Raw genomic sequence first — 72,089 nt, forward strand, 5'->3', positions numbered from 1 at the left:
AAACTTAGTTTTCACCTCGGGATTAGCTTGGGTTCATACTTTGGCTTCCTTCGAAGTACCTACAAGAAACACAATTTCTTTCTCAACCTTTGTGGAGTTAGTTTGTTCATGCAACTCTAATTAACAAAACAACTCATCTAATTTCAACTTTGAAAGGTTCCTCAAAACCTTATAGACATCTATGATTGATGCCCATAGTGCGGTTTGAGGAAATGAGTTCAAAGTGTTCCTAATAATGTGGCGATTCTTGAGTTGATGTTCGATCATGTGCAGGCCATTGAGAATATCCTTGATCCTTGTTATGTACCGCAAGTGCACGATTATGTCGTTAGTAATACAAAAGATATTGAACTCATAGGGATTGGTTATAAGCACTAGCTATCACTCACGTAGAATTAGCTAAACTATCAATGGTCTGAAGTTATCTATTTAGAAGGAAAGATGAAACCTAGAAGGAAGATGAAAGAACTAGAGGTAAAGTTGTTTATCTTGGTTTGGGGAGTATTGTAGGAGTTCGGTTTCATTGTGGTGTGTACTAATGTATCATGATCTACCATTTTCCTATCTTCAATTAACGTGCCCTTATAGGAAGCTAGAGTCATTATCTCTAAGTATTGAATAGAGATGATTCCTGTGAAAGCCTGTAACGGTTAGCCCTTGTCACGAGAGCACCTCGGTCATAAATCACAGGAATACATGACTATTTAATAACAATAAAGATATAAGTTCAGCATGGTTTCCTACTTCTTTATAAGGGAGTTGCTTCTCCTTTCAAGGGAATATCCTAGACGTCCATGAACGGGTTACCCCATTGTTACTAGGGCCCCTCGGGTATACGATCTAAAGTACTCTCTCTATGATATTTGCAATCCCTACACAAACATTCAATCTACATGACAATCAAAATGCAAGTAATTCTCATGCATGTAAATAGAATATATACAAGAGCAAGTCAATATCACATAATAGGTAAAGGCATAAACATGAGTTATTACATCGTACCCTTAACCACAACTACTCCCTAATCCTAGAATAATGAATCAACTCCATAGACGAAAGAGGAGAACCCAAGACATCATGATATATAGCATTCAATTCCAAATTAAGAGAAAGAAGGAAGAGAAACACTTATCCAATAGCATCAAGTGATCCTTGGATCCAACCCTTTGCTTCCGGAGTTGATGTGATTATGAAGACAGCCTCGGATCATCGAATGGAGGTCCGGGATGACGTGGAATGGCACCTAGGTGATCTTTCTTTGAATGGCCACCTCCTCCCCCTCGAGAAGAAGTTTAGAACCCCTTTTATAGGGTAGGGCACAAGCGTGACACGACCCATGCCACAGTCGTGCGGGATTGCACGACCAACTCCTTCTTGGCTGTGGGTTAAGTGGCATGACCATGTGAGATCCACACGGCCCTGTTCTTCTCTGGCTCGGGATGCTTCACACGGCCATGTAAGGTTATACGACCGTGTTCTCCTTCTCCTCTAGATGTGTTGCACAACCGTGTAGGGTTACATGGCCATGTTCTCCTTCTCCTCTGGATGTGTTGCACGACCGTGTAGGGTCACAATACTAATATCGGTTAGCCTTCTGCTTTGCTCCCTGATACGTCGATGATCACCGCTTTTGCTCCAAAAGTCCTCCCTGTCAACACAAATGCACACAAAGAGAAGATCTCTAAAATAGAAGAGTAATTATACTGTAAACATGATAAAGAGTGTAAGAATGCATAAATCCATCATGAATAAAATATGTGAATGTGCATCAAAACATGCATAAAAGATTATAAGATCTACGAACATCGCACGCCCAGACTTAGAAACTTTGCTTGTCCTCAATTAAAATGTTGCAATCTAAATTTATGAGTCCTTATAGTGTTTCATAATTCCTAGTGCACTCGCCTAACTCTATCAACTAGTTTCATTGATAAGCATGATTATGGAGTAACCTAAGTATGGCCTAAGCATAAGTTATTTGTGCTCAGTGTAATAAGTGACTTAAACTTTTCAAGTTTCAATTTTCTGTCTTAGTTAAGTCGTCATACAATTGAGTTCCTAATGTTCCCGGTGATAGGCATTTACCTGCCACACGCTTGGTTCGTTTTCCTTAAATTACACAAGGTCTCAAAGGACTACTCAGAATCAAGAGAAACATAACATTTATTTCCCCAGTAACCTAACTCGGTCTCAAAGGGGTAAATTATTAGTTTTCACTCATGACAACTATTTTTTAATCCCTTATTCAAATGATTTTTTTTAGATACAAGTGTGGAACTAATCACAAATGCTAGTAAGATAAATGCAAATGTTTGGGATTTAGATTTTTTTCAAATGAGCTTCCATGATCCGAGATAGTTCAGTAACCAAAATGTAATTAAGAAATCACCATGGGAACAAAAGTACTAAATAATTTGGATGAATCATAACTATTCCAAAATGCATCCACTATTCAAGCTTAAGTGAAGTGAAGGTAAGGTCCTTAAGGTTAGGCCAAAACTCATATTTATCTCTATACAATACTTGCTCATTTCATGCTACTAGAGATAGAGAAAAGAGGTACACTAAGAATACTAGTACTACTATCTCTGCAACATCATGAATTAAGAAATACATGTGCTAGTCATTTTACTATCGAACAAGTCAGCAGATAAAGTGGTCAGTTTTATGCTCTTAATAATACCTCAAAAACAAATAAATTGAAAAATTAGAAATCTGAATAGAAATGCAATTGGAAAGAAAACAAACTAAAAGTGTAAGTAAAATAAACTAAAACTGTAGAAACTGAAAAGAAAATTAAAATAAAAAGACACGACTCAGGTTGTGCAAACACAACACACCCCAGACTTGAAATTTTCATTGTCTCGATGAAACTAATATGGTGAATGAGAAGGGATATTGGAGAATTCTGGAAGTTTAGGAAAAGATTTCTGGTGCCATTTTACCTCATTTCACACAAACCTATGATATGAAAACAACTCATCGACATCACTTTGAAGGAGTCTCATATATCCTTGAAAATCCTCATTTAATCTCATTCATTTTCTATGAGTCGCCATAAATTCAATAATTTTTCTACACAGTTGTCTCTTGCTCTTAAAACATTCTTGCAAAAGTTTAAATTGGTCGTTCATCATGCATATTTCTCGTGAAAGCAGGTTGTTGTGAAGGTCTAGATCCTGATGAAGTTCATCAATAATAGGATGAAACTCTTAGAAGTTGAATCCAAGAATATACCGACTAACTAAAGGTCTATCTTTTGGGATAGGCGAAATACGTGGGTGTTAACGTTCCGCAAGTGTACGAATACGTCGTCAGTAATAAAGAAAGATATCTCCACAGGGACTGGTATAATCACTAAAGATATGTCAACACGAATTAGCTAAACAACTGATCAATGGATTTATAAAAACTAAGTGTAACTATGAAAAGTAAAGCATAAAAGCAGGAATAAAGGCTACGATAAAAGGGTGTTCTAGGAGTTTTGATTTCTTTATAATGTCATTCAATGTAAGTGATCTACTAGGTCTTATTCCTCAATTGCCCATCATTTGTAGAAGGTTGCCAGTTCTCTCTTACAATAGACAACCGGGCCTAGGACTGAAATCTATATCTAAACGTGATCAATTAGGAATAATACCTATGTTGTCCTTACACGGGCTTGCCTGTCACATGCGTCCCTCGGATAATCAACATAGAAATTCATTACTTCTCAACCTCATCAAGATATAAAGATTAATGCATACAATCTATCCTACCCCCTTGAATGACCTTATTTCACCTTCAAGATTTTCCCTCAAACGTCCTTACACGAGCTTGTCTGTCATGTACGTCCGTCGGATAATTGAATGAGGAATCACCTCTACAAGATCCACAAGGTACCCAAACATTCAATCAAGTGTGGTAATTAAGCACGATTACAACAATCCACAGAAGATCAAATAGATACAAACAGGACAAAATCATAGAAATAGGAAATTGGCAAATCCACAAGAGTTTACATCAAATCACATTACAAATACTCCCTCCATCCTAGAACAAGGAGATCTAATCCATAGAACAAAGAAAGAAACCCAAAGACAAGAAAATCCCAAGCATCTTGATCCCAAAACCCAAGAAGAGAAGGGAAGAAAAGCTTATCTACGTTGAAGAACAGTCTTCGGATCCAATCCTCGATCTCGGAGTCGATTCGTTGAAGATCTGCCCTTAGATCACCGGAAAATCCCTCCAAGAAGGTGGAGGAACGCCCAAATCTTGATTTCTCCCAAAAGGGAGAACTCCCCCTTTCAAATGAGGAAGAAACCCTTATATAGAGCTGGAGTTTGGGCGCCACAAGGCCCCGAGACACAGCCGTGTGAAGCTCACATGACCTGGTCCATTCCCTTCACTGCCCAGGTGACACGGCCGTTTGATGCTCACACAACCGTGGTATGCTCTGCCACTGCCCCCTTGCACGGCCGTGTAGATCTACACGGCCTGCTCTGCCTCTGGCTCTGGAACTCCTGCACGACCGTGTCTAGGACACGACCAGGACTTTCTTGGCTTCTGGAAATGTTGTACGACTATGTGACACACACGACCATGCACTGCTTTGGCTCTGGAAGGCTTGCACGACCGTGTGATACTCACACCGCCTAGACACTCCTTCATTCTGCTAGTGTTGTAGGGGTGAGGATCACCACACGGCCTGGGCAACTCCCCATAACAGGGCCGTGTGTCACTCAGGGATGGTACTGTTGGTTGCTACTCGGGAAACCTAGAGGTTCCACTGTACAAAAATTTGTACAAAGGTCTGAACCTTTTCCTAGCTACCATGTGTTCTTTTAAATTAAATTTTGGATCGCCTGCGGAACTTAACACGTTTGATCCAAAACTTAATCTATTTGTTCTTTTAGGTTTTGACTTGGATCTCCTGCGGAACTTAACACGTTCGACCCAAGTCACCTTAAGTTATTAATTCCATTAAATATTAATTTCCATAATTGGTTCCCAGTACTGACGTGGCGAGGCACATGACCTTCTTGGATATGGGAGCAACCACCACCGACTAGACAAAACTTTTTATGGAAAGCTAATATTTAATTTCCTAAAATAACTTTAGGTTAACCGAAAAGAACAATCAAATCACAAGGAAAAGAAAAACAAAAGAACACTATATCGAAAACAAATTCGAAACTCTAGAATCGTATGCCTCTTGTATTTAGTATTATTTCCAAAAATAACTAGTATGATGCGGAAAGAAAAAATACTAGTTATACCTTTTAGAAAAACCTCTTGATCTTCTACCGTATTCCTCTTCTAACCTCGGACGTTGTGTGGGCAACGATCTTCCGAGATGAGAAACCACCAAAGCACCTTCTCCTTTCTTCAAATTTCGGCCAAGCACAAAGCTTCCAAAAGATGAAGATCTTTTCCACCAACCAAGCTCCAAGAGATGTAGGCTTTCTCTCCTTCTTCCTCAAGCTAGATCCGGCCACCAATTAAAACTCCATAAGCATGAAGAGGTTCGGCCACAAAGAGAAGAAGAAGAGAAGAAGGAAGGGCCGGCCACACCACCAAGGAAAAGAGGGAGAAAAATAGAATAGATTCGTTAGCCTTGAAGCCTCCTCTACCCCCTCTTTTATAATCCTTGATCTTGGCAAATAAGGAAATTTTAATAAAAACTTCCTTAATTCTTTTGCCATTGAAAAGGAAAATTTATTTAATTAAAAATAATTTTCTTTCTCAATTTTATTTGGCCGGCCATATAAAAGCTACAAACAAGGATAGTTTTAATTAATTAAAACTTCCTAATTTGTCTCCAGAAATTTATAAAAATTTCTCCAATAATTTTATTCCCTTTATGATTGGTTTATAAAAAGGAAATTCAATAAATTAAAATCTTTCTTTTAAACATGTGGATAAAAAGAAAGTTATCTCTAAAAATTAAAATCTCTTTTAATCTACAAATAAGGAAAGATATCAAATCTTTTCTTAATCTTTTGTAGAAACTTATAAAAGAGAATATTTAATTTTAAACTCTCTTTTAAATCATGAACATGGTTAAAATGGAAAGTTTTCTTAAAATTTAAAATCCCCTTTAATCAACAAATAAGGAAAGATTTCAAATTTTAAACTCTCTTTTAAACATGTTAGATGATTTACAAATAAGGAAAGTTTTTACCAAAAATTAAAACCATCCTTTTAAACTACAAATAAGGAAAGAGAATAATCTCTTCTCTTAATCTTTTGTAGAAAGCTATAAAAGGAAATTTTTAATTTTAAACTCTCTTTTAAAATCATGATATCCACATAAGAAATAATTTTAATAAAAATCCTTTTTAATATTCTAGTGGCCGGCCACCTAAGCTTGGGACCCAAGCTTTGGCCGGCCACCTACATGACTCATCCACTTGATCTTGGCCGGTCCTAGCTTGGGTTCCAAGCTAGCTTGGCCGGCCCTATTGGATGGGTAAGAAGGTGGGTATGCGGTGGGTATAAATCTCTATATACTAGAGGCTACGATAGGGACCGAGAGGAGGAATTGGTTTTGGTCTCCCGATGAAATTAAGCATCCCGTGTTCGCCTCGAACACACAACTTAATTTCATCAATAATAATTCATTCCACTAAAGAACTATTATTGAACTACCGCACCAATCCCAAATTACATTTTGGGCTCCTTCTTATTATGAGTGTGTTAATCTCCCTGTGTTTAAAATAACAAATGTCCACTAATTAAGTAAGTTACTGACAACTCACTTAATTAATATCTAGCTCCAAGAGTAGTACCACTCAACTTCATCATCATGTCGGACTAAGTCCACCTGCAGGGTTTAACATGACAATCCTTATGAGCTCCTCTTGGGGACATTCTCAACCTAGATTACTAGGACACAATTTCCTTCTATAATCAACAACACACACTATAAGTGATATCATTTCCCAACTTATCGGGCTTATTGATTCATCGAACTAAATCTCACCCATTGATAAATTAAAGAAATAAATATCAAATATATGTGCTTGTTATTATATTAGGATTAAGAGCACACACTTCCATAATAACTGAGGTCTTTCTTCCTTCATAAAGTCAGTATAAAAGGAACGACCTCAAATGGTGTCACGCCCCCAGGTAGTCCCTGTCCGAAGAAATTTCGGCAGCATCTCCCCTGTACGGCGGACAATATAAAGCTCAGTATACATATATCTCTATACCTCGGCCACACACGGCCGGAATAATACAATACAATTTAGAAACAACCCACGCAGTTTATATCAACATTCCACACAGATATAATATATGATCAATCCACGCAGTTTAATAAGGAAAGACGATATAGAACCTCGAAAATATATTTAAACAGCCTACTCCACTACAACGAAGAAAACAAATCCACGAAGTAATGAAAATACAACCGCAGCGGAAAACAAAAGTAGCAAACCCGAATGTTCAATGTAAAGTCCACAATACAAACCCACAATACAAGTATATAAGATGCAAAAGCAAAATATAATCCGACCAAGAAAATCCTCGCGATAATGGGGCTAGCGACTGGAATCTCTCCTGACGGCCTCAACCTGAAAAATAGTAACAACGGGGTGAGTTCAAAGAACTCAGCAGGTAATCCAATAGACATGTACAGTAATATATATCCACCGGTAATAACCTATGGTACAGTACACTAAACCATAGAGCCTACAGTACAGTCTCCTAACAGTACAGCCTACGGTACGGTCTCCTAACAGTATAACAGATATGCATAGCTGAAATAAACTGTAATAACCAGCAATAGGCATAAAGTACAGTCTATAGCAAGAATAATAAGAAATGCATAACTGAAATAAACTGTACTCACCTGCGAGGCTTGGGCAACTGACTGTCAACATACAGAGATAAAAATAGTCAGAGCAAAAGCATGTATCCTGTATGCATGTCAATCATATGCAATCACCAAAATGCATCAATCATAACGAATGCAATCCGTGCATATGATGCAATATGACATGGTCACCCCTGTCAACCAGTCAGCCATCTCACACACAATGGTGAGACCGAGTGGGTAGGGCTGTGACACCGTGCACTCTGCCATCACTGCCCCTGAAGAGTGACCGAGTGGACGGGATGCTGTCGGAGTACACCTATCCTCCTACCTCAAACATAGTGAGGGAGCGCAATGCTCTCAACTCCCGGTACGCGATGACGGGGAGGGATCCCTGTCTGCTACCACGCTGCAGTCACACTACCCATGAGCGGACCAGCGGAGCACTACAGAGCTACTGCCATACACACCCTACTGTGCTGTGCCACTACCCATGCAGTGAACACGTTGTGTGCAGGCCTATGTAGCCGGCCGACGAGCTCAACAATAATGGAGTCGTCAATCGCCCAGCATGCAATCATGCGATATGGTGCATGCGGCTACAATATGTCATACCTGAACATAGCCTCCTCCATATATGTGTGTGTCCAAAAGGTAAACGCATATATATATAACCATGATATAAACAGCATGAATCCAAAGACATCACATATAACAATGATATAAGCATCATGAATCCAAGAGCATGTATCACACATGAACAGCAACTAATCCAGTAGAGTAGAGCACTATAGATATGCATCTCTATGAACATATATACACATGGCAAGAGATATAATATCCAATCCTGAAGTAAAGCAACTAGCAGATGAAGCATGTGATAGGTATCAACTAGCTAAAACCAGGGAAGAAATAATCTACTATCTACCACTAGTAAATATATATAAGCTACACATATCATAAGACATTATCAAAAGATAAGTCAAAGGGTACCCGCCTCAAATAGAAGGTACGATCAAGCAATCCAAGGCCGAGACGCCTGTCTCGAATCAGAGTCCTGTGTCAAACAAACAATATATATTTTATTTAGCTAAATCCAAAGGAATAGCTAAATAAAATCCCTAAAACTAAATTAGGGAAAAACCCTAATTCATACAATCTCAACCTACCTAATTAACTCTAACGGTCAATTAGGATTAGTTACCTAATCCCTAATCACCAATAGGTTAGAAATCTAAACTTAGATTAAATCTAATAGTTGACTAGGGTTAAATGTCTTAACCCTAATTATTCCATTAGATTAATCTAGGCAAGTAAATCTAGTCACAATCAATAAAATCCTTAATTCAAATGTACACATCATGCATCAACTAATCAGGGATTAATCCAATGCCTTTCTAATCCAATACATGACTCTACTTCATCAACATGAAACCTAATTCCTCTAGAACATGTATCAATTAATACACAATACCTCAAGCTCCGCCAACAAGAGTGCTGCCGAAAGGAGGTCCTGCTGAATGAGCTACTGGATCAGTGAGCAACCCACAGCACCATTTCAAGCCTCGGAACAGATCCTCACTGGAAACTATCTTGACAATCCGATCAAGTTGAGGAGATCACTGATAGAGTGCAAACCTCCTAGACTCTGCCCGACAACTCAAGAACAACCTCACGGAACCCCTCCAATCTGTGACCTAATTCAGCCACAAAAAGAATGAGGATCAAGATCTGATAGGATAAAAATCTAGCACCAAAGATCCAAAGGGCAAAGCTCCGGCGATGGATTTAAGGCATGGATTGAAACAAGAACGCAACAGAAGGTTCGATTGCTTACCTTTGAAGCCCTAATCGCCCCTTCCACGCCGGCGATCGGGTGGCACGGCTCGATCCAGATCCGGCCAAGGAAGAGATGGATCGCACTGTGAGCAGTGCGAGGAGAGGGAAAGCGAGGTCAATTAATTGAGAGACGACGTGAATCTGGCTTCTCACCGTGCCCTAGCCACCAAGGAATCCCCGTTCGGCCGTAGGCACCACCGGAGCAGACTCCTCAGCCGAAGATTTGAGAAGAGTAGGTCAGGATGATTCGAACCTCCTGGTTCGATCGCCGGCAAGCTTCGGCGATAAGCTCCTCTGACCTCAGCGTCGAGTCGTCTGCGAGAGAGAGGGAGAACAGAGGAAGAAGAGAAGAGTCGGGGAAGAGATCAGTTCGGGGCGCTATGGGTTTAGGGGAAGAATAAGAAAAAAGAAAAGTATTTATATTTAAAACTTTTCCTCACTTAAACGGGTATCCCAAACAGGCTTATTCCGCGCATACCGAACGATCCCCTCAAAACCCTCCGTACGAGTTCCGAAAAATTCCCAGAAAATTTCTAAAAATTCCGAAAAAATTCTATAAGGCTATTTTCCAAATAACCCTATTAATTAAATTTTCCGAGATCTCACAAATGGTCCTACTCAATACACTCTAAGTGTACTAGTGTAATTATATAGTTAAGATAAACTAATAATTAATTACACTACGACCTTCCAATGGTTTGTTCCTTTCCATCTTGGTCGTGAGCTACTGTTTATAATTTATAAGGAACCAATAACATGATCTTCTGTGTGTAACACCACACACCATGTTATCTACAATATAAATTAATTGAGCAACTACATTTATCATAAATGTAGACATTTGACCAATGTGATTCTTATTTCTAGATAAATATTTATACCAAAAGCTAGGCTTTTAGTATACACTCTAACAATCTCCCACTTATACTAAAAGACTAAGCTGCCATATCTGCTGCCATACATCTGATTCCCATGCCTTTCAAAAAGCTCTTGCCTTAAGGACCTTAGGTTATCATCTGATGCAATCTAGGCGGCAACAACTTCTCCTCGTTATACAATTTCTCGTATTGGATAGTACTTGCGTTCTATTGTGTTTACTTGCCTTATAGACTCATGGTTTCTTCGAGTTTGTTACTGCACCATTATTATTACAATAAATTGTAATAATCTTTGGAAAACTAGAAATCATATCTAAGTCTATCTTGAGGTAATTAAGTCATTCAGCTTTTATGGCTACCTCAGAGGCTTGCCATATACTCAGCTTCTATGGTGGAGTCCAGAAAAACACCTATGCTGATCACTCTTCCATAGTTATGACTTTTCCTCCTAAAGTAAACACAAAACCCCGAGGTCGACTTATTATTGTCCCTATCCGATTGGAAGTTAAAATCGTGTAACCATGGGACCAAATTAACTGCCTTGTAAGCTAGCATATAATCTCTAGCGCCTAATGTACTTTAATATATGCTTTATCGCAGTCCAATGTCCTTGTCTAGGGTTACTTTGATATCTGCTAACTATGCTCTTGGCAAAACAGATTATCTCGTGCATAGCATACATTAGGTTGTCTAATTGCCAAAGAACCGCCTACATGTCCTCAATCTCCTTTGATGTCATCGGAGACATCTCTTTAGATAAAGACACTCCATGCTTAAAAGGTAAGAAACCTTTCGAGGAGTTTTGCATGCTTAAAACGAGCAAGGATTTTCCGATGTATCAAGCTTGGGATAAGTAAAATATATTTTTTCTTTCGATCCCTTATTACTTTGATCTCAAAAATATATACATTCTCCCAAGTCCTTTATATCGAATTATTTGGACAACCATACCCTTACTTCTGACAACATTTTGATATTGTTTCCAACTACCAAAAATGTTATCTACGTATAGTACAAGAAATACCACCACGTTTCCATCACACCTTTTGTATACACAAGACTTATCCGTTTACTCAATAAATCCATAGGTCTGGATTACTTTGATATACCGGATGTTCCAAGACCTTGAAGCTTTGCCTCAGTCCATAGACTGATTGACCTTGCACACAAGATGCTCTTAGCCCTTTGCAATGAACCCTTCTGGTTGCTTTATATGGATGCTTTCATCAAGACTTCCATTAAGGAATGCTGTCTTGACATCCACTTTCCAAATAGATAAAAGAATCCGAATAGACTTAAGCATGGCTACCAGTGAAAAAGTTTCCTTTTTCATCAAGCCTTGCTTTGAAAGTTACTACCTTCCTTTCTATCCCTCTTTTCCTATTATAGACCTTTTTACACCCAAAGGTTTTTACACCATTTGGTGGTTCTACAAGCTTCTAGATTTTATTAGAATACATATATTCTAATTCTGTTATTCATTACTCTTTGCCAAGATGTTGCATATTTATCTTGGAGTGTTTCGTCATATGTCCGGAGATCAGATTCATGTCCTCCAGGGATCGAGTCCAAAAACTCTCCCAAAACATGAATCTTTTTAGGTTGCCTAACAACCCTCCCACTACGACAAGACACTTTCTGCAATTGTGTATCATTTGTGATACGTGTTGCAGTTTCCTTGTGGTATCTCATCTTGTACAGTTGGTACTAGATTAGACATGCCTTTTATTATTTCCTTAAGAACAAATTTTCTTATGGACACATGGTTTATTACATAGTCATTTTCTAAAAATCGGTCATTGATGCTAACAATGACCTTCTGATTTTTAAGACTATAAACCTACTTTCATTTTACTAGGATAACCCACAAACAAGTGAATTCCTGTCCAACTTATCATTGTCTCTCTTCTGCATATGTGCTGGACTACCCGAATCCGAATATGCTTCGAAATAGGCTTACGCCTATTTAGCAATTCTATATGATTAGAGAGTTCTGACTTTAGAAGGTACTATATTCACTCCCGTTTCCAGAGTATATCCTTAAAATGATTTTGATAATATTCTTAATAACTCATCAATCTACTTATTTCCATAAGAGTCCTATACCTTCCTTTTCCTACACCATTCTGTTGGGGTGTACCAGGTGCAGTTAGTTGGGATTGAATCCCTACTTCTGATAAATGACTCCTAAATTCTCCCAAGAGGTACTTGCCACTACGATCTTACCGTAGTGTCTTGATACTTTTACTTTGCTGTTTCTCCACATCAGCCTCGTACTCTTTGAACTAATCAAAGCACTTAGACTTGCGGCACATCAAGTAAATATATCCGTATCTCAAATAGTTGTCTATAAAATAGATGAAATATTTGAAACAACCTCTTGCCTGGATGCTCATAGGATCACACAAATCAGAATGAACCAATTCCAATATATCTTTGACTCCATACCCCTTAGACTTAAAAGCTTCTTGGTTATTTTTCCTTCCAAGTAAGACTCGTAGGTTGGAAAGATTTCCATTACTAATGAACCCAAAAGTTCATCAGCTACCAATGAATCCTACTCAAGTTAATATAACCTAGCCTTAGAAGCCAAAGATATAATTGGTTCATTTTCGAAGGTTACTTTCTCTTAAAGTTAGAAGATGTGTTACTAATTTCCATTTGTTGCATCGTGAGAGTTATTGGATTTATAAATTGCCAACCAACGTACCAGAATAGATAACTTCCCTCTTTTTCTTAATAACAACTTTGTTATTAAAAGAGGCAGAATATCAAGTTCTTTGAATAGTTTAGAAACTGAAAACTAGTTCTTTCTAAACTTGGTGCGTAAAGATAATTACTCAAAAATCCATATTTTATTCTTATCAAAAGATAAATATCTCCCACTGCAACAGCTACCATTTTTACAGTAGTGCCCATGTAGACAGTGTTTTAATTTTCATTTAGTTGCCGGGTTTCCTGGAACCCTGCAATGAATTGCGGACATGATTAATGGCATCTGTATCTACACTCCAGGTTCTGGTAGATAACACAACTAAACATGTTTCAACAAATGAATTAAATACACCTATATTGTTCTTAGTTCTAAGAAGACAGTTTACCTTAATGTCCAAGTCCTATTTCCAATCATTACAATTGGGATTACTAAGTCTTTCTTATAGTATGACTTCTAGGGGATTGACAAACATTTTAAATCCTAAGAATCACAAAAATACTTGGTCAAGATCAACTCCTTAAAAAATCCCCATGAATTTTGTATGCCACGATAGTGTGGACGTATACAAAATCGAAGAGGAGATTTTATTCATTAATTTTATTATCTCGTCAACTTTACTTTATGACAAATAAAATTAATAGTTGATCTGTCTTTGATCAAATATTTAGTCAAAAATTTTTAAATTTAAAAAATATTGATTCCTCAAATAATATTATTTAAATTCACCAACACCTCAAACACCGTGAATTTTGCATGCCACGTTAGTGTGGACGTATACAAATTCAACATTTGTAAAAGGAGGGTTTTAACCCATTAATTTTATTATCTTGTCAACCTAACTTTTTGACAAATAAAATTAATAGTTGGTATCATTTGGTCACACAAATAATAGCAGTGACTCCGATGGGGAGGATACTATTAGATGTGTCTAAGTGTATACCATTACTTGACACTAAGTCCATTAATAAGATTATGCCCCTTCCGTTGGGGAAGATCACACGCTCTTAATTAACTTCCTATAGTCATCCAAAAATGGAAGTCTGTTCTAGTGATCCACAAACAAGCTCATCCGTTATGGAGGAAGACACTCAGAGCCAACGCGCAAGCTTGTTTGCATCACTTACAAACCAGTAATGGAGATCATGAGATTTACTTAAAAATCCCTCTCCCACTTAGTTATTTATAAATGAGGAATTTTAACTATGCTAGCCTACTAAATATGTAAACTAACATGCACACACAGCACAATATAAAAGCAATAAATAGAAAATCTAATTTTCAACTATTATGGCTTCATTTCCTCCGTGTGTTGTCATCCCAAGCTGCTGCCATATTTGGCCATTGCCACCGGGTCTAGCTGTCGCATCCATCTTGCTCCTAGTCCCGCTGCGCCTCTGGTCCTTAGAAGGTTCCACGCTTTGCAAGATTCGATCCGCGACATAAATAGAATTTTACATTTTGATCCTATATTCCTCGAAGGAATGTACATGTAAACTAGATCGAACATAAAATAAAATTTACGTCCATCGATCCTATATTCCATAAAAGGAATGTACATGTAACTAGATCAAAAATAAAATCCTAATAAAACTAAATACAGCTCCTGCTGTATTTTATAATACAATCATGCACACACAATAAAATGCCCTTGACATGTCCAAGGGTCCAATCACACACATAATAACTATAAGCCATAATAGTTGGATCCTGCATCCTCAAAGTTAGCACATCCTACTATTAACCTGCCTAAATTATGTATGACATGTGCATAATTAAACTAATACCAAATACATAGAGGCAAAACCCTAGCTCTGATACCAATTGTTGGTTGCTACTCGGAAAACCTAGAGGTTCCACTGTACAAAAATTTGTACAAAGGTCTGAACCTTTTCCTAGCTACCATGTGTTCTTTTAAATTAAATTTTGGATCGCCTGCGGAACTTAACACGTTTGATCCAAAACTTAATCTATCTTTTCTTTTAGGTTTTGACTTGGATCTCCTGCGGAACTTAACACGTTCGACCCAAGTCACCTTAAGTTATTAATTCCATTAAATATTAAATTCCATAATTGGTTCCCAGTACTGACGTGGCGAGGCACATGGCCTTCTTGGATATGGGAGCAACCACCACCGACTAGACAAAACCTTTTATGGAAAGCTAATATTTAATTTCCTAAAATAACTTTAGGTTAACCGAAAAGAACAATCAAATCACAAGGAAAAGAAAAACAAAAGAACACTATATCGAAAACAAATTCGAAACTCTAGAATCGTATGCCTCTTGTATTTAGTATTATTTCCAAAAATAACTAGTATGATGCGGAAAGAAAAAATACTAGTTATACCTTTTAGAAAAACCTCTTGATCTTCTACCGTATTCCTCTTCTAACCTCGGACGTTGTGTGGGCAACGATCTTCCGAGATGAGAAACCACCAAAGCACCTTCTCCTTTCTTCAAATTTCGGCCAAGCACAAAGCTTCCAAAAGATGAAGATCTTTTCCACCAACCAAGCTCCAAGGGATGTAAGCTTTCTCTCCTTCTTCCTCAAGCTAGATCCGGCCACCAATTAAAATTCCATAAGCATGAAGAGGTTTGGCCACAAAGAGAAGAAGAAGAGAAGAAGGAAGGGCCGGCCACACCACCAAGGAAAAGAGGGAGAAAAATAGAATAGATTCGTTCACATTGAAGCCTCCTCTACCCCCTCTTTTATAATCCTTGATCTTGGCAAATAAGGAAATTTTAATAAAAACTTCCTTAATTCTTTTGCCATTGAAAAGGAAAATTTATTTAATTAAAAATAATTTTCTTTCTCAATTTTATTTGGCCGACCATATAAAAGCTACAAACAAGGATAGTTTTAATTAATTAAAACTTCCTAATTTGTCTCCAGAAATTTATAAAAATTTCTCCAATAATTTTATTCCCTTTATGATTGGTTTATAAAAAGGAAATTCAATAAATTAAAATCTTTCTTTTAAACATGTGGATAAAAAGAAAGTTATCTCTAAAAATTAAAATCTCTTTTAATCTACAAATAAGGAAAAATATCAAATCTTTTCTTAATCTTTTGTAGAAACTTATAAAAGAGAATATTTAATTTTAAACTCTCTTTTAAATCATGAACATGGTTAAAAGGAAAGTTTTCTTAAAATTTAAAATCCCCTTTAATCAACAAATAAGGAAAGATTTCAAATTTTAAACTCTCTTTTAAACATGTTAGATGATTTACAAATAGGAAAGTTTTACCAAAATTAAAACCATCCTTTTAAATTACAAATAAGGAAAGAGATTAATCTCTTCTCTTAATCTTTTGTAGAAAGCTATTAAAGGAAATTTTAATTTTTAAACTCTCTTTTAAAATCATGATATCCACATAAGAAATAATTTTAATAAAATCCTTTTAATATTCTAGTGGCCGACCACCTAAGCTTGGGACCCAAGCTTTGGCCGGCCACCTACATGACTCATCCACTTGATCTTGGCCGGCCCTAGCTTGGGTTCCAAGCTAGCTTGGCCGGCCCCATTGGATGGGTAAAAGGTGGGTATGCGGTGGGTATAAATCTCTATATACTAGAGGCTACGATAGGGACCGAGAGGAGGAATTGGTTTTGGTCTCCCGATGAAATTAAGCATCCCGTGTTCGCCCCAAACACACAACTTAATTTCATCAATAATAATTCATTCCACTAAAGAACTATTATTGAACTACCGCACCAATCCCAAATTACATTTTGGGCTCCTTCTTATTATGAGTGTGTTAGTCTCCCTGTGTTTAAGATGTCAAATGTCCACTAATTAAGTAAGTTACTGACAACTCACTTAATTAATATCTAGCTCCAAGAGTAGTACCACTCAACTTCATCATCATGTCGGACTAAGTCCACCTGCAGGGTTTAACATGACAATCCTTATGAGCTCCTCTTGGGGACATTCTCAACCTAGATTACTAGGACACAATTTCCTTCTATAATCAACAACACACACTATAAGTGATATCATTTCCCAACTTATCGGGCTTATTGATTTATCGAACTAAATCTCACCCATTGATAAATTAAAGAAATAAATATCAAATATATGTGCTTGTTATTATATTAGGATTAAGAGCACACACTTCCATAATAACTGAGGTCTTTCTTCCTTCATAAAGTCAGTATAAAAGGAACAACCTCAAATGGTCCTACTCAATACACTCTAAGTGTACTAGTGTAATTATATAGTTAAGATAAACTAATACCTAATTACACTACGACCTTCCAATGGTTTGTTCCTTTCCATCTTGGTCGTGAGCTACTGTTTATAATTTATAAGGAACCAATAACATGATCTTCTGTGTGTGACACCACACACCATGTTATCTACAATATAAATTAATTGAGCAAATACATTTATCATAAATGTAGACATTTGACCAATGTGATTCTTATTTCTAGATAAATATTTATACCAAAAGCTAGACTTTTAGTATACACTCTAACAGGTACCTTCCTCCTTCGTTTAATTGTAGATTTTGCCTTGAACATCAATTCTTCTCCAAAATCGACTCCTGCGTACAGAAAATGCACAAAAGCATATCTCCGAACAAAAAGAGTAAATATGCTAAAAAGTAAAGCTGGAAGTACGAAAATGCATAGATAAAGCACGCGCAAAATATGTGAATGTGCGTCAAAACATGCTAAACAAGTGTATACAATCTACGCATATCAGTGGGATCGATTGTTGATTTGCTAAAGTCAAACGCCAATTATCTCTTACGCGAATCGTAGTCAAAGTCAGGTTGGGTAATCTAAGGGGGAAACTATCTTTGATCACAAAACTATACCCGAATTCCTCATGGCGAATCATATGGGTTGCTAAAAAATTTAGATCCATTCGATGGACATCCTCAATCATCTCCAGATCGTCAAGGTCACATCCTAGCACTATAGTTATATGAGTAAGCAATCCTCCCAAAATAATAGATGCAAAAGAAGAGGCCTTCCCTAGTCTTACCAAGTGTCATAAAAAGAAATACCCAGAATTTATTTGTACATTATTTACCATCGCCCATAAAGAATACAAATCCAAGAGTCTCACTATTCCTTCTTTACCGCATCTTCCAAATATCATATTTTGCATAATCAAATGGATATACTAGAAAATTGGGTTGATGATACTATTACCTTTGGAAACATGTGAGTTAAAATGAGATTCCCCAGAGATTAGTTACCATATGTTTGAGTTTTCGAAGGCAGGGAGAATTGTATATGTTTCATCCCTAGGTAAATCATAACATGCATTAAATTCCCTAAGAGTCCATTCATATTCATCATTAAACAAACAAAATTTCAATGTCCTCCCTCCTTGAACATTAGCAACAGTGATCGAGCTTAAAATTTCTAAAATAATTCTAGGATAAGTTGGGTACTTAATATTCATTAAGTTAGTCCAATCAATTCTTTCAAAGAACCAATCTATGTCATCTCTTAAACCCAACACTTCTAAGGTCTCTTGGTCCATAAACCTAGTGCCTAAAATAGAGCGTTTAGATAGAGAATCATAACGATGCATTTGTTCATCACAAGAGAAAATGATGCCAAAATTGTTAGATGTACCTTTGAAGTGTGAACATCCCTCATGTGAGACACCTCACTTCTCCTTTGCTTTGCTTCGGTGAGTGTTTCCTTCGATGAGATTCGACATCATAGATGATGTGAAAGGCAGACTCGAATGAAGTGAGTGTGGGGGATGGAAGGTAGCACTTTAGGAACTTGTAGGAAGAAGAGGAGCTTAGGCGGGTAAGAAGAAGAAAAGAAATCGGCAGGCACGACCGTGTAAGGTTCCGCACGCCCGTGCCCTAAAGAAGATGGAATTGGGCTGGGTCATGCAAGGTTTCGCACGACCTCTTCCTATCAGCTTCACATGGATGTGTCATTTGACACGCTGACTTTTGTTCCTCCTCGGCCTTGGTCACACGGTCGTGTCAATAGCACAACCCGTGTCTTCTTCCTCTCGGGTGGCCTCGCACGGTCATGTTAGTTGACATGGCCAGCTCTATTCTCTACTATGCCAAAGCCACATGGTCATGTGAGTTCACACAGCCTATGGCATTTCCATTTATGCCAGCATCACACGGTCGTGCAGGGTCATACGGCCGACCACTTGACTTGCGTAGTGGCTGAATTTTCTCCTCTTTGACTCCTCCGACACCTTCACGCCCATGAAATAATCATGGCCAACTCATGGAGGCTATGCACAACCTGAAAATAAAGAGTTATAAATAAATGAATTTAACTAAGAAAACAAAATAACAAATTGCAAACCAATTAAACGGAAACCCTTGGGTTGCCTCCCAAGAAGCGCTTGTTTTAGGTCATTAGCTCAACCCCATCTCGGTTAATGTGGACTAAACCTATGGAAACATGACAGTTCCTCTCCTAGGATTAATACTTTAGTTTTCTCCTTCATTCTTGCTCATGCAGGGCATATGTACTTGTTATAATTAGTCAGGGACGATCTCTCCAATCTTGCTGAATCCTGCATTGCTTTAGGTGGCCTCCCATGGAAACAACATTCCTCAATTTTGTGAACATCTGACTTGTTGATATTTTCCTAAAAAGAAGTGACATGGTTAGAAGAATCAGATAAATTGAATTCTAGTCTTTCCTTACCAATCTCCATGGATAACTTATGGTTCTTCACATCAATGATGGCTCCAGCAGTCGCAAGGAATGATCTTCCAAGGATGATTGGGATCTGAGGATCCTCCTTCATGTCTAAAATAACAAAGTCTGTGGGTATGATACATCCACCCACCTCCACTGGCACATCTTCTACTATCCCCATAGGGTATCTGCATGAATGATCAGCTAACTGCAGTGCCATAGTAGTCAGTTTAATATTCCTGAGGCCTAGCTTATTACAAATAGAATATAGAATAAGGCTGACATTCGCCCCCAGATCACAAAATGCCTTATCTATAAATTCTAATCCTAATTTGCAAGGTATAGAAAAACTTCCTGATCCTGGAGTTTTTTTTTTTTTTTTTTTTGGGAATGACTGCCGTGAGCAGTGCGCTACATTTTCTTGTCAATGCTACAGTCTTGAAATCACCCTTCTATCTTTTATTAGATAGGATTCCCTTCAGAAATTTGGTAAACTTTGGCATTTAGTGAAGGGCGTCTATAAGAGGTACCTCAATGCAAATCTTCTTAACATTTTTTAGGAACCTATGGAACTCCTCGTCCTTTTGGGCCATTATTAGTCTTTGGGGGAAAGGAATTCTTTGACTTTGTGGTGAAAATGAAAGAGTCCCTTCACCCTTCTTGGTGATCTCTTCTTTAATTTTGGTCAGGACCAAATTTGGTGTGAAAGGAGAGGGCTCTTCCTTTGAGTTGAATCCTTTCTAAGCAGTCATTTGGGGATCTCCCAATGCCTATCCGCTCCTTAGATCAATGAGGTTGTAATGTTCCACTGGGTTTATATTAGGCTTTCTTGGCAATGCTCCTGGTGCTCTTGAAAAAGACTGAGCTATCTGAGCAATTTAGCTATCTTTCATCTTTTGGTACTTCTAAGAGTTCTCCATTATTTGATTCAATTATTTGAGATCATTTTTCATTTCCTTTTGTTCAGCGAAAACTTCTTCAAGCATCTTTTCTATCCTGGACAACTGGTAGCCTTGTGAAGGCTGCTATTGTTGATAGGTTTGTTGCCCAGGTTGGTAGCTTGGCTTTGCCCCTATAGAGGTTCCTTGGTCTTGATTGCCTCGGTAAGAAAAATTCGAATGATTCCTCCACCCAGGATTGTATGTGTTGGAGTACGGATTATTCTACCTATGGTTGTAACCGACTATTGCATCGCATTGCTTAAGTTGATTTATTTGTTCAGATATTGGCCTTATGGGGCAAGTTTCTTAAGCGTGGTCTGAACCTCCGCAAGTCTCACACACACATACAAGTGCATTGACCATGCAGTTCCCCATGGTCTTAAACTTTTTGGTAAGAGCATCCAACTTTGCATATATGAGCGTGACTGTATCTATATCAAATTTTCCTGATTGATTGGATTTCTAGAGAAGGGGCCTCTAGATCTTTCAAATGGCCACTGATGATGGTTCTGGGCTACATTTTCTATTATGTCTTGGGCTTCATCTAAGATTTTGTTCATTAACGCCCCTCCTAGTACAAAATCGAGGGACACCTTCGTGTGATAGTTGATGCCATTATAGAATGTATGTAGCACCACCACTTCTCAAGCCCATGATGGGGACACTGTTGGAGCATACTCTTGAATCTGTCCCATGCTTCAAATAACAACTTTGAGTCTATCTATCTAAAACTCGCTATTAAGTTTCTCATGTGAGCTGTTTTGCTTGGTGGGTAAAATTTATCTAGAAATCGCTGCTGACACTGTTCCTAGGATGCAATACTGTTCGTTGGCAAGGAATTAAGCCACTGCTTGGCTCTGTCCCTCAAAGAAAATCCAAAGAGAAGTAGTCTCACCGTCTTTGATGGAACTCTATTCACCTTCATTGTGCTACAGATCTCATAAAAGTGTTCCAAGTGTTGCTTCGGGTCATCATGTGGTCCTCCTCCAAATTGACTTTGCTGAACCATATGGATTACTGCAGGCTTAATCTCAAAGTTGTTAGTTTCAATTTGTGGTCTTGTGATGCTAGACCGAAGCCCGTGTACATAGGGTGTTGCGTAGTCTTTCAAAGGTTTGTCAGCCATCTCAGTTGCTTCTTGTTCTTCTTGGATTCTTTGCAAGTTTCTTTTCCTCAGGAAAGTTCTATCGATCTCTAGATCAAACGGCAGAAGTTCTCCTGAAAGATTAGCTCTTTGCATGCAAGAATAAGGTATTGAATATTCTATGTGCAATAAGAAAATGAAGGGTTTTTTTCAAAAATACATAATAAAATTGCAGAATAAAACAAAAAGTAAAATGCAGAGAAAAACAAAGAAAATAAGATTTAGTCTAACTCAATATGATTATCGCTAATATTATAAGAGCAGTCCCCGGCAACGGCGCCAAAAACTTATTATGTACCGCAAGTGCACTGTTACATCATCAGTAATACAAAATATATTGAACCCACAGGGATTGGTTATAAACACTAGCTATTGCTCACGTAGAATTAGTTAAACTATCAATGGTCTGAAGTTATCTATTTAGAAGGAAAGACGAAACCTAGAAGGAAGATAAAAGAACTAGAGGTAAAGTTGTTTATCTTGGTTTGGAGAGTATTCTAAGAGTTCGGTTTCATTGTGGTGTGTACTAATGTATCACAATCTACCATTTTCCTATCTTCAATTAACGTGCCCTTATAGGAAGCTAGAGTCATTATCTCTAAGTATTGAATAGAGATGATCCTTATGAAAGCCTGTAACGGTTAGCTCTTGTTACGAGGGCATCTCGGTCATAAATCACAGGAATACATGACTAGTTAATAACAATAAAGATAAGATATAAGTTTAGCACGATTTCCTACTTCCTTATGAGGGAGTTGCTTCTCCTTTCAAGGGAATATCCTAGACGTCCGTAAACAGGTTATCCCATTATCACTAGGGCCCCTCGGGTATACGATCAAAAGTACTCTCTCTACGAGATTTGCAATCCCTACATAAACATTCAATCTACATGGCAATCAAAACGCAAGCAATTCTCATGCATGTAAATAGAATAGATACAAGAGAAAGTCAATATCACATAATAGGTAAAGGCATAAACATGAGTTGTTACATCATAGCCTTAACCACAACTACTCTCTAATCCTAGAACAATGAATCTACTCCATAGACGAAAGAGGAGAACCCAAAGATATCATGATATATATCATTCAATTCTTAATTAAGAGAAATAAGGAAGAGAAACACTTATCCAATGACGTCAAGTAATCCTTGGATCCAACCTTTTGCTTTCAGAGTTGATGTGATTATGAAGACACCCTTGGATCGTATAACGGAGGTCTGGGATGGATTTGAACGATACCCAGGTGATCTTTCTTCGATCAACTACCTCTGTTAGTATTAGCCCTAGTACCAATTATGAGATGATTGTAAAGGACTCATTTTGAATCATATTTCATTACTAATAAAAGGCAAAGTTGGTTGTTATATTTATTTCAATTTAGTGCCGATTGAATAAGTATAATAATGTTCTTGGGTAGTATGTTCTTATCTACAATATATCAATTAGTTGAATTAATAGTGAGATATTGTAGATATACATAGAACACTACTGTTAACTATTCCTAATCGAGCATTAATATACAAGGACAATATTAATACGTTGAGACTAGCATGTAGGTCAACAGATGACTTAATCTCACAAGTCATGGATATGAGATATCAGGTTGACATATGAGTATATATTAGAGAATATATATTGAATGATCCACCATGAGAATGTTTCATGGATTGTTATATGAGTGTCATAAACATTCTCATGTGACTATTGGTGTGAATAATCCTTAGACCTGAAGTCACTACGGTTCCCTACATATGGAGTTGTATATTTTGGTATCGGCAAACGTCATCTGTAACAAGGTGGATAATAAAGTCGATCACTGGGTATGCAATGAATTATATGGAGAGATATGAGTGATGTAGATGAGATCTATCCCTTTTATATGATGGAAGCGATATCTATAGGCCCCTTGATTAGTAGAACACAAGAAAGCATGGTCATGCGTAAATGAGTCAATATGAGATATTGAACTTATTTGATTGAGTGTGTCTACTTAGAGATCAAGAAACACAAAGGTTGATAATAGGATGACACAGTTTATACCTCATTGATCAATCTAGATATCAAGGATAGAGGGACCAAGTCATACAAGATAATAGCCATAAATAGGTTAGGTTGGATCTCGACTTTCTCATCACTTGGGTAGCAATGATGTTTTGCTAGATGCCACTCATTGCCTATGTATCTAAATGTTGATTTGAGTACATTTCCAACGTTACGAGAACCTATTGGGTCACATATAAAGAACAAGTAGATATGGAGATGGGTTCATTGGATTAAGTCTAATCCGAATTAGACTTATTGAGTAAGACTCAATTAGATCTAATTGTTGGATTAAGTCCAATTCAAACTAGACTCATTGAATCAATTCGAATGATTAGAATGGTGATTCATTGAATTCAAAATTACATGAGAATCAATGAGTTAGATTCATTGGGTGAACTTGAGTTCACCAAGGAAGTTGAATGGTCAAAATTGAACCATTGGATTGAATGGTCAATTTTGAGCCATTGGATTTGAAGATGAAAGGGTAAAACCCTTTGGTATTCATGAGATGGGTATATATATCATTTTAGATGATATTTTCATGATGGGTAAACCTTTAGTCTTCTTCTTCTTCCTCCTTCCCTCTCTTGGCCGAAACCCCTTGTGTGGTTGCTAGCACAACCTTAGGTGGTTTCCATCTCTTTCTTTTGAGTTTGTGAGACAAATGAAGGCAAGACTTGTTCGTGTGGATACTGTAGAGGCGCGAACATGTGATCGTGTTGAGATCCAAGCTGTCTAGAGTTCGTGAGCACGCATCAAAGGTATAACTACTATCATGCAACTTAGTATAGATTGTTTTAAGAAATGTTTCTTCCCTTCGCATGGATCTGTTGGATAAGGGACCTAGAAGTTTTCCGCTGCGCTTTCGCGTGTTTAGCGCCCTAGTTCCTTACACTATTGTCACATTTTTACATATACATTCTCAACCATAGGGGTAGATATGACCCAATGTACATCCACCTCCCTTGCGCATATGACGAGATTAGTCAGCGTTAGCTTGCATTAGTACATATAGATGTCATCACTCACGGGGGACTAGCTTGGATAGCGGGACTATAACCAGACGCTACAGGCGAGGCCGAGGACAAGTTTCCATCTATTATTCCAGCCGAAGGAGAGGAGTTGCCACATTTATGGCCGAGAAGCTTTTTGGATCTTCTCTAACCTAGCCCTCGACCTTATTATCCATCAAGGATCATCTTACTCAACTTCAGGAGTCTTATGCTCAAATTCAGCAGTCAGTCTCGGATGGATTCAACACTATTCAAGGAGAGATAACTACCGGATGCCATCTCTCTGGGAGGAGATGACCACCGAATTTCAGCAGATTCTTCAAATCTTGCGAGTACCTAAGCAGCCCCCACCTCCTCTAGCTGATGATGACCAGACCTAACTATATTTTGTTACCTTATTATACAGTGCATATTTGGATGACTTGATCTATACAACTTGCAACTCTTTGCCACTGTTGTTTGATTAAACAAGGAATGTGTGTCATAGAATAGGACTCCTACTTTTAAATTTATTTTTAATGGTTTGTAAATTCTAGGAAAAAGTCTTTACTTTTATTTTCTAAAATTTCCATCTTCTTAGACTTTGAAATTTGACTTTAGCATTAGTCTAGATCAAATCCATAGAAAGCCTGATCCTATAGATCGAGGATTTGAGCATCTCACAAACACACTAGGTCTCCCTTGGTTATGTATTCAAAAATCTAGAATGGCATGAGATGTATAGGTAAATTGTCTGAACTTAAGACGCTTATATTAGTGCATCATCACAAGTCTTGGTGAAAAATAACAAATTACAGTGATCAGGTTAAATAATCTATCTTAGTCAAATACTAACTGGATACTGTTATGTTCTGCAAGTGTACAGAAATGTCGCAAGTAATATAAAAGATTATCGTATCCACAGGGACTGGAATAAACACTAGAAATATCTCAAAGCAAATTAGCTAAACAACTAATCAATTGGTTTCAAATGCTAAGGATGAAAAACAAATCTAAAATGAAAGATTAACAAACAAGATTTTAGGGTTTGAGTTATGATAAAGGGAGGTTCTAGAAGTTTTGGTTTCTTTGTAAGTTCTCTTGAATGTATATGGTTTACCAATTCTTATTTCTCAATTGTCTAATATTTGTAGAAGGTTGTCAGTTCTCTCTTGCAATAGATAACCGGCTTAGGACCAAAAAATGTACCTAAATGTGATCAATTAGATATGAACCTATGTTGTCCTTATACAGGATTGCACCTATTACTATGCCTCCCTCGGATATCAACATAGAAGTTCATAGCTTCTTAACCCATAAAGATACAAGGATTGAATCATAAAATCTATCCTACCCTCTTGAATATTCTCATTTCCCCTTCAAGGTTATCCCTCAAATGTCCTTACACGGACTTGCACCTGTCACGTGGATCCCTCGGAAAATCGAGTGAGAGTTAATCTCTACAAAGTCTATAAGATATCTAAACAATCAATCAAGAATGAGAATTAAGCCCTAATCACAATTAATCATTCAAGATCCAATCGATACAAACTAGGCAAAATCATAGAAACAAAGAAATGACAAATCCACAAGAGTTTACATCAATTTATCTCACAAATACTCCCTCCATCCTAGAACAAAAAGATCTACTCCATAAAACGAAGAAAGAAAACCAAAGATAAGAAGATTACAAGCATTTCTTCAATCCCAATCCAAGAAGAGGAGAGAAAGAAAACTTATCTACAATATAGCTCCATCTTCGGATCCAATCCTCGCTCCCAAAGTCGAATTCGCCAAGATCTCCCTTTAGATCGCCCAAAAATCCTCCCAAGAATGGGAGGAATCCACCAAATCTTGCTTTCTCCCAAAGGGGAGAAGATCCCCTTTCAAATCTTCAAAGAGGCTTTAAATAGAGGTGGGCTTTCGGGCGCCACACGGCCCCGAGGCATGGCCGTGTGAGGTTCACATGGGCAGAGCCTTTCTCCTCTCTGCCATCCATACACGGCCGTGTGGTGTACATGGCCGTGGAGAAATCCCATCAAGACCTCCATGCACGACCGTGTAGATCCACACGGCCTGGACTGCCCCAGCTTCTGAAAACCTAGCACGACCGTGTGGAGCACACGGCCAGAACACTTTTAAGCGCTAGGAACCCTGCACGGCCGTGTGATGCACACGACCAGAGCCTTCTTGGTCTCTGGAAACCTTGCACGACCATGTAGATCCACACAGCCATGTAAGGATTGAACTCTAATTTGCTTCAAAACTTGGTACGGCCGTGTGAGGTTCACACGGCCAGGCCAAGTTCCTTGTCTGTTTCTCCTGGTTGACCACACGGCCAGAGCACTCCACCCAGGCAGAGCTGTGTGTAGCACATGGCCAAGTGCTTTCTCCAATGCTTAGCTCATAAGTTTGTCCAAGAATGTAGAATCTTCACCAAATTTGACTCCTGTGTACAAAAAATACACAAAAAGCAGATCTCCGAACAAAAAGAGTAAATATGCTAAAAGAAAAGCTGGAAGTATAAAAATGCATAGATCAAGCAAGCTCAAAGTATGTAAATGTGCGTCAAAGCATGCATAAAAGTATATAAAATCTACGCACATCACACCTCCAGACTTAAACCTTTGCTTGTCCTCAAGCAAAATGCTGCAATCTAAATTCATATGTTCTACAACGCATTTATAAAACCTAATGTACTTTCCTAACTCTATCAAAGAGTTCCAATAACAAGCATAATCATGGAAACAAATCAAGTATGGCTCAAGCTTAAGTATCCTGTGCACAGTGTAAAAGTAACTAAAAAACCCTTCAAGCTTCAATCTATGTCCTAGTCAAGTCATCATCAAATTTGAATTCCTAATGTTTCCGGTGAGAGACAAGTAACCAGTGATAGGCACTTAGCTGCCACTCACTTGGTTCATATTTCTCAACCAACCCAAGGTCTCAAAGGTGTGCTCAATCTCAAGAGAAGCTAAACAGTCATTTCCCCAGTAACCTAACTCGGTCTCAAAGGGGTGACTTGCTAGATTCCACTCACGACAACTGTTTTTTATATCCCTTATTTATTTTTTTTCATTTCTTTTCTTTTTCAATTTTTTTCATAAGTATTTGCATTGGGCAAATCTTATTTCACAAGTGTACTTTTAGCACAAATGTTGGGATATTTTGATTTTTCCAAATGAGCTTTCATGAGTTGAGCCTCATCCAGTAACCAAAATGAAGTTTAAAAAATCACCATGGAAACCAAGTACTAAGCAAACAAGATGAATCATGACTATTTCAATGATATCAACCATTCAAGCATCAAGTCAAAGTGTAGTGAAAGTAAGATTCTTAAGGTCAAGCCAAGACTAAAACTCATCTCCATATGATTCTTAGCTTATTTCATGCTACCCAAGATAGAGAAAAGAAGTACATAAAGCTTACTACTAGCATCATTTACAACATCATGAATCTAGATAATGAACGTGCTAACATTTTATCTTGAATCCAAGAAAGTATAAAAGTGAAGATTGATGTTCTCAAGATGTTTGCCAAAGAATTTCAAAAGATAATCAAATGACTATCAAAACAAACACTCAAGCAAGACAATCAAAATAGAATGCAAAACAAAAACTACACATGAGGAAAATAAGAAAACAATCAAAAACTGAAACAAAAAGAAATCAGGTTTGACACCCCTCCAGACTCAAACTTTTCATTGTCCCGATGAAATCAATATGGTGGAGGTGGAGGTAGATTAGGAAATTCAGGCAGAATAAAAGGGAAATAATCCATAAACCACCTTACTTCATTTCTAACAAACATATGATACTCGAAAAGTTTGTCAACATCATCTTGGAAAAACCTCATATACCCCCGAAAATCTTCATTAAACTCAAAATGGGTCCTATAGGAATTCATAAATTTAGAAATCTTTTCACACAATTCCCTCTCACTCCTAAAACAATCTTGTAACTTTTTAAATTATTCATCTTCCATGTGTTCCTTACTTGTAAGGAATTCATTAGTCGAGTCTAGATCATTATGAATATTGTTCAAAACAGAGTGAAGTTCTTGGAAAATAAAACTATGGACATCTTGACTAGCCTTGGGAACATTCCTTGGAGTAAAAGATGACAATGTTCTAGATTGTTGCCTAGCTAATTTCAAACACCAATTTTCTTTATCATGGATGGTAGTAAGATCATGATTTGGCAATTTCAAAGGAACACCATTTTTAATAATTAGACTGAATCCATGTTCTTCACGCTTAATCATTTTAATTGCTAAACATGAATCTAAATCCAATCCACAAGAATTTTCAACCATTTCCAATTCACTTAAATCACACCCTAATACTAAAGCCAATTGAGTAAGTAATCCTCCTAGAACAATAGGTGTAGTAGAATCCGATTTTCCTAATTTCACCAAATGTTTAAGAAAGAAGTAACCAGAATTAATTGGTACATTTTCAACCATTGCCCATAAGCAATACAAATCCATAAGTCTTACCGATCCCTCTTTATCTTCTCTTCCAAATATGGTATTCTTCATGACAAAATAAGCATATTTAAAAATTGGGTTAATAATGTGAAGAGCTCTGGAATTATGAGGGTTAAAATGTGATTATTCAGAAATGTGTTGCCAAAAATGTGAATTTACAAACTGAGGTAAAATTGTATACAAATCATTCTGAGGCAACTCATAACATGTGTTAAAATCACTTAATGCCCATGCATAATCATCATTAAACAGCCGAAAACTAAGTTTACCCCCACCTTGAACATTATCAACTACTATAGAACTTAAAAATTAAAAAACAATTCTAGGGTAGGTAGGGTATTTCATATTCATTAAACCATTCCAACCTATTCTTTCAAATAACCAATTCAAATCATCCCTAAACCCTAGATTTTCCAAAGTTACTTCATCAATAAACTTAGTGCTCACAAGAGGACGTTTACATAAAGAAGTATATCTAAGTTATTGCTCTTCACTAGAGAAAATGATATCAAAGTTATTAGAGATACCTTTAAAACAAGAGTTCCTCCCTTTTATTGTAACCATCTTCTCTTTTCCTTTTCCCGTGGATGAAGTCTCCTTAATCACATTTTCCATGAAGAAACGATTCAATCTTCTCAGGAAGAATGAGAAAGAAAAGTTAGAAGAAGTAGTCTGAAACCTTAGAAATAGAAAAACGAGAAAAGAGGATAAAGAAGAGGATGTGCGGCGGTACACGGCCGTGTACCGCCCACACCCTTTGCCCTAACCCTTTTAGAGGGTATAGACTGGGTCGTGTTTCATTACACGGCCTTATTCACGCCCCATCACACGGCCATGTCTAAGACACGACCATACCCATCTCCTTTTCTGGAATTCTTCACACGGCCATGTCTGGGACACGACCACAACTTCCTTCTTCTCGGCTTTTCCTCACACGGTCGTGTCTGGGACACGACCTTCTGAGTTCTCTTCTCTGGATTTGGCACATGGCCGTGTTTGGTACACAGCCGAAGAACTCTCCTTCTCTGGATTCTTTGCACGACCGTGTCTGGTACACGGCCATGCTCCCTTCCTTCTCTACAGACTTGACATGGCCGTGTCTGGTAGACACGGCCAGATCCTTTTCCTTCACTGCTTCATTTGCTTGGCCGTGTACAGCACACGGCCATGCCCTGTTTTATTCCATTTGATGTTTATTCTCCTAATCCACTTCTCAAATACTTCCATGCCCATGAAGAAGTCATGGCCAGCTCATGGAAGTAGATTTTAACCTGAAAACAAAACTAAAACATAGTGAAAACAAAATAAAGATGAAAATACAAAATACAACTAACTAAAAGAACCCTTGGGTTGCCTTCCAAGAAGCGCTTGTTTAGGGTCTTTAGCTCGACCAATCCAACTTATTCTTCTTGTTTCCTTGCCCTTGGAGGGCAGACATGTTTTTCATTTTTGTTGGGAGGTCTCCTCCCAACATCCTCCACCAAATTGTTCTTTTCATTAGGTGGCCTTCGATACCACTGTTGGATTCGTCGGGCCGCGAAAATCTCTTTTTCGCGTCACGGAAACCCCGAGTCACCCAAAGCCATGGATCTCGTGCAAAGATTCGTAAACAGAATTTTTCGAAAAACCTTTTTCTTGTACGAGTTTGTAAAAACTTTAGATCTACACTAAAGTTAAGATCATTACCCTTGATGCGCGCCCCACGCGAATCCCGCTCGTCCAAATGGTGCCGGATCTCAAGACCGTCAAGCGTACGGTCCTCTAGAAGTATCCACACGGACACACTAGATGGAGGTGACCAAAAACCAAGGTGTGCTAGCACCTATGTGGTTCGGCCAAGGAAGGAGGAGAGGGAGAGAGCAAGAAGAACTCTAGGAGGAAGAAGAAGGAATGAATGATGGAATAATTTTCAAAATGAAAATTATTCTCATCATTCAAGTGGCCGGCCACCTTCTCATGTCTAACTCCCATTTCCACATTAAATGAAATTAATGTGGAGCCATTAAAGAGTTGTAACCCCCATGAGGTGGCACTCTAGGATGATGTGGATCAACACTATTGGTCCACATCTTGCCACCTCACTAAATGACATGGCAACAAGTGTAACCTCCTCATTTAATGTGGGCCGGCCACATTAAATGCTATGGAGGCTTGTAACCTCCATGAGGTGGCACACATTGATGATGTGGAGCAATCCTATTGGTCCACATCTTGCCAACTCACTAGTGATGTGGCAAAAAGTCAAGTCAAACATGACTTTTTCTCTTCCTCTCAAATCAAGTCAAACTTAATCAAATCTCTCTCATGGTTGATCTAATCCAACCATATGATTCAAGCCAACTTAATATAATGAATCTAATTCATTAAATTAAGTTGATTTAATGAGTCATAATCTAAATTAGACTCATTGAATACATGAATCAACTTGAGTCCAACTCAATTAGCCCAATTTGGATTACTCTTAATCCAATATGATTCATCAAATAAATCTAATCCTCTTGGTTCATCATATGAACCAAATCTCCATCTAATTGTCCTTAGTGTGTGACCCTATAGGTTCTTGTAACGTTGGCAATGCCCTAAACCCATTTAGGAGCATAAGTAATGAGCGGTATCTAGCAACACATCATTACTACCCAAGTTACAAGAATGTCGAGATCCGACATCACCTTGTGACTACTAATTGTGACTCCTCACAATATATGACAAGTGTCCTTCTATCCTAGACATCTAGATTGATCAATATGAGGCATAGACCGTGTCATCCTCTAATCAATCTAAATCTTGAACTCCAAGTAGACTCACTCGATCAAATGAGCTCAACATCTAATGTTGACTCATTTGGGCATGACCATGCACTTAGTGGTCTCACTCTATCAAGAATACCGATGTCGCTCCCGTCATATGGGAGGGATAGATCCCATCTACATCACTCACATCCCTCTACATAATTCGTTATATACCCAATAATCGCCTTTATAGTCCACCCAGTTACGGGTGACGTTTGACAAAACCAAAGTACATAACTCCTTATGTAGGGATCCATGGTGACTTCAGGTCTAAGGACTAATAGTCATACTAATAGCCACATGAGAAAGTATATGACACTCATATAACGATCCATGATACTTTCTCATGGCGGGTCATTCAGTATACATTCTCTAATGCATACCCATGTGTCAGCTTGATATCTCTATATCCATGACTTGTGAGATCAAGTCATCGAGCTGACCTACATGCTAGTCTTATTGTATTAACATTGTCCCTGAATGTTAATACTCGACTAGGAATGATTTAGAGTAGTGTTCCCTATATCATCTCACTATCGATTCAACCAATCGATTGATATAGGTAAGAACCTTCTACTCAAGGACGCTATTATACTTAGTCTATTTGGCACTAATATAAATAAGTATAATAACCAAACAAATGCCTTTATTAATATACAAGAATATGATATACATGAGTCCATACAATCATCAAATGATTGGCTCTAGGGCTCTAACTAACAATCTCCCACTAGCACTAGTGCCAATCAGTATAGGCTCTAAGGCCTAAAGACCTAGTGTGACCATCATGCTTCCTCTGTGCCAAAGCCTTGGTCAAGGGATCTGCGATGTTAGCTTCTGTAGGTACTCTGCAAATCTTCACATCTCCTCTATCGATAATCTCTATGTGCTTGGTCCGCTGGTGTGAGCGAGGTTCCTTCGCCTGTGCTATAGCTCCATTGTTGTCACAATAGAGCTCAACTGGGTCAGCGATGCTAGGAACCACCCCAAGTTCAGTGATGAACTTGCGGATCCAAACTGCCTCCTTTGCTGCCTCTGATGCAGCAATATACTCGGCTTCTGTTGTAGAATCAGCTACTGTATCCTGCTTCGAACTCTTCCAGCTGACAGCACCACCATTAATGCAAAATACGAACTCTGACTGCGATCGGTAATCATCCTGATCGGTCTGAAAGCTAGCATCACTGTAACCCTTTACAGTTAGCTCATCATTGCCTCCATATATCAAGAAATATTCTCTAGTCCTTCGTAAGTACTTAAGAATATTCTTGACCACTATCCAGTGACTTTCACCTGGATCTGACTGGTATCTGCTCGTCATGCTCAAAGCATACGAGACATCAGGTCGAGTACACAGCATGGCGTACATGATTGATCCTATGGCTGAGTCATAAGGGATCTGATCCATGCGGTCTCTCTCCTCTCTAGAAGAGGGACCTTGAGTCTTCGAAAGACTCACGCCATATGACATCGGCAGAAATCCCTTCTTGGAATTCTGCATGGCAAACCGAAAGAGTACCTTGTCAATGTATGTACTCTGACTTAGGCCAAACAATCTCTTAGATCTATCTCTATAGATCTGTATCCCTAGAATGCGGGATGCCTCACCTAAGTCCTTCATTGAGAAGCAACTCCCTAGCCATGTCTTGACAGACTGAAGCATAGGGATGTCCTTCCCAATGAGTAGTATGTCATCCACATACAATATGAGGAAGACAACTATGTCCCCTACAACCTTCTTGTAGACACAAGGCTCATCTTCATTCTTGATGAAACCAAACTGTTTGATCGCATCATCGAATCAAAGATTCCAGCTCCGAGAAGCTTGCTTTAGTCCATAAATGGACCTATGCAGCTTGCATACTCTACTAGTATGCTGTGGATCTACAAAACCCTCAGGTTGTGTCATGTACACATCCTCGAGTAGGTTTCCATTCAGAAACGCGGTTTTGACATCCATCTGCCATATCTCATAGTCATGGTAGGCTGCAATAGCAAGCATGATCCGAATGGACTTAAACATCGCTACTGGAGAAAAGGTTTCATCATAGTCAATACCATGAATCTGCTTGAAACCTTTAGCTACCAAGTGACCCTTATAGATAGGTCCATCCATGTCAGTCTTTCTCTTAAAGACCCACTTGCACCCAATGGGTTTTACCCCTTCAGGTGGATCAACAAAAGTCCATACTTGGTTGGTGTACATGGATTCCATCTCGAATCTCATGGCTTCTAGCCATTTCTCGGAATCTGGTCTCATCACAGCTTCTTGATAGGTGGTAGGCTCATCCTCTATGAGCACAATGTCATCATGGTCAGACAAGAGAAATGAGTATCTCTCAGGCTGACGACGTACCCTATCAGACCTGCGAAGAGGTATGTCTACATGAACCGGTTGTTGTTCCTCAACTCCTTGTGGAACAATATCATCCACAACACTTTGTGGTTCCAGTTCAATTTCCATCGTGGCATTAGTGCTATTGTTCGCATCTTGAACTTCTTCAAGATCGAATGCGCTCCCACTAGTCTTTCTAGAAACAAAGTCCCTTTCTAGAAAGACCCCAGTCTTTGCCACAACTACCTTGTGCTGACTGGGAATGTAGAAGTAATATCCCTTAGTTTCCTTGGGATATCCGATGAAATAGCACTTGTCGGATTTGGGTCCTAATTTGTCTAAGACTTAACGTCTAACGTAAGCCTCACAACCCCAAATCCTCATGAAAGACACCTGGGCATCTCTCCCAGTCCATATCCTATATGGTGTCTTTATCACGGCCTTGGATGGAACTCGGTTGAGTATAAAAGCTGTCGTGTCTAGAGCATAGCCCCAAAGGTATGTCGGAAGATCTGTGTGACTCATCATAGATCGTTCCATATCTAATAGGGTATGATTCCTCCTTTCGGATACACCATTCCACTGTGGTGTTCTAGGAGGAGTGAGTTGGGATAGAATCCCACACTCAGCTAGATAGTCACGGAACTCATGGCTAAGGTAGTCTCCACCTCGATCGGATCGAAGTATCTTAATACTCTTGCCAAGCTGGTTCTGTACTTCATTCTTGAATTCTTTGAACTTTTCAAAGGATTCTGACTTATGTGTCATCAAGTACACATAACCATATCTACTGAAGTCATCAATAAACGTGATGAAGTACCTATAACCGCCTCTAGCAGCGACATTGAAAGAGCCACAAACATCACTATGTATGAGTCCTAACAAATCAGTCGCTCTTTCGCTGTGCCCACTAAAGGGAGTCTTGGTCATCTTGCCTCGTAGACATGACTCGCATATCTCATATGATTTAAAATCAAATGAGTCCAGCAAACCATCCTTATGGAGCTGGGATAAGCGCTTGTCATTTATATGACCTAAGCGACAGTGCCAGAGATAGGTGTGGTTCATATCGTTCGATTTGAACCTCTTAGTACTAACGTTATAGATAGAGCTCTCAAGGTCTAGAATATAGAGTCCGTTCATCAGAGGTACACTACAATAGAACATATCGTTTAAATAGACAGAACAACATTTGTTCTTTATTATAAACAAGAATCCTTTCTTGTCCAAACAAGAAACTGATATAATGTTCTTAGTCAATGCAGGCACATAACAACAATCGTCTAACTCTAGTATAAGCCCAGAGGGCAGAGATAGAAAATAAGTCCCTACAGCAACAGCAGCAACCCGTGCTCCATTGCCTACTCGTAGGTCTATCTCGCCCTTTGTCAATGCTCTGCTATTTCTCAGTGCTTGTACATTAGTACAAATGTGCGAAGCACATCCGGTATCTAATACCCACGTCGAAGAAATAGAGAGGTTGACTTCTATACATTTATACCTGAAGTAGAAATCTTATTTCTCTTCTTGTTAAGATCTTCCAGGTATCCTGTGAAGTTCCTCTTCCAAAGGTCTCGCTTGTCCTTGATATAGTTGGCGAAGATGTGCAACCATATCGTAGCACCCATCAACTCATGTTGCTTCAAGCTCGAGTTCATGGTTGCGAGCATTAGACAGACACATCTAATGCGTCATCTTGATGCTTCTTATAAGCATCCCGGCTCGCTGGCGGGAGGAGCCTCGAATGGCCGCCCAACGCATGCTTTACGTCCCGAGTGAGAACTATTCTCGTGTTCCCATCACCAGAAATTTGCTCCGTTGAGCTTGTCCTTCTTAAGGACGGATCGCAGAGAAAGTGTATTCGACGTCATGGATATTCTACAACAGAAATAAATGTAGAAATAAATATCATATTCTTTTAAAATCATTTAATTAGGCCTTTAATTAAATGATGCTCCCACTGAATTCTATAATTCTTATGGGACAAGATCCACATCATACTAACCCTTGAGTTAGCTTTGGCTAATACGCCCAAGGCTTAGTATGATCGGTAGGTAACGATTACCAATTACATCTCTATGCAACTCTTGTTTATAGAATCAATATCCGCATTTATATTAAAACTCGAGTTAGCTTTGGCTAATACGCCCGAGAGTTAATATAAACGTGATTTTATCCTACCTTTCCAACTATTGGAAGAATGTCTATAGTTGACTCGATCCAACCGAGTAACTAGGAATACTCAATCTAATTGAGTTTGTATTCACCCATGCGTTGATAGGCGGGACCAAGATTGTCCCTCCGTACCCTACCAAGATAATATGTATTGCTCTGCTTTGGCAGATTCAACAATACATGTGATCGAGGTAGTGATAGGTATCACGGCACGGTTAGACATTTAGAGTTGGTTCGATCTAGATCTAATCTAATCGAGAAGGATTCATCTTGTGCACGACTTAGATCTAATCTAATCGCAAGGGTACATCATGTGCACGACTTAGATCTAATCTAATCGTTAAGGCACTAATTAATTAATTAATTATTAAACATGCATCAGATACATAACAATTAATTAATTAATCTATTTGTGATTTAGTCATGGCCCTACTACGATCTTCTCAAGCCAATGAGAAGATCGAATGGTCAACCTAGGGTCAACAGCTTCTCCAAGCTCCTCCCTTTGACCACCTTGTGTTGCTCGTGCCCGCCTCGGAACTCCGTCTCGTGTGGACCCTCCACCGCTCCAATTTGTACATTACAATTTGAAACTCGAGTTACATTCGAATCTAAATCTAATTTACAACCAGAATAAGAGAAAGGCACGACGCGCAGGCCGTGGAAAAAAAATAAAAATACAGCACACACAATCATATGACGGCACGCAGGCCGTATTATGAATTACAACACAAATCCAATCTTATTGGGTATTTTGGGCCATGACTATCACAAATTAATATATAATTCAAAATTATATATTTTTCATAATTTTTCTATAATTTTAAAATAATTTTTACAATTTTTTATGAATAAAATTTCCCGGCGGTCCCGTTTAGCGGTTTCAGGCGCAATCGCGGAACGAATCCCCTTGCGAGGCCCAGGGGCAGCGCCCCTACCCGCGATCTAACCATCGCGAGGGTTCCTTTGCGATCCAACAACGCCTAAACCCGCTGTCCCAAAACGATTTGGGTCGAGACATTGCCGTTTCGGAAAAATCTTCCCGGCGGGTTCGTTTTTAGCGATTTCGGGTGCAATCGAGAAGAAAATTCCCTTGCGGGGTTAGGGGCTATGCCCCTACCCACGATCTAACCATCGTGAGTTGCTCCTTTGCGATCTAATGGCACCCGACCCCGCTGTCCCAAACGGATTTGGGGCAAAACGAAGTCGTTTAAAAGAAAACTTTTCGGTAGCCGAAGCCTACAAGTGCCGAGACACTTGTGCTTCGCTTCTACGGAAAAATTACTCATAAAAACTCTAAAAACTCAATTTTTACAGAAAATAACAGAAGGTTTATTTTTCATAAAAATACAAACGAACTCGTACAAGTCTTTGCACGTGGCTCTGATACCACTGTTGGATTCGTCGGGCCGCGAAAACCGCTTTTTCGCATCGCGGAAACCCCGAGTCACCCAAAGCCATGGATCTCGTGCAAAGATTCGTAAACAAAAATTCTTGTGAAGAATGTGGCCGGCCACTTTGTGATTGTGGGTGAATTCATTTTCATTCAAGTGTGATTTTTCTTCCTCCTTCTTCCTCTCAAGCTCTCCCTCTCCCTCTCCTCCTTGCTTGGCCGAATCTCACCAAGGTGCTAGCACACCTTTGTGTGAGGTTTTCTCCACCTACGTGTCCGTGATTGTTAGTTAGAGCCCTAGAGCCAATCATTTGATGATTGTATGGACTCATGTATATCATATTCTTATATATATATTAAGGCATTTGGTTTTTGGTTATTATGCTTATTTGTATTAGTGCCAGATAAAATAAGTATAGTAGCGTCCTTGAGTAGAAGGTTCATACCTATATCAATCGATTAGTTGAATCGATAGTGAGATGATATAGGGAACACTACTCTAATTTATTCCTAGTCGAGTATTAACATTCAGGGACAATGTTAATACAATAAGACTAGCATGTAGGTCAGCTCGATGACTTGATCTCACAAGTCATGGATATAGAGATATCAAGATGACACATGGGTATGCATTAGAGAATGTATACTGAATGACCCGCCATGAGAAAGTATCATGGATCGTTATATGAGTGTCATATACTTTCTCATGTGGCTATTAGTATGACTATTAGTCCTTAGACCTGAAGTCACCATGGATCCCTACATAAGGAGTTATGTACTTTGGTTTCATCAAACGTCACCCGTAACAGGGTGGACTATAAAGGCGATTACTGGGTATGTAACAAATTATGCAGAGGGATGTGAGTGATGTAGATGGGATCTATCCCTCCCATATGACGGGAGCGACATCAATATTCTTGATAGAGTTAGACCACGAAGTGCATGGCCATGCCCAAATGAGTCAACATTAGATGTTGAGCTCATTTGATCGAGTGAGTCTACTTGGAGTTCAAGATTTAGATTGATTAGAGGATGACACGGTCTATGCCTCATATTGATCAATCTAGATGTCTAGGATAGAAGGACAATGTCACATATTGTGAGGAGTCACAATTAGTAGTCACAAGGTGATGTTGGATCTTAACATTTCTTGTAACTTGGGTAGCAATGATGTATTGCTAGATGCCTCTCATTGCTTATGTTTCTAAAAGAGTTTAGAAACATTGCCAACGTTACAAGAACCTATTGGGTCACACACAAAGAACATGTGGATGGAGATTAGGTTCATATGATGAACCAATTGGATTAGGTTCATATGATGCACCAAAGATTGGATTCAAAATTAGACTTATTGAGTTATACTCAATTAGATTCAAATGTTGAATGAGTCTAATTTAAATTTGATTCATTGGGTCAATTTATATTAATGAATTAGATTCATTAAATTAAAATTGACTTGAATCAAAGGTTGGATTTAACTCAACAAGGAAGAGAATTGGTCAAGTTTGACTTGACCAAATGGAAGTTGAAACATCAAGTTTGACTTGATGTCTTGCCACATCATCATGAAGGTTGACTCATCCTACTTGGCATGACCAACCTAGCCACATCATTAGCCACATCACCACCTCATAATGGTATGCCACCTCATTGGAGGTTACACATCCAATTGGTTTTAATGTGGCCGGCCACATTAATGAGGGGCTTTATGGTGTGGCCGGCCACACATTAGATGGTGTGGAGGTTTTTGTTTTGGGTATTGATGTGGTGTCATTATTCCTTCTTCTTCCTTGGGTTCCCCTCTCCTCTTGAGTTGCTGTGGTCGTGGCTATCATGGTGAGGAGAAGATGTTGAGTTGTTTCCAAGAGCACAAGGGAAAGTGAAGGTCACAAAGGAGGGTACTAAAGGAGTGTATGTGATTCTCTCTTCTATTTCTCTCTTTTCTCCTTTTTGTTCCCATCCGAGAGCTCTAGAAAAGTGCTAGCACACTTGGGGCTCTCTTCTCCATCTTTGAGTGGTAGAAGACCACTCCTTGTTCGTGTGGATATCACTAGAGGAGTGTCTACATTGACACTCTCGAGATCCAACGTTTCCTTGGACGAGCGGGACTAAACGAAGGGCACGCATCGAAGGTAAAAATGGTTTTTCCTTTGTAGATCTACTGTAGATCGTAGTATAAAACTCGTATTTGTGTTTTTGAAATTTTTCTTTGCACGGATCTACGGCTTTGGGTGATTCAGGGTTTCCGCGACGCGAAAAGCGGTTTTCGCGGCCCGAAAAACCCAACAGATGGAAATTCCATTCCTCAAGTTTGTAAATGCTTGCCCTGCTACAAGCATTTAAAAGAGAAGAAACATGGTTAGAGACATTAGATAAATCATACTCCAACCGTTCCTTACCAATTACCAATGACAACTTATGATTTTTAACATCAATAATTGCTCCGGCTATAGCAAGGAATGGTCTTCCTAATATGATAGGAATTTTAGGGTCCTCTTCCATGTCCAACACAACAAAATCTGTGGGAATAATACTCCCACCAACTTCTACTGGCACATCATCAATAATACCCATAGGGTACCTGCAGGAATGATCAACAAGTTGTAGTGTCATAGTAGTAAGTTTAATGTTTTTGAGACCTAACTTATTACAAATTGAATAGGGAATGAGGCTAACACTTGCCCCCAAATCACAAAAAGCCTTTTCAATGAATTCTATTCCTATATTTCAAGGAATATAAAAGCTCCCTGGATCCTTCAATTTCGGGGAAGTGTTCTTCACCAAAAGAGCGATGCATTCCTCAGTTAGTGCAATGGTCTCTACATCTCCTCTCTTTCTTTTATTTGACATGATGTCCTTCAGGAATTTGGCAAACTTTGGCATTTGGAGAATAACATCTATAAGAGGAACTTCAACGCATATCTCTTTAACCTTCTCCAAAAATTTGCCAAATTCTTCATCCTTTTTAAGCATATTGAGTCTTTGGGGAAAAGGGATAACTTTGCTCTGATGGTTCAGTGGAAGAGTCTCTTCAACCTCAATGGTATTCTCCTCATTATTAAAAATCTGACTAGGTGTAGGAGGAGAGAGCTCTTCTTCATTTTGCATCCCTTTTTGAGCAGTCACTTGGGGATTTCCCAAGGTCCGTCCGCTCCTAAGCTCAATTATGTTGCAATGCTTCATAGGATTTACATCGGATTTTCCAGGAAGTTGTCCTGGTGCTCTAGAAGATGAGGAAGCTAGCTGGGCAATTTGGCTATCCTGAATCTTTTGATGTTTTTCAGAATTATCCATTCTTTGAGTAAGCTTCAATAGATCCTGCTTCATTTCATTTTGATTGGAGATAATTTCTTCAAGCATCTTTTCAATTTTGGATGTAGGAAAGCCTTGAAAATATTGCTGCTAAAAATTTTGTTGCCCAGATTGAAAATTTAGTCTTGCCCCCATAGATAGTCCTTGATCCTGATTAATTCTGTAAGAGAAATTTGGATGATTTTTCCATCTAGGGTTGTAAGTATTTGAGTATGGGTTGTTCTGTCTTTGATTGAAATCCATGATTGCATCGCATTGCTCCAATTGATTAATTTGTGCAGTGATAGCTCCCAATGGACATGAGTCATTTGAATGTTCTGAACTCCCACATACTTCACAAGATATAGCAATGACATTTACCATATTTGAACTAGTCCCCATATTCTCAAATTTTTTTTGTAAGAGCATCAAGTTTTGCAGCCAATAAAGTCACTGCATCAACATCAAACTTTCCTGATGCTTTTGTTATTGGGTTTATTGAAGGATGACCACCACTTCTTTCATTTGCCCATTGATGATGATTTTGTGCTACACTCTCTATGATTTCCTCAGCTTCATCCAAATTTTTATTCATGAGTGCCCCTCCAGCAACTGAATCAAGGGACACTTTGGTATGATAATTAATACCATTATAGAAAGTATGCAACACTAACCATCTTTTCAAACCGTGGTGAGGGCATTGTCTGAGCATACTATTGTATCTATCCCAAGCTTCAAATAGAGATTCTGAGTCAGCTTGTTTGAAACTTGCAATCAAATTCCTCATATGAGCAGTTTTACTTGGGGGATAGAATTTATCAAGGAATTATTGCTCACATTGTTCCCAAGTGGTGATACTGTTGGGAGCCAAAGAATTCAACCATTGCTTGGCCCTATCTCTCAAAGAAAACCCAAATAATAATAACCGCACTGCTTCTGAAGGAACACCATTCATTTTCATTGTCCCACATATTTCATAAAAGACCTCTAAGTGTTGATTAGGGTTTTCATGTGGTCCTCCACCAAATTGATTTTGCTGCACCATGGAAATAATTGCAGGTTTGATCTCAAAATTATTTGCCTCCACTGAGGGTCTTGAAATACTAGATCGAAAACCCCTAGCATAAGGTGCTGCATAATCCTTTAGTGGTCTATTAGCCATGTTCAAATGCTCTTGTTCTTCAATTTGTCTCTGCAGAATTCTTCTTCTATGAAATGTTCTATCAATTTCAGGATCAAGAGGAAAAAATTCTCCTACAAAGTAAGATCTTCGCATACACAAGAACAAGATTGCAATAGAAACTAAATCAAACAAAGAAATTAAAAACAGAGAAAGGTAAGAAAATTGCTACAAAAGAATTTCCAAGAAGTTAGAAAGTATACAAGAAAATGAAAACAGAAAACTAGAAATTAGTTACAAATATGCAAATGAAAAGAAATAGAAATTTTATGTTTAGTCTAACTCAATTGATAATCTCCAATGTTATAGCGCAGTCCCCGACAACGGCACCAAAAACTTGTTACGTTCAGCAAGTGTACGGAAATGTCACAAGTAATATAAAAGATTATCGTATCCATAGGAACTGGAATAAGCACTAGAAATATCTCAAAGCGAATTAGCTAAACAACTAATCAATTGGTTTCAAATGCTAAGGATGAAAAACAAATCTAAAATGAAAGATTAACAAACAAGAGTTTGGGGTTTGAGTTATGATAAAGGGAGGTTCTAGGAGTTTTGGTTTCTTTGTAAGATCTCTTGAGTGTATATGATTTACCAATTCTTATTTCTCAATTGTCTAATATTTGTAGAAGGTTGCCGGTTCTCTCTTGCAATAGATAACCGGCTTAGGACCGAAAAATGTACCTAAATGTGATTAATTAGATATGAACCTACGTTGTCCATACACAGGATTGCACCTATTACTATGCTTCCCTCGGATATCAACATAGAAGTTCATAGCTTCTTAACCCATAAAGATACAAGGATTGAATCATAAAATCTATCCTACCCTCTTGAATATTCTCATTTCCCCTTCAAGGTTATCCCTCAAACGTCCTTACACGGGCTTGCACCTGTCACGTGGATCCCTCGGAAAATCGAGTGAGAGTTAATCTCTACAAAGTCTATAAGATATCCAAATAATCAATCAAGAATGAGAATTAAGCCCTAATCACAATTAATCATTCAAGATCCAATCGATACAAACTAGGCAACATCATAGAAACAAAGAAATGGCAAATCCACAAGAGTTTACATCAATTTATCTCACAAATACTCCCTCCATCCTAGAACAAAAAGATCTACTCTATAAAACGAAGAAAGAAAACCAAAGATAAGAAGATTACAAGCATTTCTTCAATACCAATCCAAGAAGAGGAGAGAAAGAAAACTTATCTACAATATAGCTCTATCTTCGGATCCAATCCTCGCTCCCGGAGTCGAATTCGCCAAGATCTCCCTTTAGATCGCCCAAAAATCCTCCCAAGAATGGGAGGAATCCACCAAATATTGCTTTCTCCCAAAGGGGAGAAGATCCCCTTTCAAATCTTCAAAGAGGCTTTAAATAGAGGGGGGCTTTCGGGCACCACACGGCCCCGAGGCATGGCCGTGTGAGGTTCACACGGCCAAAGCCTTTCCCCTCTCCGCCATCCATACATGGTTGTGTGGTGTACACAGCCGTGGACAACTCCCATCAAGACCTCCAAGCACGGTCGTGTAGATCCACACGGCCTGGACTGCCCCAGCTTTTGGAAACCTAGCACGGCCGTGTGGAGCACACGGCCAGAACACTTTTAAGCACTGGGAACCTTGCACGACTGTGTGATGCACACGACCAGGGACTTCTTGTTCTCTGGAAACCTTACACGACCATGTAGATCCACACGACCATGTAAGAATTGAACTCTGATTTGCTTCAAAACTTGGCACGACCGTGTGAGGTTCACACGACCAGACCAAGTTCCTTGTCTATTTCTCCTGGTTGACCACACGGCCAGAGCACTCCACCCAGGCAGAGCCGTGTGTAGCACATGGCCAAGTGCTTTCTCCAATGCTTAGCTCATAAGTTTGTCCAAGAATGTAGAATCTTCACCAAATTCGACTCCTGTGCACAAAAAATGCACAAAAAGCAGATCTCCTAACAAAAAGAGTAAATATGCTAAAAGAAAAGCTGGAAGTATAAAAATGTATAAATCAAGCAAGCTCAAAGTATGTAAATGTGCGTCAAAACATGCATAAAAGTATATAAAATCTACGCACATCAGATACATGTATTTAACCTGACTAACCAAGTGAACATTGTTATCTTCTGATAGTCAATTAGTAACTATCAGTTAGAGATTTAAAGTTAATTTCTAGATGACTATTTTCCTTAAATAATATCAGGTTTAGGGGGAGAATACTTTCAAAAATATCTTTTTACTTTCACTATTGAAAATGAAATTATGTTTTGTTTTAATTTTGTTGTACTCAAAATAACTTAAAAGCATTTTGAACTCTTTCGAAAGGATCTTTTAAAGACATTTTATTTGCTTAGTTACATGATCTTTTGTAAAAGTCTTTCAAATTATTAAAATTGTTTCCTATAACAATGACCTATTTTGAAAATTATTTTAAAATACTCGGTAACCCACTCTTAAAATTATTTGAAAATATTTACTAACCTGGAAACTTTTTAAAGACTTTTACTAAAGTTTTTATGGAAAGTTTTACCTAAAACTTTTGAAAGTATTTTTATTTAAATATTTCTCTTAAAAAATATAATTTCTTGGACAATTCTTGAAGCATTTCCTTTATAGAAAAGTTTTTTATGGAAATTATTTTGAAATTCTTACTTAGGAAATTTTGCAAACTTACTTTGAACATTTTTCAACCTTACTTTTACTAAAAAATTATTGGAAAAATATTTTTGAAATTGCAAAAATATTTTTAAACTTATTTCAAAATTGCATTTTGTAAATATTTTTGAAAATTTTTACTTAGAAATCCTTGACAAAAGTTACATAGAAATTTTTCTTGAGCCTACTCTAAAATTTACTTACAAAGTTTTTGACTTAGCATTTTTTATTCAAACCTCTCCCTAAGTCTAAGATATATAAAGTATTAAATATATTTTTTGACTTAGAACTTTTAGTTATATTTCTATGCTTACTCTACATTTTTGTCATTACTCTACTTATTTTTTTGATGAATGCCAAAGGGGGAGGGTAAGGGTTAAGTAAGAAAAAGACATTCTAAATAATCTTAACTATAAAACCAATAAAGTGAATTAATCAAACGATTAATCTTAGTCAAGCATCTTTTCTCTTGAATAATGTTATTACTATTTCATTTTATGCATATCTTTTTCTAACTTTAACCCAGGTTGTCATTATATTAAAAAGGAAAGATTGTTTGTGCAATTGGCACTAACGGTCTAACTCGGATTTTGATGAATGACAAGTGAGTTAAGTTAGGTCTTTGTGTAATCAATTGCTTTACCAAGTATACAAGAGTTGATAGATTTGAAAGATCTGATACCAGGCTGAAATCCAGCTAAATCTGAGGACCTGATAGTTGGTAAGAAGCCCAGATATGTCAAAGGGCCGACCTGATATTTGGCAGGAAGTTCGATTGGGTCCGCAGGACTTAACAACTGGTAGATGTCTAGTTAGGTCTGCAGACCTGACAACTGGTATATAGACCTGGTGGGTTAAGAGACTAGTCAACCGACTATAAGTTGGTAAGTGAAGATAAGTCATTGGAGGAGAGTGACCCAGTGAGGACGCATCCCAGTTGAGGAAAAATAGGTGTTGGTCTAGTTTAGGTACATTTTAGATCCTTAAACTGAGACCTTGAGTAATTCTTGTTCCAGAGAGGGCAGGAGCTAATTATTATTACTCATTGTTATTGTGCTAACACTTATCTTACAGGTTATTATTTTGTTTATTAGACTAACATGTTTTGCAAGGCTAGAAGAGCACAAAAAGCCTCGAGTGAACAGTATCTAAGGTGCCTTCAAGCATTGGAAGGCGCCTTGGCACTGTTCATGGAAGGCGCCTTCGGTGCATGGAAGGCACCTTCTGTAGGATCAAATTCTGACCTTTACGGCCATAAGGATCAATTTTTTTTTAGATCAAGATTTACACATTAGAGGTGCCTTCCATATCCTTTATAAGAGCATCTTGACCAAGCTTCAAATAATAACTCATACACAAGCTTCTACGCATCCAATTGAGGTTTTGACTTCTCTGGCTTCCTTCTGTGACTTTTCTACAACGCTGCTACACCCCTCTACCGCTGAGAAGCCATCCAAACACTAAGCTGGAGCTAACTGACTCCGATAAAATATTTCATAACTTTAAATTCTGTACTTAATTATTGCAAAAAGGATAAGTGTAGTGTGTTACACTTGTTCTAACTTTCTTTTGTACTCGATTCCATCTTCCAGTGGTTCCGAAAGAGATATTTTAGTGGATTATGTAGGATCGAAAAGAATTTAGATATCTCCAAAATGATATGATATTGTCCACTTTGGGCCTAAGCCCTCATGGTTTTGTTCTTGGGGTCTACCCAAAAGGTCTCATCCATTGGAGATATCTTTTCTCTTATAAACCCATGATCTTTCCCTTGTGTTTTTAATGTGGGACTATGTTTGCAGCCTTGCAACACCAACAATCTACCCCTCAAACAAAGGACCACAGGCTTCCCACGTTTTATCCTCGACTCACCAGGTCTTCCTGCCCCTCGGTCCACCCGGCCTACTAAGACTTCCTTGCCTAGCCGCAACTAGGACTTCCTGCCTGGTGTCTGGTCCTCTTGATCCGAACATAGGAACCCCCAATTTCTTTGTTCGAGGTTAATATTGTACCCACATGACTCAATCAGACCATAGCTCTTATGCACAGTCGGCGGTTAAACCATTTGGCAGTCCGGGCTCTGATACCAATTGTAGGATCGAAAAGAATTTAAATATCTCCACAATGGTATGATATTGTCCACTTTGGGCCTAAGCCCTTATGATTTTTCTCTCGGGGTCTACCCAAAAGGCCTTATCCAATGGAGATATCTTTTCTCTTATAAACCCATGATCTTTCCATGTGTTTTCAATGTGGGACTATGTTTGCAACCTTGCAACACTAACAAGTTATCCATCGATAGGTCCACGGGACCTGGGTCTTGGAGTAGGAGTTGTGGAAGGCTCCGAACCAAGTAAAATCGACTGTGTTTGTCTCTATCTTCTTACTTTTTTTTTCTATGTTTTTCTACTATATACTTTGTTTTCAAAATAAAAAAGAACAAGTTTTTCAAAACTACATGATTCACCCCTCTCATGTGCGACTCAATCCAACACCATTGAGTAAGTCTTGGATTCGAGCATGTAATTGGCTCGCTAATTCTCCTTCCTACATTTTTATATTATATAATTTATTTAAAATTATATCACTTTTTGATACCTTAGTGTCGGATGTTCCTTCATGTAGCTTGATTAGTTTTTCCCATAAGTCCTTTGCACTGGTGAACGGACCGACTCAATTCAACTCTTCTTTGATTAGTCTGCACTGCAAGGTTTGGGTTGCCTTTGCATCGGCCTCAATCTTCTTACGAGTTGGTGGGTCCCACTTGTCATAGGAGATGGGTACTCTGTCCTTGATGGGGAGTGTGAATCTGGTTTGAATAATGATTCACATCTCTACCTGAGTCTTCAGGTGGTACTCCATTCGACCTTTCTAGTAATCGAAATCCTCGCCGGAGAAGAGGGGCAGGCATGCGGTATTGTAGCCTTCTTGATGGACCATTCAAAATCTCACTCAAGAAAAATTAAAAGTAGAATGTACCAAGAATTGGTCTTGGATTAGTAGTGTAAGAGAAGAAAAATATACTAAAATATTGCTTGAGTGGTGTTGCACCAACTTCAAAAAATTCTAAAAAAATATGAGAAATTTGTTAGAAATAGTTATTATTCTAATTCTGACTTATGATGAAAATTTAAAAATACAATATCAGAAAAATTATATGAAATATATATTTTGCAAAAAAAATGAAAAGGAAATGAAATGCTCTTATGGTGTTTGCACAAATTTAGAGTGTCGCTGCTCTGATATCAATTGTAAGATCAAAAAGTACTAGGGGCGAATAGTATTTGTGACTTTTTCACATATTTTTGTAAAACTATCAGAGTAAACATAGTGGAAATAAAGATAATAGCAAAAGAAAACAAGCACTACCACTTCTCTTTTACTTAGTTCGGAGTCTGTGATGACTCCTACTCCAAAACCCGTGATCGACGATCACTTTCGTTGGGTAATCCACTAATAATTTTGAATAAGTACAAGTACAATAATTTAAGTGCTATTAATGAAAATATACCAACAACCAAGGATTAGAAGTTCTGGGCTTTCGGTCATTAGAGTCATGTTACGACGTCGTAGAGTCGTCTTTGGAGCAGTGCGTAAGAGAAATGTCATAGCAACTTTGAATTCAAGTTCTATTAAGAAATATGGTTGAATAGTGCTTTATGGAATATTGAGAATTCCTCTAAGCTTGTCCAAGGCGCCTCCAGATGAAAAGATTATCCCCCAATCTTTGATCTCGATAACCTCTGTAGCCTGCGCCTTTTATCCATCTAAGGGCGCCTTCTATGAGCTTTAAGGGTGTCTTTAATGCTTCAGAGCATCTCCCTATTGTGAAAACCTTATCATTAATGTTTATCTGAGCGAGGGTGCCTCTGTCCTATCCAAGGCATCTTCCACAAGGATCCGAGGCACCTCCGAGCACCTCTGAGATGCCTCGTACATTGTTCATCCAAGGTTGATTTTTTCCACTTTATTCCTGTAAAGCATGTTAGTTCAAATACAAAAGGATACCCTATAAAATAGAGTTAGCATGATAAAAACATAGTATTTTGACAGACTTACGACTATCTAGTTCTAACTTTCAGATTTCTCGTGAAACCCTAGGTTAAACTGATGCCTATTGTTCCCTCTACGAGGAACGTATTTTCACCTACTCCTCTCAAGAGAGTTTTACCAGATGTCAAACTAGTCCTCTAGATAGTTTGGATTTTTGCTCAACATCCGAGACTTCAGGACTTTTCTCTTGACATCCGAACCTTGACCCATCCAGTCTTCCGCCTAGTGCCCACAACCCTGAGGACTTTCACCTAGTGGATTTTTGTCCAACGTCCTCGACCTGCCAAGACTTCGCCCAGTCTCACGAACCATGACTTCCTTGCCTAACCGCAACTAGGACTTTCCAATTGTCTAGTGTCTACTATGATGTCTTTTCCTAGCCTCAACTAGGACTTTCACCTTACCTAAAATCGCTTAGGACTTTCCTGTATACTTAGTCAAACTTGTTAGAATGACAACAAACCTTAATTCTGAATCCTTTGTCATTGTTGATCATCTGGTACTTTCTGCACTAACAATATCCTGTTAACGATAACAAAGCAAGAGAAGATCTCCAAACAAAATAAGTAATCATGCTGATAAAATGATAATATGGAATGCGATAACATAAATCATAATCAAGTAAAACAAGTGAATGTACATTAACCAAAGTCTAAAAATATATATAATCTATACACATCATGTGTCAATAAGTGAAGGCAAAGAAGGACTACTCTAGAAAATTGTTATACCAGAATGAATATGGGAATAATCACTATAGACTTCGTGGTGGGGTTATCCAAAACACATTAAGGGTATAACTCGATTTAGATGGTCATTGATTGATTAATCAAGTCTGCTTATTTCCTACAGATCTATAAGACTAACTTTTTGAACCGCTTGGTAGAGTTTCCAGTGAGGCATAGTACATAACTTCATTAGAGTGCAACATTTCAAACAAATGGACAAAGAGGACCTACTTTGAGCTTTGAGCTTTGAGCAAGCATGATAAAATTCGAAGGCAGCTAAGAAGATCATCTATATCTAATAGAGTTCACCGACAACAACAACTATCACTCGAAATTCAAATGGAACCTAGAGCGTGTAGATCCCCTACCCTATGGGAGGAAGTTGGAGAGTGGCGACTTTTAGGTCTATGGGGCATCCAACAAGATGCAGAATTAGTACAAATTATCTAACAAAGACTACAAAAAGATCAAGAATGACAAAAGAGTTATGCGGACCGCAGATGAAGACCTTTAGAATACATAGTAGATGATCATATGTTCCTACGTGTTTCACCCACCAAATGAGTCAAGATATTTTTTCTGTTAATAGATTAATTAATTGATTAATTGTTCAATACAGGTTATTAAAATATTTATTTATTAGAATAATTAATTTGGTACTGATTAGTTGACTAATTAATCGAATTAGCAATAATATATAGATGATTGATTTTTCGACTAAGTTTATTTAGGTTTTAATTAATTTGATTAATTAATTTAGTAATTGATGGATTAATGTGTCCAATTGATAAATTATATGTTTAATTAGATTAATTAACAGATTTGAGAATCAATTCTGTTATTAATTAACTTAAGAATTAATTGGTTAATTAAGAAGGTTAAATAATTACTATTAAAAGGGAAATAAATGATTAACCAACATATATTATTTATGGTGGCTATGATTATTCTAGTATTTAGTTTAACTTTGTATTTTATATTTGTAGGATCTAATATTGAAGTAGACTCTTCAACCATTAGATAGTTAATTGGGACGATCTACTATAGAGGTGGATAATTCTTTCTTTGATCTTTTTAGATTTTTGCCCTTAGCTAGTGCATAAGTATTTGATTACGCATTAAGTATTTGATTACGCATTAGTTACTTTATTTTGACTCCACTCTACATTTGATCATTAAGATTGATACTTAGTTGCTTATCCTTATTTTAGTTTACTTTGATATCTATGCAGTAATTAGTTGTTATCCATGTTTTATTTATTGTCATTTATATATGCCTTTATGTTAGTAATGCATACCATGGTATAGTCAGTAGATTATTTATTCTCTTGATTGAGATTGAAATTATTTTACTTGTTACTTGTTACTTGTTACATTTCTATGCATGTGGACTGCCCACTAGATCGAATAGTGTTAGCATGCTATTGTCCACAGTCTGTAACTAAAATAGATACACATCATATCTGTCCATTAGATTAGACACTGGTAGCATATTGTTTCTTATAGATAGTAATATTTATACGTTTTCACTACCCTCTTTGATCAAATACTGATAGAGTGTTATTGCTCATGATCAATAGATGAGGCGCTAAAGTGCTACCTCATCCTATCTGTACATTAGATCATATAATGATAGCATATTTTACCCACAGACAGTGATCAAATAGTGATCGTGATGTTTAAGACATGCATGCAAACATTTCAACTTATATTAATTAAATACTTGGTGGTCTTTCTCTATTGTCATTTGTCGCTTCTGTGGTAGCAACATTTGGCTTCATCTTCCGTTGTATCATATTGTCACTACGTGGTATTCACCGTTACCAGATGGTGATTTATACCGTCGAGGCATAACAAAATAGTTTTAGCAATGTATAACACTTATGGTTAGTTGAAGGAGACGTTCGAGACTAAGATCATCAAACAGAAAGCTCCAATGGAAAGATAATGGATCAGGTTAGTTGAAGGAGACGGACGGAGAAGGGTAGAGTGATTGAAAGTTAATGGATTAAGTTGGATTTAGTGTTTATTTTCAAATAAAAACACCACCTTACGACTGCTATCGGATAATTAGAACAACAGGATTCTGGATTTCAAAAATTAGCACTATTATGGTGCTATGGTGTTGTATTTCAAATACCAACATTATTGTGGTACTGATTCAACACCTCACTATGATTGCTATTGGGTATTTAGAACAATGCGGTTCTAGATTTAAAAAAATAATACAACTTTGGTGTTCCATTTTAAAATCATCATTACTTTGGTGCTAGATTGTAAAGACCCGCACCATTCCATGGCCGTTGGTTCTAGATTTTTTGTTTTTTTAAAAAAACAACAATGTAGTGCTGCATTTAAAAACTAGAACCACTTTGATTTTGAATTTCAAAAACCATTACCTATGACATAGAAGTCAGTACAATATGATTATTGTAGTCCCTTGTGGCTGGTAAAAGGTAGGGGAGGGTGAATTGTACTACATAAAATAAAATAGCAAACACCTTTCTCTAACAATATAACTTTATTAATTACACACTTAATCAAAATATAATGAAATTAAAAGAGTACGAGACATACAAATTTTTACTTAGTTTGCAATCAGAGGATTGCTACTTTAAGGAAAGTCGGCTCAGTAAGAATATCTCCTTCTCGAACAAAACGTTGTAGGCGGAGAAGTATCATATACGAAAATAACGCTCGGAAATGAAAAACAGAAAGAAACTCGAAGTACAAAGTATGTTTTTCGAAAATGAGAAGACCAGGACTCTATTTATAGCCCATGGCTGGAAGGTGCATTCGATGAACAGTGCGAAGGCGCCTTCCAAGGCTATGGAAGGCGCCTTCGACCAGGCTGAAATGAGTTGTTGGCCGTGGATAAAGTTTTATCCACGAGCACCTCGCTGGAAGCGTCTTCCAGCCCAATGAAAGGCACCTTCAGCATGTGGATAAAATTTTCCAAGGGCTATAAAAAGACCCCTGGACCTAGGAATGAAGTAACAACTTGTGTATTCACCTTCCTAGTCTTTTCTGAGCTTTCATTGTGTGTAAAAAACTTCTCCACCTTCACCAAAGGAGATTCTTAGTGAGCTTTCTACTGCCTTGGATTAACAACGATCTAGGTTGTAACCAAGTAATTCTTGGCCTTTTACTGATTTTATTTAAGTTGTTATTTCTATTTTTTTAATTACTTTGCTAATCTGAGTCGAAAGACGAGAAAGGTTTATTTTAGTGTTTCAGGGAACTCAACCCTCTCCGGCCAACCCAGACCTACAAGTGGTATCAGAGCCTTACAGCTTTAGGGGGACTAACTGCCGAACGAAGCAACGAGATGGCCAGACCAAGCATCTATCCACCAAAATTCGAGGGGGAATTCGTGAGCTGGAAAAAGAAAATGGAGGTATTCATTAAAACTGACTTTGAATTATTTTTAATAATGGAATTTGGTTTTGAAGCACTCAAGGGCAAGGAAAAGTATCAACGGACGAAGAAAGAACAAGTCGACTTCATGGAAAATGGCAAAGCAGATTTTCATCTGCTAAGAGTTCTACCGTCACAATAAGTCAACCGGATCGGTGCTTATGAGTCTGCCAAGGAGCTCTGGGAAAAATTTCTAGAACTACACGAAGGAACCTTGGAGGCGAAACTTGCGAGACGGGACCTACTTCGCAACCAAATCACCAACCTTCGATTAGAAGAAGATGAAATCGTTGCACACCTTCACTCGTGGATTAAGGAGCTCATCACCGGACTTTCGAATCTCAGAGAAAAGGTAAGTAATCGAGATTCACTAAGGTATGCACTTAACGTATTCCCTAGAAATAAGGAATGAGCATCATTAGTAGATGCCTATTGTATCTCTAAGGATCTAGAGTCTGTTACCTTATAAGAGTTGTTTTCAACATTTGAAATCCATGAAACGAAATATGTAGATTCGAAGAAGGAGCCGAAGCACAACATTTCCCTTAAGGCAAAGATGGACGAACAAGATTCATAATTCTCTCCCGACGACAATGAAATGGTAATGATGGTAAGACAGTTTAATAAATTATTTAAAACTAGAAAATTTAACCATCTACAAGGTAGAAAGAAAAGGACAATTAGATGCTACTACTATAATGAAGAAGGAAATGTAAAAGACAACTACTATAAATTGAAGAAAAAGGACAAAAGCAAAGACAAGAAGCCCGTCCAAACGAACAAACACAAGATCCTTCAAGCAACTTGGGATGAAACGTTGTCTGAATCGGAGGTCAATGCCTTTTCCAGACTTGCATTGATGGCAAGTCATCAAGAAGACGAACATGAAGAAAGCTCGTCCGAAATGAGCATCGAGAATATCAATGAAGGGGGAGCTATATCAGAAGAAAGAAACAGTTCAGGGGGAGCTACAGATGACGAGATCGACAAAGTAAGTCAGGTACGATCTCTCCCACCTGACAAGTTGTTTAAATTTGTGAAATTATTAACTAAAGATTATTACAAACTTGAAAAAGAAAACAAATAATTAAAAATAATGTTTGCCAAATTTGTCTGTTAAAAGATTTTAAAAAATTAAAAATTAAAAATGATAAATTGAGGACACAAGTTGAAAATTTGAAAAATCATACATGTTCAACTGTTCAAACTCAAAATTTTAAAAGACTAACCTGGTACCTTAGATTTCACAGGGGCTAAATAAGAAAAATATCCAAAATTTACGTACCCCCAAAATTCTTGATTAATGCTGTAGGAAGGAACTTATATTGGGTTTCAAAAACTTGTATAAATTAAAAGTAAAATTGGACTTAGGGATTTCAGATAGAAGATTAAATATTTGAATTCTTTAAAAGGCTTTGTCTAGAAGTGGTTGGTAATCTAATAACCAAGAAGGTCTAGTGCCTCGCCACAGCTTAGAAGTCAATTACTGAATTGAATATTTAATTGACAAACTGATAAGCATGGAATAGTTAATTAAATTAATGCTTTCAATCTTTGTCAATTTCATAACTTAGATTTTTTTTAAAAAACTTAGAGTTTCTAAAAATATTGACGTTGAATTTTCTTTATAACAAAATTATTTTCAAAATTTTGTCAAAAACTTGATAAGTTTTTTTAATTTTCTTTTGAAAATTAAAAAAGTTACCCCTAGATTTTTTTTGGTACCCCAATTTTTTTATGTGATCAAAGGGGGAGAAGGGAAGATTAAGTCTAGGGGGAGGTAGTAGTTAAATTTCAAATGCAAATTAAATTTGAAAATCTTTTTGCACTTTATTGCATGATTACAATTTTATTATCTTGGTATTTTAATTTTATTATCTTTACTTTATGGTTGATTTACCCTAACTTGGTTTGCTCACATAAAAAAAAGAGAGATTGTTGGAACTCTAATGTTATTTTTGGTGTGATCAACCAAGTTAGGTTAAGTGCTGTTATGTTTTGATCTCTGTGTTTAAGTGTGCAGGAGCTTAGGAGCACAGGAAGTCAAGTGTAAGACGCAGCTAGCGAGAAAGACGGCATGAGAGAGAGCCAACGGGCTTTGTGCGTCTGAGGGACCAGGTGCTGCGGAAGAGTACACCCACGGATGAGAAGGACGCGCATGGCGGTCGGAGGGATGAGTGTTGGTGTGGGAAGCATCAGACGATCGAACCCAAGTTTTGATAATGACAAAGGGTTCAAAGTTAAGTCATCTTGTGATCTAACAAGTTCATTGAGCTTGCAGGAAAGTCCTAAGTGGTACTTAGGCAAAAGTCCTAGCTGCGGTTAGGCAGGTGGAAAACCCTAGGGGGTGGTAATCCTAGGTGGAAAGTCCTGGTGTCGCGAACCAAGTGGAAGACTAGACGGGCCGAGAAGCGGAAGTCCAGCAGAAAGTCTGGAAGCTTCGAACGCTGAGCAAAAGTCCAGTCGATCTGGAGGATCGCACTGGCAACAGGTAAATCTCCTGAGTGGAGTAGGTGAGGACGCGTTCCCCGTAGAGGGAATAGTAGGTGTCGGGTCGACCTAGGGTTTCCGGTTGGAAGTCCGAAGTCAGACCCGGACAGTCCGATGACTGTCAACTATCATTTGTTATATCATTTCTGTGCTAACTTTGTTTTGCAGGGTATGTGTTTGGAACTAACACATTTTGCAGAAACAAAGAAGCAACTTCGGCCTCGGATGAACAGTGTCCGAGGCACCTCCATGGGGCTTGGAGGCGCCTCGGGTGCAAGCCGAAGCCAACTGTCCAGAGGAGCTGGAGGCGCCTCGGATGAAGCTGGAGGCGCCTTGGACTAGGGCTTGAAGGCGCCTTGAGGAGGCTTGAAGGTGCCTTAAACCTGATAAGGTGTGACCAGGTTTGCGCTGATCCACCCGTGCGACTCAGCGGCATGGAGGCGCCTTGGACAGGCTTGGAGGCACCTCCAGCATAGTATAAAAGGGGGGGTCGAGGCAGCTACTCAAAACAACAACTTCCGAGCAATCCTAACGCTACAAGCTGCTAACGAGATGATCCCGAAGTGCTGCAACATCATTCCGACGACCCGGAGCTTCAGATTTCATTTCTTTGTTGTCGATATTACTTAATTCTATTGTACTTAATTCATATCTATACTATTGCGATTTAATAGTGAATTGCCCAAAGTAATCGCTCAATGAGCGAGGGCCTTGGAGTAGGAGTCGCCCAAGGCTCCGAACCAAGTAAAAACACTTGGGTCTTTTCTGTGTTTGGTTTTTCCTTTATTTCCGCTGCATTACTCTCGAACGATTTCCGAATACGAAATGAACGAAATAGCCACGAGCGCTATTCACCCCCCCCTCTAGTGCTTTCGATCCAACAATTGGTATCAGAGCGGGGTCGCGTTGATTTGGTGCAACCACCAATCACGTAATTTTTTTTCGTGGTGTTTTCGATTTTATGGAGTCAATTAGAATCTAGCTTAATAGCTACATTCTATTTTTTTTTCGAATCGGTTTTAGCTCGAAGTTGGTGCAACACCACTCGAGCTCGTAATCTTAAATTTATTTTTCGCACTGCTAATCCAAGACCTAGTCTTGGGACGTTTCTTTTTTCTTTTATTTTGCATACTATCAATGGCCCAACAAGAGGGTTTTAGCACTGTTCGTCCCCCGCTCTTCACCGGAGAAGACTTCGGGTATTGGAAGGGACGAATGGAAACATTCCTCAAAATCCAGTTCGAGACATGGATCATCGTCAAGACTGGACTGCAACTTCCAACCGATGAAGATGGCAAGCCTACACCCTGCGAAAAATGAGAACCATCACTAATCAAGAAAGTGGAAGCCGATGCCAGAGCTACCTGCACCCTCCAGTGCGGACTGACCAAGGAAGAGCTCAACAGAGTTGGACCGTTCTCCAGTGCAAAAGAGCTATGGGAGAAGCTGATCAAACTCCACGAGGGCACCTCCGACACCAAGGTGAGTAAAAGAGACCTTTTGTTTAATAAATTATATAACCTGAAAATGCAGGACGGAGAGACAGCAAGTCAACTCCATGCACGCATACAAGACATTCTCAACTCCCTCCATGCGATCGGGCAAAGAGTCGAGAATCAGGATATTATAAGGTACGCTCTAAATTCTTTTCCAAGGAGTACATTGTGGGCATCAATGGTAGATGCCTACAAAGTCTCCAAGGACTTATCTTCCATTAGACTAGATGAATTGTTTTCGGAATTTGAATTGCATGAATAGAATAATACACAACCAACCGAGAAGGGTATTGCTTTGGTTACAAGTACCAGTCGAACACGCAAACCAAGATCACGGAGAAGAACTGAACCAGAGTCGAAAGACGAACTTGACTCAGACAATGAAGACGACGAATTGACCTCCGAACTCATGAATCTTGTGAAGAAGCTCTACAAGAAGAAGAAGGGCTTCAACAAGAGGGACCTAAAGAAAGAAGTCCATTCCAAGGAGAGTCAACCAAGCTCGAAAGTCAAGTTCGAGGTAACTTGCTACGGGTGCAACCAGAAAGGGCACATCAAGGCCAACTGCCCAAATCAGAAGGATGCAAAGAAGCAGAGGAAAAAGAAGGTGCTGAAGGAGACATGGGACGAATCCTCAGAAGAAGATACCGACGACGAACTCGATCAGACGAGTCTACTTGCACTGATGGCCCGAGACCGGATCAATCTGTCCGAAAGCGAGAGCGAGTCGGAAGCCGAGTCCGAGCGAAGCCACGGATCCGTATCCGTTTCCGAAGGGCCTGACACCACTGTAAGTATTCCTCGGTTAAACAATTTAGTTAATTACTTATTACGCAAATTAGAAAAATCAAACCTTAAGGTCAAGTCACTTCTAAAGGAAGTAGCAGTCCTTAAAGAAGTGACTAACTCCAAAACCTTGCCTGACCCAATTTAGACTAGAAATTCAACTCAAGTTCAAAAACTTGAGGAAGAAAATTCCAGTCTGAAAACTCAGGTCAAGGATTTGAAAAATACATTAGAACAGTTCTCTTTGGGCTCCAAGAAGTTTGACCTAATTCTTGGGATACAAAGAGCCGTTTACAATAGAACTGGGCTAGGATATAAAACCAAAAGGAAATATAAATCTTACATGTCCTTAGTAAACAGACAAAATAGTAAATCAGTTCAAGCATGGGTACCCAAGTCCAACCTGATCAATCAAGCTGGACTTGGTCAATATTGGATCCCCAAGGATCAAATACATTACCTCGATAGACCATATCGAGGCTATGATCCAAGGGGAGCTAGTAGAAAAACTATATCAATAAAAAGAACATAATTAAATCAAAAACAAATTTAAAATTAAAATTAAAATTAAAATTAAAATTAAAATTAACGTTAAAATTAAAAGTAAAAATCAAATTAAATTTAAAATTCAATTCAAATTGAAAATTCAGATTAATTCAAAAATTTAAAAATTAAACTCTTACAAAATCTTTAAAATCCAAGGGCAGGCTCCAGAATAGCTGGCACCTCCAAAACTTAATCTACCCGACAAGGATAACCAAGAGTAGACTACCCGGCAGGGTAATTAAGGTTAGATTAAAATGGGCTAGGTTTAACTTGACTCATGATAATTGGTGAAGTATTGGATGATAGTACGTTGGGGAATCTTAGTCATCACATGTCTAAGAAGATATGGCTTCGACCTGATGCGTTTGGCTAAGTGGAACTAACCGAAGCTACCCTTTATGGATCATAACCAGTTAGACCAATGTTTTGTACTAAATTTAATGGGTAGGACTATTTGGAAAACCTCGAAGGCATGGTTACTTTAATGATGCCCTTATGACTCACCATAACCCAGAAGTTTATCTAATGAATGTCTATTTGTTGAACTCAAAGGTAAACTTGAATCTAACACAAAGTTAAACCAAACCCTAAAATTGAACCTAATTCATCTCACAAAAATTAAAAGATTCCCTAATTGAAAATTTAGATCGGGTGAGATGACTAAGGAATTAAAATTAAAAGAAAATCAAATTTGAAATTCGAATTAAAATTTGAAATTCGAAATTAAAATTTGTAATCAAAATTAAATTAATTCAAATTCAAAATTGAAATTAAAATTCAAAATTCGAAATTAAAATTCGTAATGAAAATTAAATGAAATTGAAAATAAAAAATTTAAATTTGAATTAAAATTCAAAATTAAATTAAAATTTGAAATTAAATTAATTTTCAAAATTGAACTAAATCAAAATTCACAATTAAATTAAAATTAAATTGTTTTTTATTTTTCAAATTAAATTAACTTAATTATTTTTCAAATTAAATTAACTTAATTATTTTCAAAAAAATTATTTTAAACTTAATACGTTTTCAAAATTTAATTAATATTCTTCCAAAATTTAATCAACTTAAACTTTTCAAAACTTTAATAAACTTAAACATTTTCAAAATTAATTAACTTTCAAATTGAAATCAAATTAAACACTTTCACAAATTAGTTAGCTTAAAGTATTTTTCAAAATTAAAACATTTTCAAAATTAATTAACTTAAACATTATTTAATTAACTTAAATATTTCCAAAAATTATTTTAAACTTAATACGTTTTCAAAATTTAATTAATATTCTTCCAAAATTTAATCAACTTAACACTTTTCAAAACTTTAATAAACTTAATACATTTTCAAAACTTTAATAAACTTAATACATTTTCAAAATTAATTAACTTAAACATTTTCAAAATTAATTAACTTAAACATTTTCAAAATTAATTAACTTTCAAATTGAAATCAAATTAAACACTTTAAAAAATTAGTTAACTTAAAGTATTTTTCAAAATTAAAACATTTTCAAAATTAATTAACTTAAACATTTTTTAATTAACTTAAATATTTTCAAAAATTAACTTAAACTTAATATTTTCAAAATTCAATTAAATTGATATTCTGTCATAAATTAATAACTTTAATCTTTTTCAAAATTTTTATTAACTTAAATAATTTCTTCAGAGTTTGAAAGCATAAATCAATTAATAATTTTTTTAACCCAAAAAAAAAAAAATATACGTGGCGCCTGTCAGAGACACCTCCCACAAAAGGTAGACGCCCTAAACAGCGGCGGGAAAAATCTCGCCGACTTAACCTAAGGCACCTCGGATCATCTCCGAGGCGCCTCCAACAGACCTATAAGACGCCTTAATCACCATTTAAGACGCCTTCAACACGCGATATTGCCACGAACAAAAAGCCTTCTGTTCGTTTTCTGCCGATGCTTCACAAGATTTTCCCGTGCGATTTTTCCCCAAACCAAGGCGCCTTCCCAACTCTTCCTCCTCTACTCCTAACAATGCCTCCTAGGTATACTCTAAACCATCCTCACTCATCTCTTACATGATTTTATTACTAGTTTTTGCTATTTCCTTGTATATTGTCAAAAATAGGAAACATCGCATTGTTGATCCTACACCGGCTAGGGCCCCTTCTACGGACCCTAGATTCCCCTCAGAGCAGCATAGGATAGACATTGCTAGGTTTACATTTGAGTCTATTAAACCTAGGTATGTAGGTAGGACATTTTTCACCCAGTTCTATCATCCCGCAGTCCAGATGATAGATTACTATCAATTAGGGAAACTGGTTTACTACAACAATACAGTAAACCAGGACTTGTGTGCACAGTTCTATCACAACCTCAAGAAGGTTGATGATAGTACGTATTCCACCAGAGTTGGTGGAACTGGCATCCAGTTTACCCCCTCCCTGATTCGTATGAGTTTAGAGCTTAGGGAGTCTACATGCACCTTCCTGTGCTACCCGGGTAGGGATCTACCGTTCGGTGATCCCTATTCTCATATCACCTTAGACACCATCTACACACACTTTTTTGGAGAGGAGAGACCATTTGGACTGACTGAGTTCAGGTCGACTCTTCTTAGGGTTCAGGACTACGTTATGTACAGAGTCCTGACAACATGCATTTTGCTAATCACATCTCGTAACGTCACGAAGATGCGATCCTCTCACTCATTCTTTTTGTATGCCCTGAGTCAGCGATTAGATATAGATATTGCACTGCATATGTTCCATAACATCATACATGCATCTAGTACAGTCACATTAGGAGTCGTGCACATGCCCTACTGTCATATCTTGACCTAGATTTTCTCCACCTCTAGGATAGACACGACCATAGGGACACTCATCCCACTAACACTATACGATGAGTTAGGGAAGCGTAGTCTTCGATTAGCTGGCATAGAGGTCACTGCTGAGGGGATTCTGGCCTGGAAGGGTCGGCCACAGCCAGTCGCTGCTCATATTGCTCCAGAGGCCGAGGATGCACCGGGCGAGGGAGAGGAGTGGCCCGACTTCTTAGCAGAGGAGTTTTTCACAGATCCTTTACCTTCCACCTCTACCGGGCCCTCTACATCAGCCGGTCCTTCGACTTCGGCATCACTCTCCGTCGAGGACAGACTCGCCCGTCTTGAGGTTCAGTTCATTGAGACTCGACGCGTTGTTCGAGATAGCCATCGCTTCCTCCAATCTCTCCGATCCGAGATAGTTGCGGGATTCGTGTCTCTTCGGGGAGAGATACGTCGCCAGGGCCAGCCTGCACCCGAGCAGCCCCTTGCACCACCTCCAGCTGACGACCCCCCAGCTGATGACCCTGCCTTTTAACATCATCTTTCATGTACCCTGATATTAGACAGACATTTCCATTTTCTACTCTGGTTGTACTAGTTTTAGAAAACTCTACTCATTTATGATTACCAGTTTTATTTATTTAACTCTGTGCAAATAGGAATGTGTTGGGTAGAGTAAATTTTGATTTTCAAATCAGTCTCCTACCGTTATTCTTATTTTCAAAATCATCTTGTGGTTTAAAAATTCTAAGAAAAATTTTGTTTTCAAAATTCCAATTTTACTAGATTTTCAAATTTGGACTTAGCTTAGGCTCTACCTTAGAAATCATGTTGTTGGTGCGGTTAGCACTAACGGTCTAACTCAGGTTTTGATGAATGATAAATCAGGTTAAGTTAGGTTTGTTGTGATCTAACACTCTGACCGAGTGTGCAGACAAAGTCGAGACAGGTCGACGGGCTGACCGGATGTCTGGCACGAAGTCCAAGCGGGTCGACGGACTGACCGGACGCTTGGCGAGAAGTCCAGCTAGGTCGACGGGCTGACCGGATAGCTGGCGAGAAGTCCAAGCGGGTCGACGGGCTGATCGGACGCTTGGCGAGAAGTCCAGCTAGGTCGACGGGCTGACCGGATAGCTGGCGAGAAGTCCAGACGGGTCGAAGGGCTGATCGGACATCTGACAGGTAAGTAAAGGTAAGTCACTAGAAGGGAGTGACTGTGAGGATACATTCCTGGGAAGGGAACATTAGGCGTCGATCCGACTTAGATCCATTTCGGATCTCTAAGTCGAGATTGTGACTAGATTTTGGTCTCGGAAAGACGGAATCTAAGTCATACTTTTTATGTCAAACTTATAAACTGTGATAACACTCTGTTTTGCAGGATATACATTATTTATTTGCCTCGGACTAACCTTGTCTTGCAGGAAAGCTGGTTTCTGGAGAAAGGTGGTCCGGGCGCCCGGAGGTTCGGGCACCCGGAAGGGATCCGGGCGCCCGGGAGTCAATTTTTATCCAGATCGCGCGTCGCCACGTGGAGCTCGTTGGATGGACCTGCCACGTATCACCAGGGCGTCCGGAAGGGATCTGGGGCGCCCCGAGCCTCATATAAAAGGAGGGTCAGGGGGGAGCTTCAAACACAACTGAAAATGAGAGATCTTCTACTGCTTGCTCTGCTGCTCTGCACTCCTGCGACGCTAACAAAGATCCGACAACGCACTCTTTCTTCTTTGGTTAATTTTCTTGTTGGTATCGCTTTAATTTTCATTAGCATTTTAGCACTTAGTTTGTAATAGTTTTTCGAACTACTAGTGATTTCCCACCGAAAGCACCCTTGTGTGCGGGCCTTGGAGTAGGAGTCGACACATGCTCCGAACCAAGTAAAACTGGTTTGTGTTAGCGTTGTTTTTCTATTTCTGCTGTGCATAACTCTTTTCGAACGAATTCTTTAATCGATATTCACCTCCCCCTTTATCGAAACTTCACGATCCAACAAGTGGTATCAGAGCAGGTACCGCTCTGATTTGGTGCAACCACTAATCAGACAAGGGGGGGGATTCTCTTTTGTTTTTTTTCTTTCGCTTTCAGTTTTATGTTTAATTCCAAACTGATACTATTATCTTTTTGGAAAGTTTTCTCGTTGCAATTTAATCTAAGTTGGTGCAACACCAATTTAGTTCCTTTATTATCTATTAATTCTTCCTGCACTACTAATCCAAGACCAAGTCTTGGGAATTTGCCTGTCTATTTGTTTAATTGTGTGCAGGAATTAAAATGTCTCAGCTTGAAGGCTTCAGCACTGTACAACCTACCCTTTTCAACGGGGATGACTTTCCGTACTGGAATAAGAGAATGGAAGTGTATCTCAAGACGGACTTCGACCAGTGGATGAGCGTCACCAGACCCTACAAAATACCAGTAGATAGTTCCGGGAATTTACTAGATCTAGAAGATTGGACATCAGACCTAAAAAAGAAGGCATCAACAGAGAACAAGGCAATCAACACCTTACAGTGCGGATTGACTAGAGAAGAACTAAACCGGGTTGGACCACATAAGAACGCCAAAGAGCTGTGGGACAAACTGATCGAGCTACACGAAGGAACCAGCGATGCTAAGGTAACAAAAAGGGATCTGCTCTTAAATAAAATATTTAATATAAAAATGCAGGAAGGGGAAACTACAAGTCAGCTGCACTCGAGGATAAAGGTGTAACAATCCAAATTTCCTCATTTCAAGTCTTAATAGTTGTGAGATATCGGAAAAAAAAAAAATAAATAATAAGGTTATTTGGGAAATAGTCTTATAGAATTTTTCCGGAATATTTGGAAATTTTCTGAGAATTTTTCGGAGCTCGTACGGAAGGTTTTGAGGGGATCGATCGGTGGGTTCGGATAAAGCCTGTTTGGGATACCCGTTTAGGTGAGGAAATGTTTTTAATTATAAATCCTTTTCTTTTCCTTTTATTCCCTTCCCAAACCGCCGTTTCCCCCAAACCCAACACCGATCACCCGAGCCTTCTTCCTCGATCTCCCCGACTCCTCTCGCTGTCTCTCTCTCGCGGACGGATCTGTAGTGATCGTCGACATCGCCGGAGGAGCTCGTCGCCGGAGCTTGCTGGAGCACGACGGAACCGGTGGACTCCGGGTCTTCTTCGACCGAGGGGTTTCAGATTTGGGAGTTTCTAGTGCCGATTGTCGCCGGCACAGATCGGTCTTGGAGCGAGGAGGAGGGAAGCTTGTCGAGCCTCCGGTCTCCTTCATTCTCCGATTTCTTTCTTCCTCAGCCGATTCTGTCGACTTTTCTTCTCCGATCGACGCCATTGGATCGGGCCAATCCATCGATCGCCGGCGTGAAGGGGCAATTAGGGCTTCAAGGGTAAGTAATCCGAACCTTATTCCTTCTATTTCTCGGACTTGTGCCTTAGCTTCGAGTTTCTTCCCTGATTCGGCTCTCTTTCTCTCTATTGGTCGGCGATCCTAGGTTAGATCTTGGATCCCTTCTTCGTGGTTGCTGATTAAGGCCTCGGTCGAGTGGGATGAATTTCCAGCAAGGGGGTCTTGCTGTGGTGTTCTGCAATCCAGCAACGTCTCCTTCTGGCAGCCACCAGCTATGGTTGAGGAGGAACAGAGAGTGAATTGTTGATCTCCTCTCTTGATTCGATCCGTGAGGTGAGTTTTGTTTACTGTGAGGTTTTGGTTGTGAATTAGGGTTCCGATCTCTTCTCTGTTCGTTAGCAAGAACAAGATCGAGCCCCAATCGGGATATTGGAGGTAAGGGGTAGGTTTCTGTCTTAAATTTGGGTTCTGATCCTTCTTCTGGTATTGATTCGAGTGGTTTTGTTTCTGAGAACAGAGGTTGTGTGGTGATTCCGGCCACCACAGCTTGATTGGATTGATTCCTCCACTAGAGTTGTGATCATCTCTGGCGATAGAAGAAGCAGAGGTAAGGAGATCGATTGGTTATTGTGTTGTTCACATATTTTTAGTGAATTCTCACTGTTCTGTTCTCTTGATCGGTCTATGGTTGCAGTGGGTGTTATCTAGTGGGTTTTTGTGTATTCCTTGATTTAGATCAATGTTGGAATCAACAAAGGTTGTGAGTTGTTTGGTTCAGTTGTTGATCAAGATGTTGAGCATACTGTTTTGCTAGGAATGCTGTGGGTTGTTGATCGGGATTGGTTAACAGTGGTAAGTGTTAGTATGTTGGGAAATTAAAGGTGGTAAATCTAGATTAACCTAAATCCGAAGTCAGGATCATGATGTTGAGGTTAGTTTCTTATTGGAAGATAATGGGAAGGAGTAGTAATCATGGTTAGCTATTACTCTAGAATTGGCTATTTATTTATAGGTGATTCATTTATGTGTAGTATATGTAAATGTATATTACATAAACTGTATATGTGACACAGGACCTTGATCTGGACGAGTTGCGTGACGTGGTGGTTCTGTTGATACGGGATATATCGAGGCGGGTATTTCTTCCTTATCTCCTATTTAGTTCTTTGAACTATAAAGCATGGTTATTTTCGGATGCTTAGGTTGCATTACCTTAAATCTGTATATTGGTTTTATTCCTGCTTGTCTCTTTTTATTTGAGCTTTGATATGATCTTGTTTACCTCGATACGGTCTCACCCTTGATATCGGAACTCTGTGCATGTGCATATGTAGAGTTTGTGTCATTGGGTTATCTGGTTGGTACTGTTAGCGTGTTTACCATGCATATTGATGTTGGGTGTACATGTGGTGGGTATGTGGTATTGGGGTTGTGTAGGTTGTTGACCATGTTGTGTGTTGGAGTATGTATATACGTTTGTGGTGGTTATTGGGGGTTTTTTTTGGGGTACACGATGGATGATGGTATCTATATTGTGACTATTCACATCATGTCATCATTCATTGCATACTGATGACTAATGCCTCCCTTGTGGTGAGGGGGTCGTCAGTTGTTTATAGCTGCCCATTCGGCCACTGTTGGAGAGTGGTAGATAGGAGTGGAGCTAGTCCTGTCGCGCTTGCTCAGCCGTTCTGTCAGCCTCGACCACTCTGGAGTAGTGGGTCTTGAGGGTACAGTAGTCAGAGGGCTTGAGTTGTGAGTGGTCAGGGACCCTTAGCTGTGTAGTTATATAACTACTTAGCTGACCGTCCGCTTCGGCCTCCTATAGCGGTGCATGTACTGGAGGCTAGTACGGTTTGTCACGGACCCAAGCCTCTCGGCCATACAGGGGTCGTAGTGTCTAGAGAGGTGGCGGGGGTGACCATGGAGCATGCATGCACTTTTGCATATGATGCACGGTGATCTGGGGAGATATTTTTGCATACATGCCTAGTAGATATTAGTTGCATGTGATTGTGTGCTGTTGCATTTGTTTGCGCTATGTATGTTGCATTTGGGTGTCATACTGCATACATGTCATCTATTTTACATGTATATGCAGTCGTATCTATATTTGCACAGGTGTCTCGAGTTGATCTGTTGCTAGTCCGGTGAGTTTCTTGATTTTGGTATCATGGTATTGATTCTAGTAGAGCATGTGCATCTACTGTGTCAGGTATGTTTATGTATAGTCATTGTATTAGATATGGCTAGTTGTGTTATGTTTCGATAGCATGATTCTATTTTTATTATGGAGACTGTATCCCTTGTTTCTTATGTTGTTGTACCTACCATGCTTTATTCTGTTCTTACCCGCTAAGTTCTTTGTACTCACTACCCCGTCTATATTATTATGTTTTCAGGTAGTAGGTAGATGACATGGAGTTACTTGGAGTATGTCGCCAGCCGGTCCCACTTCCCACGTTACATCCGAGGATTCTTACCGGTTTTTAGTCTTTTACTATTAGCATTTTATGTTTCATGGATTTGGTGTTGTGATATCATACTATGTCTTGATATGTGTATTGTGGACTTATTCCTGTGGTGTGTTTTGTGGACTTTCATATTTATGGGTTCCTTATTCGTTTTTCCGCTGTGTTTTTGATATAGCCGTGTGAGCTACTTATTCAACTGTGTGGTGGTGGTTATTTTTGTGTATATATATCCCAACCGCATGTGGCTGACGTATTTTGCATGTATGTAAGGTTCAGATTGTCACCGGTACAGGGAAGGTGCTGCCGAAATTTTTCGGGAGAGACTTCCCCGGGGCGTGACAATAGTATTTAAAAATATTTAGAAATGCTAAAGAAATATTCTAGGGATTTTTAGAAATTTTTAGAGTATTTTTATGTAATTTTTGGAGGTCATTTGGTATTTTTACTAAACGAAAGAATTTTCGACAAAAATAATGTCCAAGACGAGATTCGAACCCACGACCTCCGGCCGAGGCAACTCTTAAGCGAATTCGGCTGACCAAGTGCCCAAGCGGGCTGTGCTAAATAAGGAAGGATCGAAATATATTTATATGGTAGATAGTTAACAGAATATTGAAGTTATAAGAAGAGAACTTAGGTGTTGCCGTGACCGAAACCTAAAACCATTTTCCCTCTTTCTCTCGCGCGACGCCATTCTCTGCTCGGGCGGAAACACAAAGGAGGCTAGGGCTTCACTCCGACGGTCGGTCGAGGGGGTTTTCTGAGAGATTTCTTCATCCTCACAATCCTCTCGGCAAGGAGAACACGTAGGCGCAAGATGAGGCCGGAAAACTCGAGTTATCCGAACCCTAGAAGCCCTCCTAGTTCGGCTGTGAGTCCAAGAAGCAAGGTAAGTTGCTACTCACCTGCAGTAAAAGTAGTTCCGAATTTGATTTGGTGTTTCCTTGTTTTTTTTTGAGTACGCGGTGAAGATTTTTGGTTTAGAGCTTGTTGCCATGAGATTCCAAGGAAGAACATGGAAGGGTTAAGTAGGTGGAGTATTCTGTTCATGTTGTTTTGGTTTCCTGCCGTGCCACTGAACAGGGGAAATTGTTCTTTTAGGCTTTCGATTTTTGTTTCTTCTTCAATTCCGAAGCTTGTTGTAAGAATGCTGTTTGAAGCTTACGGCTGAGAACCTTAAGGGAAGGAATTAAATTGTATGAACTACCATGTAGATCAGCCCCTTCAGTCTTATAATTTGAGTTTCATGTTTGGAGTTCTATTTGCTGTTACCTTAAAGGGCAGTTCAGTTTGTGCAATGAAAAGGATAAGTATGTATAGATGAGTCATGAATTGATATGCATGTGTATAGAATTGAGCATGAGGAATTGATTTGCAGTTTATCTCTTTTAGCAGCGCAGAATTTTAGTTCCCTTTTAGCATCTAGTTCTTTTGCGGTTTAGATCTTGTTGTAACATGCTTGAATATCTCTATTGTTCTGTAAGGTATAAGTTCTGAACTAGATTACATGGGTTTTTAACTTTGGCAGGTCTTAGGTTTTTTGTTTGTGCTAAGCATTGGAGATGAACAGCCTTAGTTTTCTTTTAGCCTCATTGCCATGGCACAGTGTGTGAGGGATTTTGTTGCTCTATTAAAGCATAGGCTTTGAACAAGTCTTATGTAGGTTTTGAAAAAAAAAACCACAATAAGCCTAACTTGGTTTGGGTTTAGATATGCTTCCTTACTACCATTTACTTCAAGCATAAAGATTTGAGTTTTCTAGTTGCCTCAATATGCAGAATTTTGTTTAGGCTTAGTATGCAGATTCTGTTAAAGCTTATAGTATGCAGAATTTTGTAGCATAGTATGCAGATTTGATTAATCTTGAATGCATATTTGATTAAGCTTGTATGTAGAATTGATTAAGCTTGTATGCATATTTAGTTTTAGTGCAGTTTTAATAAGCATTTCAGTACAGTTTTATTAAGTATTTCCATGCAATTCTGTTAAGCATTTCAGTACAGTTTTATTAAATATTTCCATGCAATTCTGTTAAGCATTTCAGTACAGTTTTATTAAGTATTTCCATGTAATTCTGTTAAGCATTTCAGTGCAGTGTTAATAAGTATTTTAGTGCAGTTTTGTATGAGACATCCTTTTAATAGAGGTATTAACAAGTATAAGCAAGATAAAGAAAAGAAAGAAGAAGGCCAAGGCCTTAAGTAGATCCCAAAGTCAAGACTTTAGGGATTTTGGCACACAAGGTGCTTGTTAAAATGTCAAGACATTTAAAGAAGAAGCAATAAAAGATAACAAGTATTTTATTTTTAAGAGGCTAGTACCCGACTTCCAAGGTTGTCGTTAAACAAATCCAGGTGATCAATTCCAAGGTCTTGGCCCTTGTAAGACCAAGGTCTTTACCCTCGTAAGACTGGTGATTAGCTACCACAGTCTCTATTAGGGAGCGCGCTTTGGTACTACGCTTGGGCCCAAGAGAAGTTGATTATTATTTTGAAGTATTAAAGTATAAGTTTTTAAACAAGAGAAATAAGATTCAGAAAGTGTTTAAAATTCAGTAAGTTTAGTTCTTTATGCTAGCATGATTGTTTAGATTTACCTTACATGTTTAGCATTTCAGTATGTTTCTTTTACTATTAGATGAGCATGAGTAGTATCTTCTTTTGAGCCTTCAGTTTCCAGATTTCTTTCAGCTTACATGCATACTCGAGTTTTTGTGAGTTAGATAGCGCTTACTAAGCAATTTTGCTTATAGTTTACATTTCCTTTTACTGCAGATAAAGGAAAGCAAAAGCTATAGCAAAGGAAGGCGACAAGGAGGTGTTTGATGATATGTGTGATGCTTGGACTATGGGAGAGACTTGGGCGTTATTATGTTTCCGTGTTTTAGTGATTAAGAAACTTTTGGAGATTGTACTTTAAGTTCCATGTTATTTGAGATTATGTTTGTTTTAGATTGCATGCTAAGATGAACTCAGTTTAGTAAGTATGTACCTTTGGTGTTTGCATGGAGATATAGTTTTATATGTTTCTGTTATTATGAGATATATGTGCATGTTCATTTTTAGAGTATTGTATTGTATTTTAGTCTTATTGAACTGTATATACTCTGCCAAAATTTTAAGTTTTCTGGAAAAAAATAAGTACAGATTGTTATATTAGTTAAGTAAGAATCTATAGTAGTTACGTAACGGACACCTTTAGAGAGTAGTGAGAAGTGTGGATGTTACAAGTTGGTATCAGAGCAGTTCCTATTCTCCAGCATCACACATTAGCACCAGCCTTGCCGTCTTCAAGTAAGAAAGTATTTAAGTTTTCTTTTATGCTTTTCCTTTAGTGCTTGCAGTATAGAGAAATGTTTAGAAGTACCTGATCATATGTGTTTAAAGTTAAGAATCATGCTTAAGTAAGATATATCTAGAAAGTATAGTGATGATTTCAAGTTTTCCCTCTACATGACGAGATGTCAAGAAGAGGGCGTCCCCGTACCACTCGTACTGAGAACCGAGCTCAAGAGAACGAGGAGCCCAAAACAACTGAGACCAATCTTTTTGAAGTTGTTGGCCAACTCCAGAGACAAGTGGCAGAGCAGCAATAAGTGATTGCCAATCTGATTGCCAATCAGCAGCAAGTTCCTCCCACTCCTCCAACCATAAACGTGGAGACTCCAGTGGTGACTGAGGTTCCACCAGCCGCCCTAGAAGTCGCCACAACACCTAGAAGACAAGAAGCATACCTGATACAGTGGTTGAAGCTGAAGCCAGAAAACTTCTCAGGCACGACTAAGCCCTGGGATGCCCAGGCTTGGTTCAAGACATTAGAGAGCACGATGGAGCTTCTTGACTGGCCAGAGGTCGAGAAGGTCAAGTGTGCTTCTTTCTACTATCAGGAAATGCTCGTATGTGGTGGGAGAGAGAGTTAAGAGCAAGAGAGTAGTCAATCGGATGAGCTGGACTGACTCCGAGACAGAGTTTCACGAAGAATTCTTCCGCCAACGGATCACCAATAAACACTATGAAGAGTTTATAGAATTCAGACAAGGTGACCTGTCAGTGGAAGAAGCAGTTAAAAGATTCAATAGGCTATCTCGTCTCTGTCCAAAGCTAGTAAGTACGGAGAAGGAACGAGTCAGACTGATGCTCAGGATGCTGAGACCAGTGATAGCACTTAATGTGAGTAGTGGAACTCACCAGCCCCAGACTGGCGAAGAGCTGGTCAGCAGAGCATTAGTCGCTGAGCACTATCTGAATAGCATCAAAGCACAACGAGCGCAACACAAGCTAGTCAAGATCAAAGACAAGACAGTGGGGAACCAGAAACCCCAGGCAAGTAAGCAGAACAGAAGGACAAAAAGGACCCAAGTAGGAAGATGTTCGGGTAGTCTGTGAGTATCCAGAGGTATTCCCAGAAGAGCTACCTGGACTACCTCCCAACAGAGAAGTGGAGTTTGAAATTGAATTGGTTCTTGGTACCGGTCCAATTTCAAAAGCTCCATACCGCATGTCTCCAGCAGAGTTGAAAGAGCTACAAGAACAACTCCAGGAGCTGCTTGACAAAGGCTTCATCCGCCCTAGTCACTCACCATGGGGAGCTCCAGTGTTGTTCATTAAAAATAAAGACGGATCTATGCGAATGTGCATAGATTATAGGACGCTGAAC

The 72,089-nt window shown here is 38.6% G+C and overlaps 1 non-coding gene and 1 pseudogene across 1 annotated transcript; both read left to right on the forward strand.

Annotated features, from left to right (window-relative positions):
* Positions 1–21,468: 21,468 nt before the first annotated feature.
* Positions 21,469–21,540, forward strand: LOC122028379 (annotated as a pseudogene).
* Positions 21,541–42,155: 20,615 nt separating this feature from the next.
* LOC122028423 lies at positions 42,156–42,261 on the forward strand. The gene has a single exon (XR_006124804.1). It is a non-coding gene; the product is annotated as a small nucleolar RNA R71 (small nucleolar RNA).
* The last annotated feature ends 29,828 nt before the right edge of the window (positions 42,262–72,089 follow it).

Source organism: Zingiber officinale, chromosome 10A (genome assembly GCF_018446385.1).
Source record: "Zingiber officinale cultivar Zhangliang chromosome 10A, Zo_v1.1, whole genome shotgun sequence".
In the NCBI taxonomy this organism is placed as follows: domain Eukaryota; kingdom Viridiplantae; phylum Streptophyta; class Magnoliopsida; order Zingiberales; family Zingiberaceae; genus Zingiber; species Zingiber officinale.